Genomic DNA, 72,089 nt, shown 5'->3' on the forward strand with positions numbered 1-72,089 from the left:
TAATCAGTTTGCACCAGTTATATTCTGTGATGTATATTTGTGATAAAAGATGGAACTTTCTTTTATAACATATTTTAGCCTGCTGGATGTGACTAAATCTACTCATGCAACCATTGCCAACAAATATCTGATGGCACATCCGTGCAGTCTGGTCATTGTGTTCTCTGTTCTCAGTGTAAATATTGAAATTTTCCCCTAAATGATAAATGGTTTTGTCCAGATGAAATATCGACAAGTCCATTAAGATATTTAGAGTTAATGGTGAAGTTTTAATGTAAAATTTTGCATTTCTGTATTTCAGGAGATTATAATGATTGTGCGTACAAGAAAGTTGAGACGAGCAATAAAACACTGACTATAGTAGGTTACGTGCTCGCAGGTATATGTGGTATATGTATCCTGCCCTTGTTTGCCCTCTTAATACAGTGGCAGTGCCGCAAATGTCACTGTCGTAAAATGAAACGGGCAAACTCGGATTTCAAAGATCTAATGGATGGAAGTAGCTGATGGAGATCTTGGTGCAGACGACATTTTCAAAGGAGGCTGAAATTTTTCTTCCATTGTTTAGCTTGTGTTTGTGATGTTTTCAGATAATGAGTTTAAGAAATCAGTTCCATAACATGTATGCATGAATTCTTATCACTCAAATTTTGAAATATTTTTTACACCTGCCCATGTCTTATTGAGAGATGAGATATTTTGAATACTTTGTAAGCCAAATTATAATTATTGAACAAGATTTATGCATATACATTATATATTTATAGCCATTGGCAATATGTTGGACTACAATGATAGATTGTTATTTCATGTTTAATGAGGATTATGCAAGATACATGTACAATAATTTCATTCCAGAAATAACTTTTTGTTATATTGCTTAGTGTAGGTTGTTATTGTTGTTGTTGTTTTTAAAGAATCAAACCTAGGGTATTAGTAAAACCTGAATGAATAAAGTAATTTAAGTTGGATAAATTATTGGATATAAAGATTTTTGAAAGTTTATATGGCCAAGTTAGAGCAGTTGAAAGCTAATACATGTACCGGGTATATTTGAAATAACCATTTATACACAGCCATTTAACTTAGGAACAAATCTTGATAACTAACTTACTGTACAGAAAAATTCCTTTTATTACAGAAAAATGAAAATTGCGTCAAAAATTGACAGCAGACATATTTATATAGGGTATATAAGTATCATGAATGTATCATGTATCCAATGAAACGCGACACTATAAATATGCAGTATTATAAAGGGGATTATACTGGCTTAACCTATACATGGTAGATAGATGGAATTACAACAGTGACTGATCTATGACAAAACATTGCCAAGGAATTTAACTTTAAACTTCCAAATTATGAATGCACAGTACACTATCTTGCCAAAAGGTTTTGCCCAGGTAGATTTGAAGCTTGGTTTAAATAGTATTATTGTGAATAGATCATTTCTTGTATATTCTTTTTAGTTAGATCTATCAGGCTTTGGTATTCAGCATTTCATAACATTATAACATGTTAAGAGTCTATGTTCAATGTTTAGTTTATGTCATATATTATAGTTTTTCATTTATGTTGTGTAGTGCCATTGATATATCGGGTGCATAAAATAGAAAGTGATCATAAAAGTGTCGGGGTATATATTTCTGTTGCTTAGGGAATCTCTTTGTACTATGACAATTTATTTAAGCTATGCAGTATCTTATTTTGAAGCAATAATTTTCTATATTGCAAAATTGTAAATTTATTTCAGAATTTGATATGGTATTTTTCTTTTCTGATTGCATTTGAGACCATACAGGTACAACATGTAGGTGTGGGGTGTTTTTTCCTCTGTACAAAGGTTTTGTTAGGCAAAACCAACTTGTTTTGTTTTAGCAGCTTTAGATTTTTCAAATCGAAACATATTGAAGATGTTTAAATTTACCCTCCAGTCATGTAATTAAGCTATGTTTAAAAAAAATGATATTAATTCCCCCTTGTGTAAAGAAGTAGTTGGAAAGTAATGGCTGTAATGTAAAATAATCCATAGGAACTCTATGATTTGTCTCTGAAACAAACAGAGCCAAAGTGGTTAAGGTTGCTGACTTCAGATCACTTGATCTCTTCCCTTTTACTGTTGTCAGTTCACATCCTGCCAATGATGAATATTTTCATCCAATAAAGCTATCACACTAGCTTATAGAAGATTGATGGTTGTTTTACTAGGATATCTTGTGTGTTCTGTCTGAAATATTATATCGAGGGACATAAAGAATTAAGTCTTCCATCACCAGTAAAAAGCTGAAAAGTTGCCCAATATCCTTTACAGTGTCGAGGATATTAACAGTGGGTTAAAAACAAAAATGCTATTTAATTGTTTTTTATTTAGAATCGTATACATGTATTTAGTTTAATAAAAACTGGCCTATAAATGATTTACACTTGTGTCAATTTAATCTTACTGAAGTCAGGTAAGTTAGGATGCATTCGTTATTATTGTTTTATGCAAAATGTTCTCTTTTTTGTTACCTTTTACATGATAATTTATATGAGTGTTTGCTTTTTTGGTGGTTTTTTATTTTGTTAATTTGATACATGATAATATACCGGTACATTGATAAATATTTTGTAGTGTTTGATGACTTTATTGTCTTGCTAGTCAAGGTAATCAGTGGTAAGGTAGATAAAACTTGTCTTTAATTCTATTTAACATATGTGAATTTTCATATTCAACTCTTAATAGTTTTATTTTGTAACATGTATGAAATTTTGTTTTGTTTATATCTACTTTTTTCTGTAATTTAATACAATAACCAACAAAAAATGTAAAGTTTTGTAAAAAAATAATAAACAATAAGTGATAGTGTATTAAACAGATCTCGTGCTAATAACAACTTAATTAAAAATAGAAAATACTTTTAAACCACATTTAAAATAATATTTTTTCAAAAATCAAGTCTGAAAAATTTTGTTTTGTTTTGCTCAACATTTTAATCTTGCCTACATCTAGCTTGCCCTTTGCTTGCTTTTTATAATGTAATATTCATGTCATAAGTTTGTTAATATCCTTGTTTTAAGTTCATTTTAAGTCTTGTTCACAATGTTAAGCTGTATTTATTAGGTTTATTTCTGCAAGTTTTGGTTGATGACTTCCCTTATGATGTATATGAATGAACATTTGTTCAGCAAGAGAGCTGCAGAACTAAAACAATATTGGGTGGGGGGAGCAATGATTTAATGGTGTGTCTGCTTCATGGTTGTAAGTTACAACTATATAATTAATAGATACCAATACTAAGTTAGTTCCAGGACTGGCAGTAGAAAGTTGATATTCATGCTTCAGTCAGTATCTATATTTATTGAATATACCATATATTTTAATTATGATAATAGAAATTTTGTTTTATATTATAAACAGAATGTACTGACTCCCATACTTGACGCGGTCATTATAAAAGATCATCGTGACGTGTGCTTACATCATAAATGTCAAACGACTCAAACCACTTGCTCCGTACTACAAGCTTGGTCTATTCAGGTGCCAGCTTGTGCCTGAAATAATGAATGAAGGGGCACCTGAGATATTCTTCCACCAGTAGATCTGGAAAGTTGCCATATAACATTTACAGTGCTAGTGTTACTTTATATCACTTAATAAACTTAGTGTTACTTTAGGAAAAAAAATAATTAAAAAATCTCAGAAGAAAACAACAGAAGAGATGTCTTAGGTTAAACAAATGTTGAATGTTGCTTTGTAGTTTAATACGAAAAAACAACTTGAAATGTCATTATTGTATTGTTACTAAATCATGTGAAAAAAAACATGCAACGCTTTTGTCATTTACAAGTCTGAAGTTCATTTGATGAAAATGTTATTGTTAACTTTATACAACTCTTGGCAGATCTTATTAATATGTGTATTAATATTTATTTTCTGTATAATGTATTATTACCGGAAATCTCATCTAATTCACGTATTCATGTATATTTCATATGTGTCATATGAAAACTGATCTTTTATGCATTCAAAATTATAAAGTTGTTACTACAACACTTTATTTTTTCTTCTCATGTGAAGTTACTTGTTTGAAAAAAAATCACCTATCAATCTATAAATCAGTAAAGTTTAATTTTACATTTTTAAAACTTTTCTATATAAAAAGTCGTACTTAGATGAGTTAATGTTTTCTTTAGTAAGAAAACAACGGGAAAGATGCTTAAGTTAAGCAAATTTGAAGTACTTTTATTTTAGAAAATTGAAAGTATTTGGTATTTTTATATAATCATGGAGAAAAACATCCTTTGACAAGCGAATTATTATAAATATTATTATTCACATTAAACAATAGTAGATGTAATAAAGCACATTGATAAAAATATTTCTGTATAATTATTATACCTGAATAATCTCGTCTGAAGTCACGTCATTTGTATATTCATGCGTTAAAGGACGCTTTTATGTTCACATATAGCGTGTCAAGAAAATTACTTTTTTCTTCGTCTTAATTATTATTTGAAATAAAATATTAATCTATAAATCAAGTTTAATTTATTGAAACTTTTCAATAGACAATTATTATGGCTTCGGTTTAGAGAGCTCGCATTATATGATTTTATTCAACTCGTTCAATAAATTTAGTATTAAACTACACTCATTCAATATCCTCTATATATATATATATATATATATATATATATATATATATATATATATATATATATAATTATAAATAAAGTTAATTGAATATGTCACATCATGCAGTAAATTAATTTAAAAAAAAATGTTTAGTGAATTGTTTATATAAGTAACGGCAAGAGTTTAATTTTACTATTGTAAGGAACCATTTATATTCGGTAGCTTTGTCAAGAAGTTGATACATACGTTTACTGTTGATTTCAGTTGTGCCAATATTTTCATGTCTAGAACTATTTAAAATATCAGCAATAAAATTATCAGAAAAATATCATCCTTGTAGTTTTCTTTATAATTTAATTTTGTACATGTTTATTTGTGTTGAACCTTGTTTAATACAACGTTTAATAATTGAGGATATAAAATCACAAAGGTAGTTTGGATTTTAAAAGGTAGCAAGTTATTCAAGACCAGGTAATTTTTTTACCATTTTACATAGATCACATTTGGTGTATTCAAAATATAATAGATTTATGGACTTACTCCTCATCTGAGATGTTAGCAATGAAATACAAGCAGAAACACTTTCTTACTCTGTGCTTCAAAAGTAACCCCGGAAGTGATAGGGGCGTTGAAGAACATAGATTCTGATTATGATTGCAATTGACATTCGTTTCTAGAGGTTCAAAAGCACTTGGACATTTTGTCATTCCGTATATATTATTATATTATTGTTATGAAAAGAAAATATTTACTTTTCTTTTCATAATGATTGTACACAAAATAATATAAGCAAAGCTAAATGGCCATTTATTTTAAAAATCAAAGGGCTGCGAGCTCTGTGGTATTTTCTGGTCTTTGCAATCTAAATCGTACTGTATATCTGTATGTATTTTGCTGTATAAGTTTATTCCATACCAGATTACTAATAGTTAACACTGATGTGTGCAGCATAAACAGTTTATTAGAAAAAATGTATTTTCATGTTTTGATAAAATACAAATAACACATATACATTCCTAAATTTCTCAGGCTTACGGTCTTATTCCATCAGTATACAACATTTCCTCTTGACAATTCACTGTTGATGAAAACAAGAATTTGTTAGCACATGACATAAAAGATCGCAATGTTTATCAACTGTGAGCGAGCGGTAATTTGGCTGTTGATGATTTAGCCAGTCACAGGCCCGCACGTAGATGATCGCATTCGGCATGTTTTGGCATTATCGTCCCAATTACCATTTGCTGCACACGGCATGTGGAATTCACCAGATGCTGCGCACGCAAGAAAATAATGGCATCCTTTGCAGGACTGGTAGCGTCCCTCCCCTTTACCCGTACAATCGTTACTGCAGCCTTCTACAATAATTGATGAGAATATACATGCTGTAATCATCTATGAGTGAAGGTAATGAATGTATATGTTCATGATATAATTTTGTTGAAAAACAAGAAATGAAAATTTTCAAAACAAAGTGAATAAAGAGTAAAATAAATTATATTCATGAATTAATGAATGAAAAAAATTGGATGGAAAGTATGTAAAAACTTACAAAACATAATGTTTTAATATTTTACAAAATAGATTTATTATTACATTTTATTATATTTGACGAATATGATATGCTATAAAGAATTTCCATCAAAGGAATTACACTTATAGCAAATAGTGCGCATATTTCTGATAAGCAACACGTCAGTTTCCTATATGATTAAATACTCCTACATCTCAATGAACACATTCAAATATAGTCAATATTGCTATCTATTGTCATTAAATCTTCATCAACCAAACACAGGGCCACATGTTGATGACAACACTTGACATGTTTTCACATTATCATCCCATACTAATCTTGCAGGGCACGGTCTCGTAAAAACTCCAGAAGGCGCGCATGTCATATAATAATGGCAGCCTTGGCACGACTGGTAATCGCCGGCTGATCTAAAACTGCAGTCGGAGACTTGACTGAGGCAACCAGCTGAAAAAGAGCAATAATATATATACCCCTTCACCACTGACATTGATGCAAGTTTATCTATATGCCCTCACTACTGGCCTTGTGTAAGGACATAAAGTGTTAGGAAAGCAACTAAAATAAGCGTTACTAAAAATCTGAAAGCCAAATTAACACCAGATAAGCGCGGTATAAGAATGACGCTGGTGAGGTTCGGACACTAACTATTGTTTTGTTGTTGCCGATGTTTCGGTGGTCGCTAAAGCTTTTGGAACTCGAGAGACCGCGCATAAGCTGAGGGTTCGAGTAAATTCGTGACGCCGCTATTGTCTATTTTTTGTCCAGTAGACAAATTGTGATCATTGTTAGAGCCCGAACACTGACATGAATGACTCATATAGAGTCTTGTAATGAAACAATTATACAATTCTCTCACCGGCAAACTATTTTTAACTTGTTAAGTAACCCAGACAAAAATCATCAACTCTACATACACGGAAGCTGTCACCAAAGGATGAACTGAGCCGCGTCATGACAAAACCAACATAATGGGTTTGCGACCAGCATGGATCCAGACCAGCCTTGCATACGCGCAGTCTGATCAGGATCCTTGCTGTTCGCTTACAAAACCTATAACAAGTAGAGAAACAGATAGCGAACAGCATGAATCCTGATCAGACTGCGCGGATGCGCAGGCTTGTCTGGATCCATGCTAGTCGCAAACCCATTATGTTGGTTTTGTCGTGACGCGGCTCAACTATTTAAGAAGCATTAGAGAAAGCCTATCCACATATGCGAAGAAATACACAAAGCAAGCCCTTATTACTCATTGCAAAGCATAATGAGTCACTTACTTGAATATAATATTCCGTTGACGGTTACACTGCCAGGAAGTTGTGGTCGTACATATTGTTTAACTGAAAAAAATGTGAATAATGGAAAGGTTTAAATGAGCAATTAATGAATACATACTTAAAATGCACATTAATTTTACTCATAGTCTAAATCTTATTATTTTGTTTAAAAACCGTTTTACTGAGCATGACGAGTTTTTTTTATATAAATGACAATGAAATTTGAAAGATAAACAAAGAACATCGTCAGAAGTCAAAGAAAGACGATCTGTCCGCCGTGCAAATGTTCTTCCATTGACTTGCTATCATTATAACCAATAATACACTAATCTGTCTTAAAAAGGTTCTTGTATGTATCGAACTGGGTGGTGAAGGCGAGTTATAACGTGATATATTAATCAATTTGTCAAAAATGTTGATATTAGGTTATATATATTTTTACCTGTAGGTGGAGCTCTCGTTGTGGTTGGTGAAGGAGTTGGTAAAGTTGTAGGTATTATGTGAGAATTGAAAGGATTTGGTACATTCTTTGGTGGTGTCCAAACTAGAAAGAAAAACGAATATATGCTTATACTAAAGGAAACCATGGTACAAAATCACAGACAGTGACTTACCGGCAGCCGCATGTGTAGTCTTAACAACGATTGACGAATCAGTGCCTGTTTGTTTGGACAATTGATTTTTTAATGTCCACATTTCTTTCGAGTAATACAAGAAAATCTTTTCATTGTAAAGTATTATTCTTTCAAAACTAATATAGGTTACAATCGCGGCTAAAATTTAAACATAATGTTTCAATATATACTTCCTGACCATACTATATAATGGTGGTTGCTCAGTCGTAAAAGTTTGAAGCTTAAAGATCCAAACTCAAGACTAGAAGGATTGACTTTCATCTACACTGTTCACAGATATACGGATAATACTTACTTGTACTTGCATTTAGACTGTTCACAGATATACGGATAATGTTGATTACTTAAATCTAGACTGTTCACAGATATACGGATAATATTGATTACTGCAGTATTGCATTTAGACTTTTCACAGATATACGGTTAATGATGATTACTTACATAAAGACTGTTCACAGATATACGGATAATGTTGATTTCTTTCGTTTAGACTTTTCACAGATATACTGATAATACTGAATAGTAGTACTTACATTTAGACTGTTCGCAGATATAAGGATAATGCTGATTACAATCATTATCGTTCATTTCTCCGCTCCATAATTCACCGCAGTGTTCCCCACCACCACCGTTGTCAGGTTGGCCAGATTTCCACGGCCTGAAATGTAACATGAACATATATAAATGAAATATGAAAATAAACTTTCAATCACAAATTCTATTGATTATATTCACTTCTTGTGTAAATGAACCCTTCTAATACCTCTGTCCAAATGTACGAAAATTTTAGGACTTCGGCTTGAACAATCACAGACTGTTTCATGGCAATTTAAAGACAATTTAATCTTCATATTTATTTGCGGATTATCTGACAGAGACTATGATGTAACTAGTGTTTTTTAAACTCCTTTTCATGGATAAAATCAAACTGGAACGATTTTACAAGTCTATCGTGAGTACCGTAAGTATAATGAATGTCATGGCACTAAAATGTCTTACATGATATATGCATTTATAGGAGTTCCGTCTTCCCATGTATATCCGGTATTATCAGTTCTTGGTCTGTTACTGAGACCCGTCCAGAAATGGTATTGTCCCTGTGTTTGCTGAAGGTAAGCTACCTTTTGACGTAACCAGTCCTGAAACATATAAATAATTACATTGAGGAATTTTTTTCATTGCAGACGACAATATTAAGGGAAATATTTAGGGTTAAAGAGGCTGGCTATAAAATAGTTTTTTTTAACCCATAGCATGCTGGCGGCAACTGTAGTTCCAGCCATGCGACCAGTGCAGACCACTTCCATCCGTGCTATTCAGTCAGGACATATTTTGAAATTTTCCCTAAAAGCAATGGTTTTGACAAGTTCATTAAAGATTGTAAGCGTGGTAAAACATCAAAAAGAACAATAATCTAATTACTAACAATATGGAACATCTACTATATATAACGCACTATCTACAATTCAAAATTAATGAAATGTAACATTGACTTCACAAGTATTAAGATGGACGCTGTTCATTTGATTTTTTGCCATTTTGTCTACGTTTTCAAGGCTGGTTGACAACTTTTCAAAACAAACTAATCTCGTACCCTTTCAGCAATGGAATCGATTTTTACAAGATGACCTTGTTGCCTTTGGCACTCGGCGCTGGCATCATCTCTTGTGCGCATGTCCTTCACACCAGTAATAAGATAACACTGGTTACTTCCGGGGCGTTGTTCCCAACCCTTTGGACACTTTCCAAGATCAGCTAAAATAAAAATATCAATCAATGCAGCAATGCTTGAAGGAGATCAATGAGGTCTAGAGGCTTGATCTTTTTTACACAGATCAACTGGGGCACTTTAAAAATGAAAAAGGAGAATTGTAGGCAGAATAAAATTACATTTTGTGCGATTCTCTAGCGTCATTCGAGTTAGCTAAGATCATTTTATACTTTAAAACTGATAATTCTGGAAAAAATGGAGTAAGCGAATGTTTTGAAATTTTGCATACAAGCTATCTGTGTATACCTGCAACAAATAAAAGCACAGAAATCTTGAAAACTATTTCCGATCCTATCATGTCAAAAATCTCCAGATCTCAGTGAAGTCCCTTAAAATGCATATTAATGTTTTTTTTACATGTGATCTAAGTATTGCTTCTGTTAAACTGCTTCTTTTAAATAGGAGGACGCTATGTCGGTACTGTACTCATACGCTCGGTAAAGTATTTAACATTTAAGCACACAAAGAAATGTCTGCGTCACTTTAAATTGGTTATGAGTAATATAAAATGACCGAAGAAGCAAACATACAAGGCTCCATAAGATTACTGCAACAATTATTGGAAAGTATTTTTCTTTTTGATTGACTTAAAAATCTTATTCGTAGGTTTATATAAAATTAACTAACCAGTATTTGCACTACATCCCAGAAGATCAAATCTCATTGAAATATGGTCCTTCCAGTCTAAAGGGTTTATGCGGATACACCTTGCCATTATCGGACATGGTAACATCTGAGTTACAACACTGTCTTGATCCGCGTTACCGGTAAAAATCTGCGAAAACAAAGTTTGTTTTTCCTACAGATTTTGATGTTAATATAATACTTAATATCAGATTTTATTTTTAAGACAGGAAATAATGATGGTTCCTTTTTAAAAAATCAGTTGTTTCTTTTAATCTAATGACTTTTCAAATGAATAAGTTAATCGGGATATGTATGTACATTTGATATATAGATATGCTTAAGTAAATTTGGAATGGTTCAAATGCTTTGAGTCTTACATTTTACCATGAAACGATCATGTTTTGTTACAGAAATCAGTTGTTGAAGCGAACCAGTTGGCATGTAACATTATGTGCATTTACATATTTTTTGTTTCCATATCAACATGTATGTTTTTTACACGGTGACGTCATGAGTATTTCTGATATTGCCATTGGCTTCAGATTATTGTCACTGATTTCTAAACAGCAACTATAAAATAAATAATCATTTTAAAAGCTAAGATCGTTGTTTACCATATCACTTCCAGATTGATCTTTGACGGTTTCGAAATTGACACAATCCAAGCTGTACATGACCCGGTATCTCTTCACGTACTGGTAACAGCAAAGGTCGTTGGGGTTAACATGACGTCCTTGTGTTGCAACACCTCTTACAATACTTGGTGCATTCAACTGAACCTTTATTATAAAATGCAAACAGCATATACATTGTATTATATTTTTTCATACTAGTTTTTATAACAATGAACATTTCAGTTACGTCTCAAATTGTATAAGTTTACATGTATGCGTATACCTTCAGCAGATGATTCTATCACATTAAGTTATTGACTGCAATCGTAAAATCTAACCATTCATCTGGAAAAATTGAAATTCTTAAAGGAACTCCAATGAGGTCCAAAAAACTAATATCATAAAATTTGAAGTTCTTACATAGGTTAATGTGGGTACTTTAAACTGAAAGATATGCAAATGATAATTAAAAATTATACTCAGAAATAAATCGTATATTTGTGCTTGCTATTTCTTTGCCCGATTTGAGTGAAAAGTGTTGCAGCCCTTTTCATTTTTAGGTCATTTTTCAATATTAGAATAATAAGTCTGGAAAAACAAGTGAGCGAATGATTTGAAATTTTGCTCACGAGTTATTGGTCTAGACTTATATCAAATGTAGCATTAATCTCGAAAAACTTTCCTGTCCCGTTATTTTAAAAACGCTCAATGGAGTCTCTTTAAGGAATAAGAAGCTAAAATTCAAGGTAAAGCGAGCACTCGTTTGCTTGGTAAATAATCGTTTAACCTGTATATACTGTTGATGATTATCGACGGCCGCCGACCATCCACCACGATTGTATGTACCATTTGGCAAAACAACAGCGTCAGAGAAAAGTCTACCCCTGTTTGGTCCGTGGTTGTCTAGGTAACTTCCGGTCTGATATACGGACGTCGCCGACAGTTGGCCATCAGGGACGGGGTTCTTTCCATTCACCAAATAGTCATGGCATACCTGAGAACCTGAAATTGTGAAATATGGTTTAAACGCGGATAACAATGCTCAATATTGTCTTGTAAATAAATTACACTATTCCCTTTCAGTTTTTTGTCGGTTTAATGTTTTTATTTTCGGTTTAATGTAATAAATATAATGCTTCCCTTGCAATAACCTTTCTTGTTATATAAGGCGACCAAATATTTTATAACAATCGATGAACTAAGGAAAATAGGGCAAACATAAGACCAAACAAAATTCGTTTAGCACTCGAGTTTTAAGAAAAATGGATATTTTTTTCCAATTCAGTCTGAGACCTTAAAAGGTTATAAACCTAACTTTAACTGGAAATTGCTTAAAGTATGGGGTAAGTAACTGCCTAAGTAGTTTTTGATTGACTAGCCACGATTATTATAATGTCTTACAATATAACTTAAAAAGATGTTTAATAGGTAGTTTTGTTATTTTCAGTACTCACATAGAAAAAAATTACATACCTTTTGGAGCATTAAACGGCATAAAAGGAACTACTGGGGATTGCGTTGTCGTCGGCATCCTCGTAGTTGTTGGTGTAGTTCTTGTTGTAGTGGAACTGGTGGTCGTCGGCGTGGTGGTACTTGTAGTACTGGTGGTCGTCGGTGTGGTGGTACTGGTGGTTGTTGAAGTGGTCGTACTGGTTGAACTGGTTGTAGTTGGCGTGGTAGTGCTGGTCGTACTGGTTGTCGTCGTGCTAGATGTCGTAGACGGTGTTGTCGTCGGAGTTGTGAGTTTGGTCGTCGTCGTCGGGACTACACAGTCATAATCAATCGTTAGGTACTTTGGAAAACCAGTACATGGATCTTCACCTATAACAAGAAATATAAGAAATATTCAGTTTCAATCATTAAATATTTGTTAATTTGTTTGAAACTGTTGATTTGGTTTTCTAAATAAATTCATCTAACGTTTAGGCAAGTAACCTCATAAAAAAATAGAAAGCAAATAAGCGCTTTTATCATCTATGTATATTTTCTTTTCAAAATTGTCTAAACACAAACTGTAAAAAATATGTTCAAAGCAAAATATTGTTTAATCTTGGGTGTTTTTTTTCAGCACTCACCTAATATGGTATTGTCAGCCTCTAAAAAACACGAGCCCCTATATTGACACAACTTCACCACTGTGTTGAAACTGACTGACGTAGAATGACAGTTTGTCGGGAGGTTTGGCACATTGTAAGGGTTACAGAATCCAACCCGTGACCTCCCGTAATCAACCTTTATAATGTCTAGAACCTTCCCAAATGGACATGTGATATATTCACCCTTTTGCTCGCAGATTTCTTCTTGGATACCTACAAAATTTTACATAATTAAAACATATTTCAAGCTATATCGTTATAGATGTTAGTTTTCTAGTTGCAATACGTTAAAGTCGCGGCTTTTAATGGCATTTTAATAGCCAAAAATATTTACTGTTCATTCCAAGACATTAGTTTTATTCATTTACTTACAACGTTTACGTCCTACTTATGTTTTAATGTCATTTTAATGTCCAATACATACTTACTATAATTATAAAATATAAGATATATTTATATACTAACAAATTTTATTATCTATTTGTTTCATTCAACATTTCAGCTTACCTGAAACAACAGATGTTTGTACTAATACAAACAGAGCAAATTTAATAAATCTCATCTTCTATAACTGCTTCCACAATAATTGAAGAGAAAAAATACGTGAATGAAATATTGCTAAAGAACAAAAGTACATTTAATTAAGTTTTTATATATTTCTAAGTTAAGAATCACTTTTCGAGTAAGCACTAATGTTTGTAAGTTTAAGTCACGATTTCTTAATAAGAACTGATGACCAGTCCGGCTTATATATAAAAGTCACGACATAGGTTGTCAAAGGGCAATGTTTTGAAAACAAAGGGTGTTTGCTGGGCCTATATTTACTTTAGAAATATGTTTGTATATGGATATGATATAATTCTAGATCTCAAGTACGCGACAGTAAGGCGTACTTTTAGAGGTTTGTACTTAAGGTTTTGGTGTCCCCTAATTGGAATATACATTGGATAAGAGTACAATTTCATCATCGTTTCCAAAAATTAACAACAAACTTCTTTGAAGTCATTTATGTAGCGAACACAAAAAGAAAGAAAAACTGCACAATTGTCATTCTTTTTTTTTTAATATTATAAAATTGCAAAGGCATATTTATGGGTTTTAGATAGCTTGGAAGAAACATAAACAGTTAATTAGAAATTCAACTTTTTTATGTCATTTTGGAACAAACGCATGTGTCATTTTTTATACGTTCGAGCAAATTACAACTGCATTCTCAGAGCGCAACTCTTTGCACATATATTTGTCAAAGGTCAAAACTTTTGATAGCAAATATGTCTTTTTAGGTAACCTTTCTCCTTAACATCTTGATTAATTGTTTTTTAATTTCGGTTTGGGTGCTTCCTTAAAAACAAAGATTTTTATTTGGCGTATGTCTTTAACAAACATGAAGTTGGCCCCATATTCTACGCCTCCTCTGATGTAACACTATGTTTATTAATTGAGGTTTGCAGTGTATAATTACATTTTAAGTGGTCTAAATTTCGTACTTTGGTGACCGCTTTTATATTATAACTACATTCCATCGACGAGATTACATTCACTGTGTGGGGGTATAAACTAAGGGATTATAGCCTTTGATAACTTTCCAATAGTACAAATCAGAGTTTATTTACAAATAAAACGGGAAAAAAACAGGCAAAAGTTCTTCATACTTACAAACGTTTCATGTTACACTTATCTCAGATATCAAAACGGCTTTCAATACCACCTTCTTTCAACTTATCTAATAAATTTATTCATTATCGGATTTAATTATGAATTAAAAACGTGTCCAAATAACTATTGATAGACTTGTGTGATTTCAAATGTCCAGAAGAGTTATGGAAGGGGATAAACTTCAGTCAAAACAAACGCTTAGGATTTTGACAAAAAAAATCTCTAGGGGAGTTAATGTTTTCACTTACTACATTGTTTACATAACACTTTACAACATTGAACCATTTCAGTTGTCAAACAAAAAAAACTACATGAATACCGAGGTCCAGAAGCCTAAAAAACATAAAATTTCTTACATAGATCAGCTGGACACTTAAGACAGAATATTAATAAGAAATAAATAAGAAATATACTCAGAAATAATACGAAAATCATATTTTTTTCTTGTGATTTTTTATCCCGATTTGAGTGAAAAGCGTTACAACACTTATCATTTTTGGATCATTAATCCAAATTTGAATAATGAAAAGTGAGGACTGATCTGAAATCAATCAATCCATCAATCAATCAATCAACCAACCAACCAAGATTAATTTTGAATAAGTCGCGCTTACCTTAACACATTTAAACTTTTGTTACATAATTACCAGTACAGAAATCTAACGGGCGTAACATTTTTCATATTTCTATGAATTTGACATTTTGCATTATTTTTTTAGTATCATATTATGAATATGAAATTCTGGTCCGATTCTCTATTGTTGGTAGCTCAATTTGTGTATTTTAACTTTGAACGGACTTTTTTTTTAATCAAAGCAAGACAACTCCACTGTAAAATTCCAGCAGATTACGAGTTAAACATATGAGTTGACAACCTGCAGAAGTTGTAACTACTTACAATTATGGAACGCCTGGACTGTCTTATGTATAGAATGACTGATATACATGGTTAAATGTCATTCTGTTGAGTCCGAGATATAATATGCTGGGTCAAAATCCCAATATACTGGGTGGAAATCCAAATGCGCTCAGTTATTGAAGTGTAATGTTGTGTGCTGATTACATTTTATTCAGTCAAGTCAATGTATTGTCGGGTGCATTAGTCGTTCTGTTCAGTTCTTAAAACAAACAGGCATGTGGTAACACAATTATGTTGAGTTAAAAAGATATGTTGTAGGGTGTGACAGTTGTTATGTTCGGTTAAAATAGCTCTTCTCATCATGTTCAACCATGAAAATCAACAGTTGAGTGGTACTATCATTTCGTTTGGCTGAGGCAGTGTATTATTGGGTGATACTTTTATTATTTTCAGTTGCAATGACATGCTGTTGGGTGCTTTATTGAGACTGTTCAGTCGTGAAATAGAACTGTTGAATAGTACTTTCATTATGTTCAGTTCAGATGATATCCTGTTCGGTGCAGAGGTCATTCTGTTCAGTAGTGAACACAAAATGTTGTGTGATACTGTTATTATGTTCAGTTCAGATGATATACTGTTCGGTGCAGAGGTCATTATGTTCAGTTCAGATGATGTACTGTTCGGTGCAGAGGTCATTATGTTCAGTAGTGAACACAAACTGTTGTGTGATACCGTCATTATGTTCAGTTCAGATGATATCCTGTTTGGTGCAGAGGTCATTATGTTCAGTAGTGAACACAAACTGTTGTGTGATACTATCATTATGTTCAGTTCAGATGATATACTGTTCGGTGCACAAGTCATTTGACAATGCGCTGAGTGGTCATACAATTATGTTGGATTCATTCGGATATCTTCGCGTCAAACATGATGGCGGGCGGGTGCAACTAATTTCCATAGGTCACGTCGAGGCTAATTACCACTAAATTGCCAAAACAATTTTCTTCCCCCGTAATTACCATCAGGAGCTCAAAAACGTTATTTCCATAAATTGGACAGATCGTATGGCATATTTAATACCCAATGGGTATTTTATCAGATTAATTTATGACTATACTATACTGTTACAGTCATAATGGGCACAGTATATAAAACTTAAAATATGGGTAAGGGTAGCCTGTTCAAGTAACACATGGCCACCGTAAATAAAACTTAAAATATATGTGTTGGTAACTTTTTAGACTCACAAGTGGACACATCAAACGAAATTTAAAATATGAAACATAATATACAAGGAAGGCAAACCTATTTGAGTCACACATGGTCACAGTATATGGAACGTTAAATATAAGTATGGAAACCCCATTTGAGACATACATGACCACAGTAAATTGAACGTTATATATAAGTACGGGTAGCCTAATAAAGTCAAACATGGCCAACTATATAGAAAATTCTATATAAGTAAGTGAAACCTTATTGAGTCACACATGGCCACAATATATTAGACATAATGTTTAAGTAAGGGAAATGTATTTGAGTCTAATTTTATTAGGCTACCCTTATTTATATATAATGTTCCATAAACTTTAGTCATGTGTGACTCATATAGATTTCCCTTACGTAAACATAATGTTCCATATATTTTGGCGTAGTGCGACTCAATTATGTTACCCTTACTTATATAGAATGTTCTTCATAATGTAGGTATGTGTGACTTTATTGCGCTTACCCCCTTACTTATATTTAATGTTCCATATACTGTGGCCATGTGTGACTCAAATAAGTTTCCCTTACATAGATATTATGTTCCATTTATTGTGGTTATGTGTGACTCAAATGGGTTACCAACACATATATTTTAAGTTGCATATGCTGTGGCCATATGTGACTTTAATAGGCTACCCTTACTTATATGCTCCATATACTGTTGCCATGTGTGACTCAAAAAGGGTTCCCTTACTTGTATATGATGTTTTATATTTTAAATTTCGTTTGCTGTGTCCATTTGTGACTCTTATAGGTTACCAAACAGATCAATTTTAAGTTTTATTTACGGTGGTCATGTGTGACTTTAACAGACCACCCTTACCCATACTTTAAGTTTTATATACTGTACCCATTATGACTGAAACAGTATAGTATAGTCATGAATTAACTAAATAAAATACCCATTGGGTATTTAAAAGTCCAATTTATGAAAATAACGTTCTTAAGCCCCCGATGATATTTACGGGGAAGAAAATTGTTTTGGCAATTTAGTGGTCAGCAGCCTCGACGTGACCTATGGAAATAAGTCGCTCCCATCTTGTTGCCCGAAAATATCCGAATGAACCCAACATAATTGTGGTATCACACAACAGTTTGTGTTCACTATTGAACATAATGACCTATGCACCGAACTGTATATCATCTGAACTGAACATAATGATAGTACCAAAAAACCACTGAACATAACGACCTTTGCACCGAACAACACATTGACTTGACTGAAAAAGATATAATCAGCACACAAGATAATGATAGTACCATTTAAGATAATGATTGTACCATTTAACAGTTCTATTTCACGACTGAACAGAAGGAATAAAGTACCTAACAGCATGTCATTGCAACTGAAAATAATAAAAGTATCACCCAATAATACACTGCCTCAGCCAAACAAAATGATAGTACTACTCAACTGTTGATTTTCATGGTTGAACGTGATGAGAAGAGCACCAAACAGCATAGTATTATAACCGAACATAATAACTGTAACACCCTACAACATATCTTTTTAACTCAACATAATTGTGTTACCACATGCCTGTTTGTTTTAAGAACTGAACATAACGACTTATGCACCCGACAATACATTGACTTGACTGAATAAAATACAGTCAGCACACAACATAGCGTTTCAATAACTGAGCACATTAGGATTTCCACCCAGCATTTTGTATCTCGGACTCAACAGAAAGACATTTAACCAGGTATATCATTCATTCTTAATATAAGACAGTCCAGGCGTTCCATATACAATATCTTATATTTATCAATTTGGTTTATGTAGGATTTCTATTGGTTCGAGTAGGTAGAAAGTTTAAAGACACTTTCTTAAATGACCAACCAATACTGAGACATGGGTGTAAAGTTTCTTGTTCAAGGAAACATGTACAACGGCTCGGTCCTAACGGGGTTTGAACACGCACTGACAACAATCCTTGACGCGTTAATTATTCGGCTTTACAGTCACTATGTTTTGTAATTAATCTTTTAAATGCTCATTGGGTACACACATAATGCCTGAGTCATTTTTGCAAGCCTAAATAGTTCAAATGACAACTCAACTCTTTTTCAATCAGGTTTTAAATTATTATTTCAAATTATCAGATATTCAAATAAAATAGAATTACATTTTGATCTTCAATGTACTGCTTGGTGTGCAGAAAACAAAATGTCCCTCAATCCTAGGAACAACAATTGAATGGTTCTTAGATCTCGGCACTTGTCAGCTTAAATTGAAAGTACACGTGAAACTGTTAAAATGTTATAGTGAAGAAGGTATGAGGAGTCTATATTGACAATGCTTTAAATCGGCACCCTCAGATTTATTCCGTATGGTATAAAATAAAATAAACACTAAAATTGCATCATTGAAACGCACTGTATTTGTTCTTTAATACTGATATTATGAAAATTTTAATTAACAATGCGCACATTCTTCCAATATTTGATTTTCATTGCACTCAACAAAATCTACATTTGAATACACATGTTACAAAACTTAACTGCAAAAATAATATTAAAACATTATTGAGATCATTGTTGCTTTTGATTTTTTGTTATTTTTATGATAAATGAGTACATGTATTTAATTTTATTCTTTTGGGAGGCCATTTGATTTATCATTATTGTCATTATCATTATTATTATTATTATTATTATTATTATTATTATTATTTTTATTATTATTATTATTATTATCATCGTCATTGTTATTTTTGATATGTAAGGTTCATTGCGAGAACAAACACCTGTAACTTCTAATCACTATTTTCTTTATTGCAAGCTTATAGCAATATTTTTTATTTCATGAAAAAGTTGTTTTGGTACATGTTATGTTTTTGCAAATGTTTCATAAAGTTTAATGTTTCAAGATGCAAACGTAATCATTTTGTGTGTCTTATATAAAAAGAAACCTACATAAAAATGTTGAAACCTATGGAAAATAAAACACTAACAAAACACAACAACAAAAAAAACCCACTACAATTATATTAATAACACTGCTTAAGTGAAGACAGCAGGATGGCAACCTGTGGATGGGTCGTACATTAACATCAATACATTTAATTAATAAATGAACTGTAAAGATCAATTACATATTTGAAATTGTATATATATAATTTATATGTTAAAATTAATCATTGTTGCACTAGAAGTATGTTTTCAAAACATCAATTTTCTGGGAAGTTGCTAGAACTTGTTGCTCAACCCATTTGATGTTTGCTAGATCATTATCATTTGTATAGTATATTACATGTATGTATGTATTTACAAAAAAAAATATGTTTAAACTAAAATATGCAAAATCAGTTGCAAAAATAAGTTGTTTTTTTTTTGTTAGTATTAATTTATAAATCGTGTATTGGCACATTTAGGGAATAATACAGAAGGTGTGTCTTATTAAACCACTAACGTATGATCTAACCGCAAATCAAGCAAGTCTAACATTTTATGTACACACCTTGCAGGATATTCTCAAGAGAAAAAGAATAAAATTATGAATTGCAAGTGCGGCTAACCCTAAACTAGTACATTAAGTTATACTTTATCTAAAATCCGTTACTGAAGTTATGTTTGTGTTTGCTTGTGTGTTAAAAACAAATTGTCAAAATTATAAACAAACTAACAATATTGCTGATAATGTGAAAATGGCAAAAAGGTGGAAGTTCACATTTGTCATCGCTAAAACATTGAGGCGGGTCAAAATCTCGTTGATGATTCGATATCTTTATGATTTTGTTTTGTTACTAGATGGTCTCAGTTTCAATACAGAAGTGATGATATGTATCACTAACAAAAAACAACTATTAATATGGACTTGAGCAGCAAACTGTCAATAGTCAGATTGTAAACAATGTATAAAACAACGTTTAAGTTGGATGCGGTAGCCTTCCCTCCCACGTCTTCCAGTCTGTCAGTAAAGAAAAATAAAGCTATAAACTCTTATTTCCAGTTATAAAAGATATTGTATACAACGAAATGAAAAACATCCGATAAAGGCCGTCCAAATTCACAGCACAAGTGTCTTGTTTTGATTCCAAACATCATTAAGATCCACCCTTTCTGCTCGCTCACAGCAAACTGTATGATAAAACGACCCGTTGTTATGGTAATTAAACAACAAAGTCCTCAAAAGGACACGACTTAATCCCGGAGAGAAGATGACCTAAAAATGGTACAAAATATGTAATTCATCAATGATAGTGTGACATAACCATACAGAAATATTACATTTTTTTTGCTATAGGTTACCGCTCGTTTAAAAACAAACTGGTTTGCTTTATTATAAGTTGTGTATCTTTATTATGTCATAAGGATGTATCAGAGGATTCTTATAATTTGTAAGTAAATATTTCCTACTTAACATTCTACAACTTTAACGAAAGCGACATATATCCTTTTTGTCAATATTGTTAAAGCAGGAACTATTTCAGAAAATAATATTGCTGTAGGTTAATTATCATTAATCTGTAATTTATGCTAAATTCAAGTACTTTACGTTTTTTGGTAATTCGGTTATGATAAATTGATAAATGTTGTATGTCATTAACTTTGTAGATCAATGGAGTAAATTAAGGATTAAAACTTTGAAAAACATACATGTTTTCCGTTATTTTTTTCTTTCAAAGAAGAAAACCACCAGTACATTAATTGATATGTAATTTTTTTTGTTGTTGATATAATTATTTCGAAATGATGGCTTTAATGTTTCATGGGACTTGTATTTACAGGTTTGTCACTGTCGTTTACCCGAGCGTGTAAGTCTCTATCTATTACTCTTAATTTGCTAATTTAAATGGACTTGTTCAACTCTCATGCTTGAAACTATCCATGGTGAATTTAAGTTAGATTATTCTGCCAATATTAGCCTGGCTTGATTGCAAGGTATAGTGCACGCTGGATGTGCTCTCTACTAATGTAGCTAAATGTCTCCAACGTACCCATTTTTATTCTGTGACAAGACGGGTACGTTGAAGCTGTATGGAAAGTCCATCATTATTCGTACAAGGAATCTGGCACGTTCGTATTCATTCCCCGAGTTAATGTCTAAAATCAAACCTAAACTACCATGAACAGATTTTAGCACTTCGCCACCATCTTGTAAAATGTTTGATCACGTGATTACGAGATTGACCTTTATGGGTTAATATGTATGGGTTAAAGATAAAAATGCCTTGTGCTCTCAATATATATTTTTTTAATGAAAAAGGTTAATGGCTAACTTTAATATGCAATACAGATTTATTCCGCCTCTGATGCAAGAACAAAATTTTAAAAAGTGGCTTATAAGGTTTTGGAAGCCAGAACTACAGCGGACCACTGTCTAACCAGCCAGTTACGGATCAATAAATTTGCTTTTCTAATAAAATTGTCAATCTAATTGTTATTTACAATTCGAACAGTGTTGCGTTTGTGTATATTCATTAGAATTTGAAATACTTTACGCTGCAATTTGCTGCTACACGAAACTGTTTTAAATACCCCTTTGAAACACCTTGCCATTTTTTCTGAATCACCTCGGAGACAATTCAGCTATCGACGTACACGATGAATAGGTGAAATCATTACATAAGGCCATGTGAACACGTGGAGGACATTATATTTATTATAGACATTTATAAAATACCGTCAATATGTAACACACACGGCATTTTCCTACTTTTTGTTTGTAATAAAATTACATTCAGCAAATAAATAATGTTGATAATGCACTTTAACGCGATTTAATAGTATGCATTGTTCAAAGTGTCGTAACATACCATTATGTTGTTAAAATGGACTGAAATTTTAGCATTCAACACTGAAAGTACTAGCTAGATAAAATATTTCGCAACACGATAAAATAGATAAAATAGAATACTACATATATATTAAGGGTCGTCATCATCAACAACTTATTTCAGTGGAAAAGACGATCTGTGAACCAAAATTGGATACACTGAGTTGTCAAACTGGCCTCATTATAGCCATAGATAGTGTCCTGTACGGACGGACACAAAACAATGTTTGCAATATGTTCAACATTAATATGCAGGTACTTTATTTATAATTTAATTACTCTACATTACTGCCTGTCTTTTTTGGTTGCATGTTATCAATTTTTTTTAATATGCAAACTTGCCCTTGCCCTTGCCTAGTAAGAAATAGAGTACAATTATGATAATTTAGAATACATGTATTTTGCATATAAAACGAAAACATATTTCATATACTTCTTAATGCTCTTAATTTATTTTCTCAAAACTTACAGTGAAACGTATGGTTTATTTATGATGTAAATATTCTATTTGCAATGTTGTTTCCTTGTTAATATTATTATCAGGAGGAAATGAAATGAAATATATGATAGACGCAAGATCGCGATCGATAGCTGTTCGAACATATCGATCGGTAATTGATACTTAATGTGAGGTTATTATCTCAGCTGACCTTAGGTTATTAAATTGACCTTATGGTGAATTATCATAACATTTTTATTGACCCAAGACTTCAATATGGCTTGCAAGATTGCTATAACATATGTGTTGATTCTTTCAATGTTTTATTTTAGAACTTAAATTGTCGATCCACTCAGATAAGTGTATCAGCAGTAAAGAAAAGTTGTCAGTCACGCACCACGTGCTTGTTGTATGCAGACAACAGTTTTCTGGGGGAAGATCCCTGTCCTTCTACACCTAAATATCTTCACGTATGTAGAAATATTGTTTTTGTTATAAATCTTTTCCATTTCTCGTTGAACAACATTAGTAGTTGTCAACAATTGACCTGCAGTTTTATGTATAATTAATAAACAGACAAGCAAAGTGTAAATGTTATTTGGACATGCTAAAGTGTTATATTGTATTTCAAAGGTAACATATCGATGTGTTTCCTCAATTTCCCCGACGGCAAATACACCCCCGACAACATCAACATCAACGCCGGCGAGTACACCAACGTCCACGACGCCTTTGACAACACCAACACTTGGAGTGTTACCACATGGAGGTTCATTTGTCAACCAGTCAAATCACAGAAGTATTATCACCTCTTTGTTTGTGTTTGATTAAAAGAGCAATAATGACACATATTTGCCCACAGTAAATGTCAAGCTCAATATATGCTCAATTTCGGTATTCAATTCATTGCTAAATACAAATCCAAATTCACAATTGATATCATACAAAATTTGATATGTAACTGGGTTGAACTTTTTAACCAGAAATTAAAATAAGTAGCAATTTTGGAAGTCATATATAAATATCAAGCACATAAATATATTCTTTAATCATTGTATATCAGAAAGTGCTTATGGCAATTTTCTTTGTTATTTTTCTATGGAGCTTTTCGAACGAAGTTAAATGTTATATAAGAATCCCACTGTAGATAAACAAGTCTTCTCCCTGGTACAAGTAAAAATATTAAGGATCTATGGGCAGTGGGCGAAAGTGCTTGTGAATGGAAGACACGGAATACATTCGACCATGGTTTCACCTCTTGGTTACTATAGTATATACTAGCATAGGAAAAATAATCTCACTAGACTTATATTAAGATTTACATTTTTAAACATTCAGGTAGTCAACAATGTCACGAGTACATCGTTTCCGGACCACGTGGTATACCGGACAGCCAGCTATCTGCTTCATCGAGAAAGTCGCTTAGCAACAACGCGCATCGCGCTCGGCTTTATATAGAAATCGACAAATCTGCCAGCGGTTTCACATTTGAGGGTGGTTGGACAGCCGCAAGTAGTGACAATAAACCCTGGCTACAGGTAAATAACAATTCCATTTATGTACTATGACAAGTAAGTGCCTTGCTTCATGCCGAAATATGTAAGAAGTGTTTGTAAAGAAGTGTTTGTAAAGTGTTTGTAAAGAAGTGTTTGTAAAGACAATGCGTTCCACATTGTTTATATAAAAATAGCATTCCGTTTGTAAACAGCTTAATATCTCTAAAGTATTACATAAAACTGTTTTAAAACTGGCAATCACGAAACTGAAATTGGCTGCTTGTTTGATTAATTTTTGTAATGTACTTTAATACGTAACTTTCATACAAGGTGAAAATGAACTGGCTGACAATAATCACTGGGATCTCAACTCAAGGTCGGCACGTCAACCCAAGCTCGGGTTGTTGTCAGGAATGGACGACTAGGTACAATATAGAGTACAGTATCAACGGTCAGACATGGGACATGCTAAAAGACAAATCTGGACAACCAAAGGTGACAAACTATTACTATTTCACTTATTTTTTCATCATTTGACACACTGTATATTGAGACAATATATATTATATTACAATGGTAAAGTCATTTTATTGAAATTGTTATTTTAAACCAAAACAGTAAAACACAATTTGGTTTGTTGGCATAAAACAATAAGATATAAATATAAAGTTATTGTTAAACCTATTAGGTGTAAGTCAGGACAATTTTCCCATCAAAACTACTAATTATATAAACAACAGAGTCAATGTGAGTGATTTCCAAATGTGGCATGCTGAATGCGTCTGTATTTTCATTGATCAAGTCTTGTATATAAGGGGAAAAAGTGTATTTCCTTACAAAATAGATTTATTTCGTTGGGTCAATTTGACATAGGTTCTAAGATGGTTTCGTTTTGCGACATTATTTGATTTATTTCAGGTTTTTGTGGGCAACACAGACACGGATACTGTCATTACTCACATGTTTGACTGTCCTGTTATTGCACGTTTTCTACGTGTAAATATTTTACAATATCATGGTAATGCATCAATGCGACTAGAACTATTAGGTTGTCCATCAAACACAGGTAGGATAATTTCTTCTGTATATGCTTATTATTTTAAATGCACTTGTCCATCTTTCAATCTCTAAACCATTCATCAATTTTAGGGAAAATTCCAATATAAGTACTTTCTGAAAGCGAACAATGCATATCCTGATCAGAGGGCAAGTATGTGCCGGCTGATCTTGGTCTGTATTGGAGACATAGGTAGAATCAGTTATGTACCGCCAGCAGGCTATAATAAAAGGCTATGTCATTTATGTTATTCAAAATAAATCGCTAACTTTCAATTTTCTTTGTTTCCTTAAGTTCACAGGGCCTCAGTTTTACTATTTTGTATATTAGCCGTGTGTTAGGGAACATGTTTATCTACAGCTGTAATGACTGTTTAATAAATAAAGAAATAATTCTTTAGTCGTAATGAAAGAGTAATGTTGAACATGGCGAATATACCGAGAATATCGCTTGGTTTAATTGTTTAGACCTTATCTATATGATATAATATATATTAAAAGGTATAGCTTTCTTGATAGTAAGAACGAAGTTATTGTCATTCCAAACACGTATAAATGTTAATAACTGCATTGTTTGATACCAAGAAATCAGCATTAAGATGGAGAATTTCACTTGTCTCTCGTGTCCTTTAACTGATTGACTTCATTAGAACCAAAAATATCTCTAAAGGTAGATGAGAATAGATGTAAATATGTCTATATTTATGATTTAGTTGATGTGGGTGTATGTCCAAAGGGTTGGAAAGAACGACCATCGAGTGGCACATGTTACTATATATCCGACAAAACCGATGAAAAAACTTGGGAGAAGGCTATGCTTACCTGCAAACATCGGCAAGGAGAAATGGTCAAAATTGATTCAATTCAAGAAAAGGTCATAACTTCATGTGCTTATTGTTACTTTTTTATATAAACGATGCTTAGTTTAAAGTAAAATAAAGTAAATTCGAAAGTTTTGTTAATTTTTAGCCAGTAGTGAAAATATATAAGTAATGCTTTTCCTTTGATGTTATGGCGGTAAAGAATCAGTCAAGTAATTTAATGTAAAAATTAATGTCATTATATATATTCATTATTTGTTTGTAAAAAAAAATGACGCCATAATCAAAAAGCGTTAGATAAAATTGGCAAAACAAAAGTTTAATACCAGATTCTGTAAAGAAAAAACGAGGTCCTCATTGGTATAATTTTACTGACAATTCAATACACATTTGCATAGAACTCCTCTTTTTAACAATGAACTCTTTACAACAACACAACAATGATCTCTTTACAACAACACAACGACGATCTCTTTACAACAACACAACGACGATCTCTTTACAACAACACAACAACAGTATCGACCAGTCTCGCAGGTTGTTGCTCTACAGAGATTGTCGTCTTTGTCAATAAAGAAAATAATTTAACCTTTTAATAATTTAATTGCATGATAAATTTAAGTTTTTATAATTCAATGTCTGTGTTACATTCATTTAGTTATTCAATAAAAACTCTTTTTTCATGTTTTGTTACAGTCCTGGTTGAGGAATGAGATTCAATCACAGCTTAAGTTCCAAAACACAGACAAATGGTGGATTGGACTAAACAACAGGCCGAGATTTGACAACAATTATTATAAGTGGGGTGATGGTACATCCCTTAATAGTAACATACTGTAAGAACATATTGTAGTTTTCTTGCGTTTTTATATACTCTCGAACATGTTGTACCGTGTAAAACAATATTCATTAGTTCATAATTTCACAATGTAATACCTGAAACACATGAGTTTATCTGAGATGCATTTTTGGGGAAGGTTCTGAGAATGCCGATGAAATTGTATCCATATGATCAACATTTCTTTGACTGCTGTGAAAACAATGATACACCATTTGAAGGTACTGTTAATTGTATTGTTAAACGTGATCATAAAACTTAAAATATTACAACTACATGTATATCAATCATCACAATTATCGCGGTCTATTTGGATCAGTCGTTGATATACACATAGACCTTTGAACCGACTGCTTTACATTCATGACTGAGCCACAGAGAATAGCGCGCCAAAGTTATTTAATACCTACACGTATAGAAAATAGTGATATAAAACGACCATAATTGGAGAAAGGTTTGTGAAATAATTTGCATGAGGGTTTTTTTCAGGTTTAAGACCTTAGACCTTACACTTTTTTAATAGTTGTAACATTTTAGATCGATTTTATTGCTTTGCATTCATATATCTTAATAAAAAAAATTTCCAGGCGTTGGAACCCCGGGGAGCCGAACAATTCTGGTGGAAGAGAACATTGCGCACAGTACATGATGACCTCTGACTCAATCAACGACAAAGATTGTGATTTATCTATGCCTTATATATGTGAAATGAAGATGTGTAAATATTATTAATTCATTATCAATTCACCATATAGTTGTTTACCCAGTCGTTGCGATTTTCATACATTGTTTCCAATTTATAACTGTATCACCAATTGATTATATCTATAACTTATGCTTTCATCTTTTAAATTGTTTTTATATGCCTAATTTTCTATCGCATAACGTTACGATGTACAGAAACAGATTGTTTGTCTAAAAGAATTTTAAAAACTTAACAAATGTCTGTGTTAATAAGATATTTACTTATGACCTACGCTTTCGTCTTTTAAGGCTTTAAATCAAATGTCATATAACCGTTACGTTGGCTTCAATGTATACCTATGTCTGTGGCCTTCGTGGCAACGTGGTTACTCACACTGACTACGAAACACTGGTCCATCACCGCTGTAGGCTCGATCTCCGACAGGTTCTTTGGGTTCTTTCATGTGATATGGCTATAAATTAAATAAATGAGTACCATTGAACATTACGCCATATACAGTTTGTTCTCACGGTCACAAATAGTTCATTAGTATTGAAACTGTTAAAAAGTAGAAATATGTAAACGTATAGCTTTTTATTGAAATTGTTCTTAATTTTTAGACTGGACTCAGCCAATAAACAAACCTGGCATAGTCACACATAAACCAACACTTCCACAGACGGTTGCACCGGTAACAAGTAAGTATGTCTTCCTTTACTAGAATAATGCAACTGAATATAAAAAATATTATTTCTAAAAATGTTTTTACAACAGCTTTCTTTACGATTAACTGTTAGGTCATTTACATTTGTTTTGGTATTACCTCCCATATATCTTAAACGGACTTGTGCATCTTTCATTGTGGACAGTTTTGGAACAAATAATAACTAAATCATTACCATGATAATGATGTTCCGGCTGATATTGATCTGCACTGTTGTATGGGTAGAACTTGGTGCCGCCAGCAGGCAAATGTTATAGTATGACGTTTCACATATATTTTAATATAATTTGTTTATTTCCGCAGTTCCTAACAAAGTTCCTGTTCCAATTGGGGTGACGGCGGTTACATCTGGGCCCAATGTGTTCACAAGTAAGTTGTCTTCTAACTAATACTAGTAGTTCATTATCATTTCATTGGTTGGTAAGGAAACACATTAGCTGATACCTTCCAGATAAAACACATAAGGCATTCCACATTATTACACTATAAGAAATTGCACAAACACTTAGACATTACACAAATACTAAGATATGGGGCGAACACTTATTCATGGTGTAAACACTTAGTCGTGGAGAAAATAATTAGACAAAGAGCAAACACTTCGACATGGAACAAAGATTTAAACACTTAGACATGAAACAAATACATAAGCATTGAGCAAACACATAGATTTGGAACGAATACCTATACAAGGAGCAAGCAAATACTTCAACATGCAACTACCTAGACATACCCCGGTAGGTCAAATACTTAGGCATTGAGCAACCACATATACTTTGAGCAAAAACATTGACTTGGCACAGACACATAGCCATAGAGCAAACAATTAAAAAATAAAGCAAACACACAGACATTGAACAAACATTCAGGCATTGAGCAAACACATTGGCATTGAGAATTTATTTTAACGTGGAGCAAACGAATGAATACATACAGTCTATAGCATTTTGTTGCACAATTCATGATATATTCTTGTTTTGGGTAAGGTAGGTATATGTATATGTCATTTTCTTTGTAAATATATTAATTATATAAATTTATGTGTCAACGAAAGTCTGGTTCATGTTATTGACTTCTTTTATTCTGTTTTGTCTAAACTTTTCAGCTGGGTGTTTCAAGCAAACAGATTGTGCGGGAAAAGCTTGGCAGAATTACCCATCCTGTAACGGGTGTGGATATTACTTGACATGTGCACCAAATGGTGTATTCTTGCGAAAATGTCCTCAAAATACGAAATATGATGCAAATATTGACGCTTGTTCATTCACAACATCTACTTGTCGAGGACCATAATTAAGTATTGCTCATAAATTTCTGGATAGGAGTTAACAGTTTACTATTTTTATGGTAACATTTATAGATTTTATATCATTTTACAAAAAAGGAAAAGAAAATAATTTCGTTATTTATCGTTTATTATTCTTCATACTGGTAATATGACCAAAAATAAAATTTGCCATTACTCAAAGAAATGAAGGACTTGTATTTATTTTTATTCCTAATTACCGTGAGATGCTACGTACGTTTCATTCCAATCCTTTAACTTCATATTCTTTGTTAAAACATACCTTTAAACAGTAATAAAATGATCGTACATTCTCCATTCTATAACATGTATTTTTTGTCATTATTTGCTAAATGCTAAAGATCATACATGCGATTACGTCCAACCTTGTTTCATATCCACTTCGCCAATTTGTCAACAACACTGAATCCGGAGCAGATGGCCAATATTCAACATTTACGCAATTTATTTACTGAATATAAAAAAACTAGAAATATCATTAATTGAATGTGATAAATACCCCCGCCAAAAGGTTTGATTCCTAGATCAAGAAGAAAGAAAACTAGAACTATCACTGAATGTTATAAATACACCCGCAAAAAATATAATTCCTAATCAAGGGACGCAACAAACCTGATTTTTTCTTATTATCAAATGCAAATCGTTTATAAAGGCCTTAAGCGAAGGTCTGTCTAGGGTTAAGGTCCTGAATGAATGTTATTTTGTTTAATATAAAGCAAAAATACCAATTAAAAAATAATAAAAAAAAACCCTTAGCATTTCTTATTTTTAAGTTTTAGATTATATTACTTCACGCATTATGATGGTGTTTTCCAAAATGTCATACGGTCCAAATATTAATTATGTGTGTATAAATTACTAATTACTAAGTTTTACAGAAATCGAATAAATTTTCATATTTGTGCACAAGTAGAGGTCCAGGTATTACTTGAGTTACATCACGTGAAGGTTTTGTCAAAAGTGTTATGACAAAATGTTAATCTAATCAAAGATTTGGCAAAGTTTATGAAAATTCAATGATTTCAAATCATTTAAAGTTTAAAGCCATACATGTACTTGAATTGTTCCACTTGACGCTTTATCCTAAACGGTGATTAGGTCAAATATAAATTAAATCAATTTGAATAACAAACCAAAGAAAGTTTTAGCATTTCTTATGCCTTACATTGAAGAAGAGCAGCTTCATCACTCACCCTCGCCGTGGCTGAGTATGGATAAAAAAACCAAATATCTGACTGGTAAGTCCAAAGATTCATTTCCTTTTCCCATCATTGAAAAAAGTTTCCTGATATATTAAGCATTATTCCTTGCTTTGTAACACCGTCTAGGGTGACCTCAGTATATCCAAATGTAATCATCTCTCAAGTCAAGCCATAAAATATCTTCCCTACATTATTGTTCAAGTAGCAAAGAGAAAAGGTGGTCTGCGCCATAGTGAGTCACCTTGATGGTCTCTGTGCTTTTGTTTTTGTAGGAAAGGATACCTTGGTGCCAGATTAAGTACATGTCATACCTATATTCCACTATAACACCTGGATACAAATCAGACCAAGAGTTAGCACGAAAGGACAGAAACTCCTCGCATCTCACATTGAATGCCGGTCCTCAGTTCAAAGATATTTTAGGGGTTACCAGACGAGAGCACCATTTCAACTTCTGACTTTGAAAAAAAATTGTCAAATGATCTTATCATAAGGGAATCTTTGCAACAAGAAAAGAGTTTACAAAAATAGTTTGTCATTTTGAATTTTCTTTGTTAGACAGTCATACTTGATTTATATTATCATTATTTGAAGCAAAAAAAAACATAGTCAAAATACAGTGACCTGCATGTAATATACTTTAAAGTCACGAATATAGAAAACGTCAACCTGAGTTGACTATCATTCTTCAGCCAGTTTCCATAGCATATATTTTTGAAATGCTCATTTTGCGATACATATTATCATTATCGTCCTTCACCCATGTGGCCGAATTCGTGTGTTCACAGTATTTGTATAGGAATGGCATCAGTTTATTCCATCTAAGGAGCACTAAGTTATGGAAAGCTCATAAAGATTCTCTTACTTTTAAATTCTAAATTGCGCTCCCGCTGCAGTGTTTTTTTACAGCCACATTAATATTCCTCAAACATGTGTTTTCTTGTCTATTGGTTTTTAGAGGCTTACATAATATAAGCCGCGTCACGACAAAACCAACATAATGGGTTTGCGACCAGCATGAATCCAGACCAGCCTGCGCATCCGCGCAGTCTGATCAGGATCCATGCTGTTCGCTATCAGTTTCCCTACTTGTAATAGGGTTTGTAAGCGAACAGCAAACTTAAAAAAAACTCCGATTCAGCTTTAACTAATAAACAATGAAGGCCTGTTCAGAAATATACAAAACGATATGAATATACAAATGGTGAAAGAAATGGTTAACTATTTTTTTTAAATTAATGGTGAATTGAAATCATCTTACAACAGAAACTTTTATATTGTCTTTTAATTTTATTTAACTATAAAGCAAAAGCAAATTATTCAAATCTAAACAATGTAGATATCACTAAAAAATAATAGAAATGTCAATAAAATGACATACTAAAATATTAAAAAAGCAATGCAGTTAGAAATACAACACAACTCTGCAGACATATCTGTTTATTACAAAACACTTAAATATAGTGTAAGATCATTTTAGCAATATCAAAATGTTTATGCAATTTTGTGCTTTTACATTGTACATTTTAAACAAAAATACAAAAAATTCGCAAAATGTAGTGTACTTCAACAGCTAATTTAACTTTCACCAACAAAATAAAGAGTATTAGAATAACAACAAGAAAAGATCAAAGGCGACGCCAAAAAAATTTGATCAAGTTTTGCACCTAAAAACTTAAAAAAAGATGTGTAATTCATAGCAGTGCCATTACATGTGTCCTGGAGGCTAGGCCCAGTTTAAGTTGAAACTTAAACCAAAAAGAATAGACTCTGTTTTGCCAAGATGAAAAGACAATTTATAGTCAATTAACCAATCACTTATAAGACTCATGCCATAAGAGATAATTTCTTCAGATTTATTTTACCAGATACAAGGATACCTGAGTCATCAGCATATAATAAAAGCTTATTGCTTAGGGTTGCAGACATGTCATTGACATATATTAGACATAAAAGAGGACCTAAAATGAACCTCAGGGGGACACTATAGGTACTTGGAGCAGTAGTAGAATGAGTACAGCCGCTGTCCATCAGAAATAAGACTTGAACCATGTAAGAATGTCATTACCTATGGCAGATGCTCTTGAGGTTCCATGAAGAAGAAGAAGAATTTCTTCATGTGCAGTATAGTGTTTTCAACTGTATCATATGCCTTTTGTAGGTCTAAAAGTACAATACTGCCTTTGTCCATTTCAAATTTAATACAATCTGTTAAATGAATCAAACTTTTGTCAGTTGAAAAACCATTTCCAACCCATGACTGTCAGAAGACCAACTGGGCTATCCGGCCGGCTACACATTTTCTCTTTAAATTAATAATGAACAGTTCTAAACCACAACATATTCCCCACAATCTTGATTTGTGTCCTTGAATTTCTGATGTTTACAGAGCATATTGAATTAAACACAGGGTTATATGCTGTCACAGGATGAGACAAACTTTCAGCGTGACCAGAACTCAAACCTGTGACCCATAGAATAATGTACCGCGGCTGTAGGGGTTGAGCTAACAAATAGATAATAGCTGTCCTTTTTAAACTATGCACATGTTAGAAAAAAAATTTGAATAACAATTCAGAATACCATATGATTTTTATATGACTTTATAAATTATATTGCTTGATCCAAGTTTAAGGACATTTTCAATCAACACATGTATTATCATTTATAACTTTAAATCTTTTATAATAATGTCATAACTGTAACTCTTTAAATACAGAAATATTGTAAATCTCATCATATCCATATACCAAGATAAACATGTATGCACATAACATTAATAATTCCCAGTTTCTAAAATAAATATGAAATCCTAACATTACATTGGCACTAATGGATGGAATTCAAAATCTAGTAGAAAGAAAACTACATGTATAATGTATAAACTCTATTATAGATACTATTATTAGCCAGCTAACGCTGGGTATAAACACCTTTAACCTGTATACTAATAAATATATGTATTATCATTTATAAATTTAAATGCAAGTCTCATCCATCATAACCGTATTTCTTTAAAATACAGAAATATTTCAAGTCACATTATATCCAGATACCATAATATACATGTATGCACATTACATTAATAATTCCCACTTTCAACTGAAAATAAATATAATATCCTATTAACATTGGTTCTTGGATGGAATTCATAATCTTGTAGAAAGAAAACTATAATAATGTATAGTATAAAAGTAAAAAATATCTCAAATAGTCTATATCATACAATGATACATGTATTAAAGATTTAGCTGTGTGAGTGTCTAAACATTAAATGCATATCTCGTACAGTATTAAACAAATACTGTCCCTCTTTTAACCTTCCATTAGACTTTACTATATAACTAACTGCATATATATCAAGTGTTTAAAATTAATAACTTCAGGATGTTATCCTTTCTCTGTTTCAATATATGGACATGAGCATCTATATGCATAGCTTTAATTTTCTACCTTTCATTTTTACCAAAGGTTATTTTATTACCAATTTATATACAAACACATAGAAAATAATAATTAGTTTCACAAAGTGATTAGAAGATTCCTGTAGCAAAATACCTGTAGGTATGTACTAACTGAACAAATTCCAGTCTAAGGTATATAAAGCCAGTAAAAAAGTCTATCAATATTCACTCCTCAGGGCCTTTATGCTTTTGATGACCTTACAACTGGTAAATGTTATACAACAAAAATGGTAAGTAATACCTAAGATAGACATAAAAGAACAAATAATTTAGTGTACATGAGTTACTTCCCCTAAAAATAGAGAAAAGCTGAAACCCAAAAGAACACCATAACCCGCCTAAACATCAAAATTATGAAATGTTGCAGGCTCAGTTTTATTAAGCCGTGCAAAGTAATGGTAAAGTATTCATAAAAAGTAAGATGGCCAAGTGACAGCAGTAATTGCAGAAAACCGGATAGCTTTCAACATCCGGATACTGGTACACTTTGTCAAAAGAATCATTCTGTGCAATAGATAAACGTAATATGGATAAAATCAATAGGATAATCGTTTACAACAGTTCTATTACCATTCCTTATATACATTTGCAGGTGAACGTTCTTCTTGTAGGAAAATTTTGAAAATATATAAATGAATAAATGATCAATGTAGACCACAACGATATTCGAAATCCGGGTTTTAGTATTGCCAATAAAGCTGAGGGACAAGTTGTTAAACTGAGCCTGCAATTTCGTGAAAATAATATCACAATGCACATGCTTTTTACATAAAGTAATTAAATACAAATATAACAACATATTTGTTTACTTGTTTTTTACGAATCAAAATAAAACTAATTAACACAACATGACATTAACTGCTAATAATAACAACTCCTTCCATAGCCCAAAATAAAAAGCATTCCATAAGAGACGACGCCGCTCACCGGCGTCGCCAATAAACTTGTTCCTGAATTACCCAATATGCTTTATATCAAACTTGTTTTAACATTTGACACAAGTAATAGTGTAAGGTTTTCAATATGGATAAAATGGTTCATTTAATTATGACTTATAAGCAATTTAATAGCTGTGCATTAAAACATTCATTTCTGCCGATAATGTAGATATATGAAAATCTAGTTAAATGTTAAACAAAGAAAGAAAAATATAATACAAATGCTGTCAGAATCAATCGTCCTAATCTATAAAATGTGAGAAAAATAACTTTAATCTTCACAACTACGAATAAATATCTAAATGGAAAATGAATATATTGAACAATTTTTATAAATAATTCAATAATTTCCTAAACGAAAAATCCAATAATAAAAGTATAATATAAGTTCAAGGAATATAATATACAGGGAACCTCTGCGGAGTAACCCTCTGTTAAGCAACACAAAAATTTCATTTATTCCAAAAGAAAAACTTTACCAGAAATTTGACCTCTCTAGAACAACATGTCTTAACAACAAAATCTTTGTCTCTCAATGTTGCTCCTCAGAGGTGTTAAATAAAGATGTTTTCTAACACAATGTTTGCTAAAGAAGGACAATTATTTACTAATGTCTATACTATATCAAACTATCAAACATATACAAGTAATTAACCGCATGCAATAACGTAATCTCACTAGGGTATTTCATAGTCTAATTTTATAATTCAGATCATGTTAGGAAATGAAAAACTATATAATCATTTCCATGGTTGACAAACTGAATTTAACACAACTTTACATTAGCTAATTAGTACATGTGATCAAAATAATTGAAAAATAAAAGGGCTATTAAAAGTATATGAAAGAACAACAATAATAATAATATCAATAAAGTCTGACTTAAACCAACAATTGATAACAACTCAACACAGGATATAACTATTTTGACAAGGTGATATACTGCTTTCAATGTACTAGTATCACATATTCTTTGACGGTGTACATTCTTTTTGACATCTCACGCCTACATAACATAACAGTAAATACTTAACATTACTATAATTCAAAGCTGCTGCAACATAGATATTTTATACATTGAAAGTAAAAAATTACATAAATCAACAAAAGATGAACAAGCGCTTTTGATATATCATCTGTACATCCATTTATCATTCTCTCCATGCATTAAAATATCATAAACTCAAAGCTATGTATAATAAATTCAAAGCAAATAATAAAATAAATTCAAATAAATGTATACCTTACATAGAAAAGATAATTTAATACCATCACATGTACAACACGTACTTGAAATAGTTCTGGTCATTTGTTTGACAAATGATTCGACCAGCAAAATGTTTACAGGACAGTACTTATCAATTACCAACAGTTTATACAAATGTACATTACACAGAAACGAAACATAACAACAGAAATTAATTTGTATTTGTAGGAAGGTCAAGTCAGAGATCTCATTATTTGTTCTACCCAGAATCTGAATTAGCATATTATGTGTTAAATTTCATGTACTGCTACGCAGGCAATCACTGATCAATATCATTGACAATGACACAGCGTTTTTTCAAACCTATATAAACTAACTATACTGAATATACAACAATTCCAAAGCTTCAAAACAAGAACGACGTTAACGCTTAGGTTACATACAACTTCACAACACTAACTTCTTTCCATGCATACAATCCTTACAGAAGAACCCATGTGCTTCTAAAGACATTTTCATAATTTTGAACAAGACAACCTCTGCTCTGTCTTTTTTGAAAAAGGCATTTCTGATTGTTTTTCTACAAACAATAAGAATAAACTTCAATAAATCAAATTCTATGATTGTTCTGAATGGAACTTGCTTACCATCATAAGGCAATTTTATTACTGACTCACATCATAGACCAAAAATAATGAAACAGGAGCTGATATTTACAATGCCAAATATGTTACAACATTGAAGAAACCAAACAAGTGTGACATTTCTTCTGGCGATTATCTACACTTCCTGTCTCGTTTTCTTAAGCACGCAATCTTTACAGAAGTGCCAAGATCTATTTCCTCTTTTCCATTTTTGCTCTCCAAGACGTTTCCTGGCATTTTCAAGCACTACTCCTGCTTTATAACACAGTCTTGGGTGCCCTCTGTATATCCAAATGTTATCATACCTCAAGTCTAGCTTCATTGTATCCTCCATTATCGTTCGAGTAGCAAAAAGGTGGTCTGCGCCATAGTGAATCACCTTGATGGTCTTTGTACTCTTGTTTTTGTAGGAAAGGATACCTTGGTGCCGGATTAAGTAATACCTATATTCCACTATAACACCTGGGTACAAATCAGACCAAGAGTTAGCACGAAAGTACTGAAACTCCTCACATTGAATACCTGCTTTCGGTACAAGAAGGTATGGGTCTTTTTGAACACCAGAAAAAAGCTCCTTTTCATCTTTTGACTTCGAAACAACTATTGGGTTTTGAACTACTTTAGCCCAATGGACAAGATCTGACGATGTGTTTCCATTGATGGAGAATCGCTGCTCGTGAAGTCTTGAACGAGCTCGCTTTACAGCAATATCTGCCGGGTATGTTACATATCCATCGTAACTTTTCTTATACACAAGACATTTCCTCAAATCAATAGGCATAGGTTCTTCACTAACGGTCCGGACTGCAAAAAGATCCTTCAAAGCATAGTGAATTATCCTCAAAACGCCAGTGGTGTTGGCTTTAGAATCACCACGGATGACTTTTGTTACTATTGCATCATGCCTAAAAGACCAGTAGTAGAACGTTATTACGTCACCCAACTTGATTTCATCTATATCTAATACAACTGGGTCTTTTTCCTTGACTACGATTTCCCTTGCAAGATGTGAAGATCTATGGAAGAATATATTGTAATTCTCTTCCCCTATTCTTGCTCGTGCACGTCTTATCACGTCACTTGTTTCATAACGGTAAAGCGGGTGATATTTATAAACCCATACATCTTCCACGTTGAGGTTGAATGTAAATTTTTCTTCGCATACTTTGCCCATTTCACCATAGTGGACGACAGTGATGTTCACCTTTGCTGAAATTCGCCTGTCAAAATGTACGTTCGTACTGACAGCTTTATGCCAGAAACGTCGGTATTTGAATTCTACTATTTGGCCAACTTTGATTTCATCTCTAATTCGTGCCCATTTTTTTTCAAGAGACATCGATGCATGCGTTCTCCCTCTCATATGGTCAACATGTATAGATTGAAGTGGCAAATTCGAAATTGTATCTTTCGGGTCAATCTCTCTCAAATTAAGCATCATGAGCTCTGCTGATTCCGGAATGATAATATTTTCAGCATTCAGTTCCTCGTTTACTTTAGCCCAGTGACAAAAATGACACGAACGATTTGTCATAAAACCAAATTTTGTTTCACCAAGCCTCTGTTTTGCCCGTTGAACTACAAGTTCTGGTTCATGTACAGTGTATCCAGAGTAATCGTGGCTAAAAATCAAATCTGTTTCAAGATCAAATTTAATGGTTTCTTCGACGATAACTCTACGACCAAAAAGAGACGGAAGTGAGTAATGTATCACGGTAATTTGACCCATTTTACTTTTCGTATTTGGACAAATATTGATAGCGCTTACGACTCCATCGTGTGATTTTTTCCAATTATCAAACGAAATAACATCACCTTCCCTGATTGTTTCCAGGCTCTTTACTCTCAGTAATCGTCCTTGAAATGGTGAACAAAACCACTGTCGGAGCTTTGGAATAACGGAAATACATAGTAAAGTCAAAACACTACAAACAGACAAAGCCCCAACTACAATACCTTTACTAGCTCCTGCAGCTATGACCATTGACAACAAGCCAAGACCACCTACCTGCAAAACACAATATGCAGCAAACTGAATCCATAGGTCATGCTTTTTGCGCAAACAACAAGCTGAACAGATGTTCCCAGCTTTCATGGCTTTATCTAACTGAAAATGACGGTAAATTGTGTGGATAAGGTAGAGTAAAGCCATAATTCCAAGCACACCCCATGGTACAGCAAAAAGAGCGCCTTCTGCAACCTTTGACAGATCATCAAGTGACAACATGAGAAGTTTGCAAACAACTCGCAGAACCTTACCACCAACATTTGCAAACGCTGCTCCTCTTACTGCTCGTAAAATATCTATGACATTTTCTGATTGATAACTATCTTCACTACCAACACAACACCAGTTACAGAAAGATTCACAATTACAAGACAATATTGAATAGTTTGCAAGTTTGTTTTGCTCTATAAGTCCTTCTGCTCGTTTTATAACAATATCGGCATTATGTGCAGGATGTCTGTATCGAATGGTGAAAACTTCGTTCATATGCAAGTCTAATAGCGTTGAAGTTTCCCGAATCTTAATCGACACGTCGAATGGTGTTGAGTAGAAATGTATTATAGAAATAGCAGCACAGGAAGGAGAGATAACATTAATATCCTTAACAATTGCATGATGCGTGTATGCTGACACTTGCTTATCCCCATAGTTAAAAACGAGGTGTTGGCCATTCATACAAATGTGGTCTGCTCGTTTAAGATCCGCAAAATTTAAAAGTCTTTCTTTCTTCAAACAATATATACATCTTACATCGAGTTCTGTTTCTCCATCCATCCCACTAGACCGAACGTCCGATCGTAGAGCATTGTAAAGTTTGCTCAACATTGTTTCTCCTCTCCAAATGATATTATATATTGCAGTTACTTGTCTTCAATAAGCTTAAGGTCTATGGTCTATGGTCTGACAAATCGTCTTTTAAAACTGAGAATGGTTCATAATTTAGCATTAATACAGTGGTAATTATATGTAGTTAGTATATTTGGCTGCAGTTTTACACATCAACTCTCCTGTTCTTACCTACAATAACAAAAGTGCTTCCTTGATCATCATGAATAAAGTATTGATTAATGCAATTATTTAAGGTAGTGTACTCAGTCAACTTAATTATGGAAAGTGTCATAACTAAAGAATCAGAATGGTGTAGGTCGTCAATTAAAATTTGTAACACTATTTTCTAGAAAATATATAAGATGTAAATACCTATGTTGAATGCATTAATTTTCTCTGGTTTCATGTAGTCCTGGATACACCAGCACAGGAACCTAAAAAAAGAAAATAAAGAAGTGAAGAAAACATCTTCCAATGTTTATATTTTTTAGAATAAATATCGTAAGAACTATAATTTATCACATAACCTCGCTTGTTTTCATGTTATTTTATATGTAGATTTTTGTATTTTCTGATCGTAAGATCAGTAAATACTAGCTAACATCCACGGTCTAACACAAAATTTCCTTACAGTCCTAACAACGCAAAGTAGTTCTCACTCAAAACTGCTTAAAAACCAGCAATTTAAAAGAAAGAATAATTTTTAATGTAGGCATTTAACAAATTTCAATGCATTAAAAGTTTAGATAAGTCAATAGAAATATGAGGTTACAATCACAAATTTCGCGGATGAATATCTTTTTTACCCAATGAAAAATGTTCGGCTATTTCCGTAAAGCTTCGTATTATCATGAATATCATTTTAATCAATGAAAATTCTATTTTAGCTATGTCGATTAATGAATACTCCAGAGCGTAGTACACAAATAAATCTGACTGTCGAGTAGTGGAATATATACATGTCGGACTGTTTTGGCGAGAAGATTTTCGCTAAATTATTTTCATCAGTGTTAAACAACAGGTTTATCGTGAACAAAATACCTCGAAATTAATAAGGATTGCAAACACGAAATGGAAGTTCTCAATTTAGAATTACATAATGTATTCGTTTTTATTCAAGGTACATATGTATTACTTCGCCGTGGTGCAGAGGTAAGCGGTCTCGTTGAGGGTGTTAGAGGCCTATGGTTCAAGGCAAGTCGAGGCAATTCTATTTTTTTTTTCATGCAAAATTCCATGTGTATCAATCTCAAACTGTTATAGAAGAAAATCAAAACGCTGTCGCTGCGTAAGATGAATTATAGTATATAAAAATAAACTTATACAGGAAAGTACATACAGATAGTCAGTATGATTTAGATTGCAAAGATCAGAAAATACCATAGAGCTGCAGCCCTTTGATTTAATATGTGATTTTTTTATAATACTGCACGTTTGTAACGTCAGTTGTCACGGATAATTGTGACGTTGATAAAACTTTACATACTCGACTGTTGTCAATGAAGAAATCTCACTTCTTTTCTCTACAAAAAGGAAATTTGCTTTATAAAAATCCATTATAAAGATTTCTTACATGTTATATGGTCGTATATAAACGGTTGTTTGTAATTTAACTCTTGCCTAGCAGCTCGGGTTATGTTTCCAAAAAATCGTTTATATATGGCGATATAGGCATATATATAACATGTCAAATATCATTATAACTAATAGTACACATGTTCATTTCAAATATGTATTGAGATAACGAATCTTAATCTATTACGATTCTTTGTTTTAACCATAATAAACCTATGATGAGTTTTATATCATAAAAGTGTTTAATCCATATTTTACTCATTCACGACTCAGTTCATTTTTATATTAAATGACTCATGCAAGATAAATTTTCTAGTATTAAAAGTTACAGATATTTTGATGATACGTAATCCTTTCCATTTTTACAGAAATGTTTAAAACTGGAACTGACACACAAAATACCAAGTGGATACCGATTACAATATTGTAGTGAATGTATTATATGAATTAGAAAATCACAAATAGTGGGATTCTTTAAAGAATATGACGTGCTTCTGAAACAGTGTAACATTTGTGCCATTTTATGTAAAATATCATTATAACTAATAGTATTCAAATATATATTGAGATTACGAATCTTATGATACCACTCAGACGATATTGCTATTATAATAACAAATACAAATTCTAGAATATAAGACTTTATTGCTATGCTACATGCGAAATAACTAATCTCTGGGCATTCCAATTTCTGAAAAGATTTTATTTCTAAAGTTTGTTTGAGCTCATGTGACCTTCTTAACTGCAAAGGGCCATCTAAGGATATTTACTTTAAAGTGTAGGCAGAATCCACCAGGAAATTAAGAAGGATACTGTTAAAAGAATTTTAGGTTAATGAAGGACTACTAACGGCAAACGATTGACGAATGACACAATTCCGTCAAAATGCGCACTTTTGAGTATGCTGTGCTCTGGTAATTGTCCAATATTTAGGCAACAGCTAGTCTTTGACATACCGCAATACACACACAGTCAGACAATGACAGAGACGCAATAAAATTGAACAAAAGAAATATGGAATTGGCTATACAACAATGTTGTCGTCAGCGGTTATAAACTTAGATTGATAGAGTGGATACTCTTACGTAATGAGCTATTTAAAATATATATTGAATGAATGTGAACACTGCTCCATACAGAGAGGCAAACCAAATTCACTACAGTTAAGCTAAAAGTTTTATTTGCCATTACTGATCTTTGATCATTCCACTTCTTTACATCAGTAGTACTAGCATATGTCATCACGAAGCGTGAAAAGAATGATACACGATCACGCCGACATTGAATTATAACTTGGACAACAGTCCGTCCAATTTTTTTAGAGGAGATACGTCAGTGATTGTTTTACTGACATTTTGGTCAAGCGAAATACCCATAGTAAAGTACAAATTACAAAATTGTCTTTTTCTCAGGATCAAGAAACGAAAGATCTGTTTCGTTACAATAGAATAAGGGTCATTGTTATCTTTTTGAAAGATATTGCCTTTAAGCCCATTTTGGTCGAATGTACCACAGTCCGTACAAACATACGAAATTCCTTCATCATTGTCTGGTTATAAGCTTTGGTTTGTAAATGTGAAGATTTGGGACATAATCACTAACTTAAAATCATACACTTCTTCAAACACGCATATTTGTATTTTATCTTGCTCCTAAGTGTGACATTGATTTTGGCACCAGGGGCTTGAATTTCTCAACGATTTACAATGAGGAACATTTGTTCCAAATAATATCAAAACCCTTCAATGCCATATATAACATAGAAGATTTGCTCCCGTGTGACACAACTTCTAATTTTGTGATTATTTGTATCAAATTAAATAATGCTTATGTCAATCAATGTATGTAGAAGTTATGCTCCAAACAAGATTTGGACATTTCAACATGTATGACAAATTGAACTTGCATATAATGTGTTATTTATTGAGAGCTTAGGTAAAATAACTGTTATTTAAGAAATAATATATCCCAAACAGTGATTTTATAGCTCAATAAAGTCACTGTTTGGAGTTCGGATGCGAGGAATTATACCACGAGGGCGTAGCGATAAAATCCATATTTGGGATATATCTTAAATAACACACACACTTTCGGTTCTTCTATGTTCAATAGGGAAAAATGCGGGTCGTGTTAGAATTTGAAACAATGTGTCCTGAGTGAGAAAAAATGTAGCATAAAGATAAGGACCATATTTAAGACATTAAAGGTAATATTTTATTTCATATAAATATTTTGATGGTCAATTCGGGTATGAATTTTGTCTTTCATTTGGTGGATATTGGCATAACTAGGCGTACATTTGTGACACATTAACCCAACATGTACTTGTAATGCTTAAATACAAGGATGGCCGAGCTTCAGTTGTATAACTTAATTAACAGGATAGCGCAATAATAGTTGGTATACATTTTAGTCACTATTCAAAATTACACTAAGAAATACAAAAAAAGTAATTTTATGGATTGATAGGTGAAAAAATATGGGATAAAATAAATATTTGGTGGCAAATGACATTCAGAAATATGTTATTTCATAAAGGAATAAGATATAAAATTTCCTATCAATTTCTTGAAGGATAGCCAAGATAAAAATAAGCATGAACGTTTGAATTTATCTTAGTCACTTGAGTATCAATAGACGATTTTAATAAACTTGAGACAGAGTAAGACACAACGTTCCTGGCAAAGTGACATAATTATAATGTACATGCTGATATTAAATAAGGCAATGAATAAATACCAATAAATTTATACAGAAACACAAAATATCGTATTTTCAGTTAACACATTACGCGATATACACGCCTTTTTAAGCCTTTTTCACCCCACACCCACCTTTTGTTGTCTCCAATGGTGAAAAAATGCCTTGTTTAGGCCCCCAACACTTGTTTTTGTTTGTGAAATGTTGTTTAAAAAAGTGACCACTTTTTCGGCACGGCCCCCAACCAAAAGATACTTCAGGGGTTGCCAGAAGGGAGATTTCCCCCCCCCCCTTGTTGGGGGGGGGGGGGGTTGAAGGGGGCGGCAGTCCCCCTCATCGCCAAGAAAATTTTTGACTTGTGACAGGCTTAAAATGACCCCAACTCAATCATAAGGTAACGTGTATCCAACGCTGAAAAGCATTTGACTCTATCTCAATCCTATGAGAAGTTGCAGCTCTTTGAAATCCATTTTGATTGAAAAAATCAAAGCAAAATAGTGATTATTGGCAATTTTGAGATGTCCCCTCCTTGCCATGGTAACATGAAATTTAAGCCTGAGCATGTTGTTGCGAAGGCAATGGTCCAGTCAATTTGTGCCAAGTTTGATTAGTATTAAAGCTGTTTTTATAGTTTTATAGCAATTTGAACTTGTAACAGGAGACTATTCAATGAAAACAGCCATTTTTCAAGTAATGGGTTAAGTAAATAAAATACATAATGTATAAAGACAATGGCTTCGACGGCACTTGCTTAACTTTACAAACTGCTCTACCAAATCATTCTGGGGTAAACATAGGGTGAGCACCAGTGAATCGTAAATATATATTAGTTACTAAATTGACATGGTCATCTTATACCTGCGTTAGATATTACAAACCCGTAGACTGTTCAATAATAAACAAATAAAACCGTTGTTTACAAGACTTTTTTTTTTCAAATGAAAGATAATTAAAACGGCTTTGACATTTAGTTTATTTCCATCAAGAAATAGATGATCTCATCTTAAACCATGATAGGTTCAGAGTTATTTAATGAAATCAAGCTGGTTGATAAAACGATACTTTATAAAGTAGCTACGTCAATGGTTAGGGAAAAATATCATATAAACATTTCACAATTTCCAAGTTTTAATGATGAATTTTCCTTAGACCCGTTCTAGGGGTCTTGGACGGTAGCTTGCAGTTTCCAGTACCGTCCACGAACAGACTCAGTCAAACCGAGCTTGCAACGTTTTTTTTTATTTTGCCGTTTTAAGCGTTCTTTATGGATTCTTTTTTTCTATTTGTTCAGTAGCTGTTGTTGCAATGACATGCTGCCCAAGAAACATAGTCGCTTGCTAGTGAAGATGAAAGGCAATGTTTTAAACTATTGGCATACTAGCCTTGAGTTTTGACCTTCCAATTATAAGATGATTTAGCGTCCATAGAGGTTTACACAAATGCTATTTCATCAAAATTACAAACTCAAACATCTAATGGTAAATTAAAAAGAGCACTCCTTATAATTTCAGATACCTAAAATTGATTAATTTTCATATAGAATGACCTGTTATAGTTTGAAGTAATGATGAAATTTAAAATTAAAGGGGGGGGGATCAGGCCGTTCGTTACCCAAACAAACAAGATGGTGGATGCAGCCAAAAAGTAAGTTTTTTCCTTTCTTCTCAGAAATTCGTGATGTTCTTGTGTAAATGTACATATAATAACCTTCTCCACAATTTTCCTGGCACACAGGATTTTATTTCATGATGTTTCGTCCCGTACTTCATCTGAAATGCGCGTCACCAGATTCGAAGCGAGAGAATTTTCCACCGGTTTGATCTAGGTAACGTACGGCTTCTCTCGAATTCACTGTTTCTTTTACATATTATATGGACTGGACATGACTACCAATGCACTCTTATATCATAGCTTTTGACATTTAAGTGTGCCCTTGGAACTATTTTCGCTAATTGTCGTCTTACAAACCGGAATATTTATGCCAAGTTATCGCATGATTTGGAACTTTTCCTTGTTCTTACTAACCGAATATACTCAGCACACTTCAATGAGCATTTGAAAACTATATTGATATATAACAGTACAGTTTTTTCATTGATTCATATAGGAAAAAAACTCGACTGCTATATAGCGGTTGAGTTTTTTTACCACCTTGTATATATCAATATAGTTTCTTTGCACAGAGGTTCCAATGGGGCAGTGGTAACAACATTCCTTGTAGAAAAAATGGAATCAATAAAATAAAATAAAATAAATATATAAATCAATGAAAAATACAAGCAATTATCATAATATTGCAAGCAATCCATAAGTCCCCTACCGGTAAGAGCCCAAGCAACATGCTGAAGGGCCATTGGCCATTCACTTATGTTCCTATTTTAAGTAAATTTGTTAAAAAAGTTATTTAAAAGTAATCACAGGAAACAGTTTTTATGTACAGACAGACAGGCTGAAGGACACTCTAAAGTTATTTTTTAAACATCCCTGTTATCAAAATATAACATTTTTAAAATCCTATCATGATTGAAGAAGTTGGAGTAAAAATTACCAATTTCTCAAAAAAAAGTCTAAGTTCAAAAGGGGCATAATTCTGGAAATAGTCTTGAACACTCACAAATGTTGAGTGATAATAAGAAACATTTATATGAAGTTTGAAGTAGATACATTCAAAAAAAGAAGTTATTAAAAAAAACAATGTTTTTTTATGAAAATTTTAAGTTCAAGGGAGGTAATTCTGATAAATTTTGTGCTAGAGTTGTAAACCTTGTCACATATGATGTGGTTGATGACAAGCAACTTATATTTAAATTTTGAAGAAAATACCTTAAGAAATAAAGAACTAATAGTGAAAAAACTTAAAAACTAGAATCAGAAATCTTAAAATTCAGACTATTTGTTGCCATAGCAACCAGAATTTTCAACATAGGAAGATAAGAAAAGGATGTGCATAATTTCAATACTGCCATCTACCCATATGTCAAGTTTCATAAACATATTTTCAGTACTTTTTGTGTTATCACTGGATCCAGGTTATGTGTAAAATTTGCCATATTTTCAGTCTATTTGTTGCCATAGCAACCAGAATTTTCAACATAGGAAGAAAAGAAAAAGATGTGCATAATCTCCATACTGCCATCTATCCATATATCAAGTTTCATAAAAATATTTTCAGTACTTTTTGCGTTATCGCGGGATCCAGGTTATGTGTAAAATTTGCCATATTTTCAGTTTATTTGTTGCCATAGCAACCAGAATTTTCAACATAGGAAGAAAAGAAAAAGACGTGCATAATCTCCATACTGCCATCTATCCATATATCCAGTTTCATTAAAATATTTTCAGTACTTTTTGCGTTATCGCGGGATCCAGTTTTGTGGACGGACGGACTGACGGACGGACAGACGGACGGACTGACGGACGGACGGACAGACAGACAGACAGACGGACAGACGGACGGAGGGTAAACCTAAAGTCCCCTCCGGTAAACAGGTAGGGGACTACTAAACAAAGATAATTAAGGAATTTAATCAAAAGGTACATCCGCTGAATGAATTATTTCCACTGAAGAAAGCCCTTTACTCTTGAATCAATATTGGTAACAAGTTACAATCCGCCTTTAACATTGGATGTCTTTTGTGTATCTTTCTTTTTGGCGTAGCGAAAACAACTTGAAAAACTGCCCTATCATTAATATCTGTAGTGTAGCTAACAATTTACATGTATTTATTTCTATTACAAAAAAGAAAACATTATGCCATTGCGATAAAACAGTTATAGTATATGAAACTCGTTAGTTACGGTGGTATAACACTGGCTGGGGCGACATTCTGGGATGTTTCTGCAAAAAATTGTCTCGGCCTTACGGTCTCGACTTTTTTTTTAGCAGAAACACCCCTTGATGTCGCCCCAGCCAGTGTGATGTTTTCATAACTAACTCGTTTCATATACTATAACTATTACTTATTTTTAACTTGAGAAAACCCCCTTCAGGGCGATAAAAATAATTAAAATACATAGTTTTAAAAAACATTTATTGTATGCTTAGATGTTTAAAAATAACATCCAAATGACAAAACGAAAACATGAATCTCATATTTCGGTATAATATGTGACCTATTTGCACCCACCATAAAGTTTGTTGCTTTAATGGATGTTTTTTAAGTCTGCGCTTGCAAGTCTGAAAAAGTATCAGTGCACTTTTAATAAAAGAATACACGCCTAGTTATAAATAGCCTTTTTGCGCGTGTTTACGTAGGGAATTTACAGTACACCATTTTGAAATCCAAAATGGCTGCCGCATTAAATTTTATTTTTTCATCTATTTTTTTTCTCGTTTATACTGCAGACTTAAATTAACAAAGCCTTAAATTAAAATTTCAAAAATGTGTTTATATCTCGCCCATGGGAAAATTGAAGTGGAAATAAAAACGTCAATGGTGGCCATTTTGAATTTGAATTTTTAAGGTCAAGGACTAAAAATAAAGCCGTGGTTGAACAAAACATGAATTCAGCGTACTCGAAATAGGTAAAAAACACAATTATCTGCTTGTACTAAAAATGCCGTAAGGATGATCATTTTGACGAAATCAAACCAGTCTAAATGTGTTTTGGAGAAATGTTAGAAAACCAGTATGCGTTCTATGTTTACTCAGAAGAAGGTGACTGGGTAACTATTAGCAAAGGTCAATTATATTTGAATGTTAAGTGGAGAATCACTATAACAATAAGGATCAAAGTCATATATGTTTGGGTTTTTTTGTTGTTATTATTATTATTATTTTCAGTTTTTTTCACAATACAAAACATTTATGAATATACATACAATATATTGAGACATACATTTTATTTCTTTTAAGATTCAACAAAGTTTATAAACATCATAATTCAATAGTATCTTACCAAAGTTGTCAAACATTATTAATGCCAGACCTATTTTTAATATAACATTAGAAAAAGATTCCTTTTCAGAACTTATTCCCTTACAATATTATAGATCTTCTTTAACATAAAGAAGAAATTCCTATATAACACTTGACAAAATTGTTATCAACTCAAGGGAAATAGCTCCTATTATTTTAAAATTGTTATCCAATTAAGCGTTGTACCTCTTGTCATGAATACTTTGTATTGATATCATTAAGAAATTTAAAAAGAAAAAAAAAAGACCAGTGTTCAAGGGAAAAAAGAAACAAACAAAAAAGCAGCAGGTGCAGTACATAGTGGATCAAACCTAAATAAATGATCTTAAAACATTAGTCTCAATTACACAGCAAAGAAATATATATGCCCCATAAATTGTCAAACTGTAAAACCCTGATTTTTGCACTATATAATTGTGTTCTCAAAAGAATACCGACATTATTTTTTAAAAAGTTGAACGCTTGGAACTGAGTTCTTTAATTTGCATCGATAAAGATTATACTTTCCCAACAAATTAAATTCAATGTTAGCCTCACTGTTACCCTGATTTTTGACCAAAATGACCTCGAAATTATTAGATGTCATCTACTGATCAGGTGCAATGATCTTTCTGGGGTATATAAACCATGGCTTATCCCTTCTAAATTATTCATCAGACAAGAATTTTACATGAAGTGTCATGATTACCTTGATCCTTGACCTGAAACATCCTTATAGGCTATCTACTGTCCATGGGCAATGTCCCTACCTTATAAAATACTCCAGGACTTATTCCTTCTCATGTTATCGTATAAACAAGGTTAACAGGCCGTAGTAGGTACATCCTGACCAATTCGATCACAAAATTGTCTCAAAAAAGGGCTGTAGTCAAAGTTAATGTCTGATGGGCCTTGGAAAGTGATTTTCTAATATGATCCTAAAGACAAGTTCAAAGTGAGTATCTTCAGTATTTTCAAAGATTAATGCTGCATGTAAAAGTAAGTTGTTAAGTTAAAAAAATGCATAATATATATATACATGTAGTGTATTCTGGTTAGTTAATTATCTTATGCGCACGACTTAGTTATCTCCTGGCCACGACTTAGTAACTCGTGGCCACGACATAGTATCTCGTGGCCACGACTTAATTATCTCGTGGCCACGACTTAGTAACTCGTGGCCACGACATAGTATCTCGTGGCCACGACTTAGCTATCTCGTGGCCACGACTAAGTAACTCGTGGCCACGCCATAGTATCTCGTGGCCACGACTTAGCTATCTCGTGGCCACTACTTAGCTATCTCGTGGCCACGACATAGTATCTCGTGTGCACGAGATAAATAAAAACACACACATGTCACCTTTGTGCCACCGTATATACATGTTAACACTTGTAAACAATAAACCGTGAAAGTTTGATCTTCACTTATAAGTTTATTTAATACAGTTTTAAGGCGTTTGGGCAATACTAGATGATGCAATTTTGTAAGAAACATTTAATAAAGAAATAGGTTTCCAGTTTTTAATATAATGGTTGTCTTTGTTTCCTATAGGGATGCACGTTATAACCCCTTGTTTAAAGGTATCTGATAATTCTCCTGAGACAAAAGCTTGGTTAACTGCATTTTCTAAAAAATGACCTAAATCATTAAAAAAAATTAAAGAATGCACTTTGTAAAGTTTTGTAAAAACACTACTACATGGGGAAGAATCATTTAACTTTTTTTTAGACAGGCTAACATTTCCTTATAAGACTTTCTAGACTTTGGCTTTCTTCATCATTCAGTTTTGGTGTTATTTTTATCAAATAAAGCAGTAAGGTTTACATTATCTGTTTCCCTTAAAGTATACAATTTTTTGTAGTGACCAACTACTTCTTTAGAATTTCCTTTTGATCTTATTCCCTGCGGTCTGGAGACCGCAGGGTATTGGTACGCGTTTAACTTTTGAGGCATGGAGGAGCACGTGACCTGTTATCGGTACATGGAGGAGCATGTGATCTGTAAACCGTACATGATTGGTTAATTGACCTTTTCGAAAACCTGGCTAAATACCGTTTGCCGGTACGTTACGGATAATCCTCTAGGGAATAAGTCAGAATTACACCTAATTAAGAACAAAAAACTATTACGTGATATTTTTAATTTTCTATGATTATGTTACCATTTAAGGTGGAAAAACTTGAATGATGTGTTTGAAAATTATAAATGTTTCTTTAATATGTATCTCAAAATGTTACAAACAATAAATTGTTTTTACTGAAAATCTACAAAATTAAAATATTCGTAGTGGCATCTGCCATAATAAATAGATATATTTTCTGCAAAAACTTGTGTGTTTACTTTATTTTTTTTTTGCTAGGAATTATTCATAAAATGGTAGGCCTATTTAATCATTTTCTTAAAAAGAAATAATTGTTTTATGTTCGACCTTCTCCGGACATCAACGGTCACCAGTTTCCAAAGACCTTCTTCTATATTGATCGATTATTGTCAACTATATTCCTGATACAAACGTTTTTTCACCCCCCCCCACCCCAACAATGTTGAAAATAGTTAAATGAAATATCTTTATATCATTAAAAATGTTCCCCGCAGGAAACTATTTTACTTGTAAGATTATTACTTATATTTTCTAATTGTTCCTCTGTTTCTTGGACCTCAGAAGCATATTGTAACTTGACTTGTGATATAAGGGATTTAATTTCATTAACATACTGTGAATATTTCAAAAGGGAATTATTAAATTTCTACTATGATTTTTTTTTTTAAATTTGCCAAATTGAATTTAATAAAACCATATCATAAATGGTATGTTTTTAAAACCCCAATCAAAAAGAGGATATTTTACCGTTTGTTTGCTGCCAAAATTGTCGGTTTCAGAAACAAAAGGAAACCTGTTAAATTGGTCGAAGAGTCTACGCTTTATTCATAAGACTTGTGTGCATAAGTCTAATCAGCCGGGCTTTTATTATAAACGCCAAAACAGTAATTTATACTGGTAAATCAGTGCATTACGAATAAGAATAGTTTATTCGCATAAAGCAACAATGCAATGATTTTAGAGTATATACATGGACTAATGTCCTTGCTTAAATATATTCGTAACTGCGATTAAATTGACTAACGAAATCGACTAAATATGAAAAACTTGACATTTAGAGAAATCATAATACGTAGTAATTACTTTCATCAAAATATTTTTTTTGCACGCAGTAATAAACTAGACCTATCACTGAAGGTGATAAATACCCCCACTAGCAACTTTGACTTTTGAAAAATTAGTGGTCTGAAGAAAAATTTAAACTCAACTTACAGTAAATAAAGTATCATCAGCACTGTGTGCAAAAAATATTTCAATTTATTGCAATCCCAATCAGGATCTTGATATAAGCTTGCGAAACACCAAGTTTGATTACACTATCTCATTCCTAACCCTTGTAATTGTCCGGAAACCATTTTTCTATTTTAAGAAGCTGTGACATTGACCCCAGTGAGTCTAAATGCAATACCAACCGGGGTCTCTACATAACCTTGCTATACACCAAGTTTAATTACAATATCTCATTCCTAACACTAGTAATTGTCCGGAAACCATTTTTCTATTTTAGTAACGGTGACCTTGACCTTGACACAAGGGGGTCCAAATGCAATACCAACCGCTTTTTCATGTATGCTTGCAATACACCAAGTTTGATTACAATATCTCATTCCTTACTTTAGTTATTGTCCGGAAACCATTTTTCTATTTTTAGTAACGGTGACCTTGACCTTTGCCCCAGAGGGCCTATGTGCAATATCAACCGGGGTCTTCATATAAGCTTGCTATATACCAAGTCTGATAACAATATCTCATTTTTAATTTAAGTTATTGTCCGGAAACCATTTTTCTATTTTTAGTAAGGGTGACCTTGACCTTGGCCCCAGAGGGTCCAAATGCAATACCAACTGGGATTTTCACATAAGGTTACTATATACCAAGTTTGATTACAATACCTTTCTCCAAACTCTAGTTATCGTCCGGAAACCATGGTGTGGACCGACCGACGGACCAATGGACTGACCGACCGACCGACAACCTGACTCCTACATACACCCCTCCTTAACTTCGTTTGTGGGGGTATAATAAAGTACAGAACTCAGGGCAAAAACAATACTGTGTATTTATCGATTACATGTACATGCAATGATTCGACTTAGATGGGACATTTCTATTTAACAAGTTGTAAGCAGAGAACGTGAGTGGAAAACATGTAAAGGTTTTAAGATCAATGTAAACCATTGTTTGGTCATGTGTGCGGTTAAACTCCCAAATTTCCGATATTTTTAGCTTTGATATAGGCTTATAGCATGGAGACCCAGGTTCTCCTCTGCTGTACTGCCTGTACATGCTTTTCGTTAATGACATTTCTCAAAACATATAAACAAACATTTTATGGTAAATGAACTGTTATATATTTTGTTACCAAGTACTTTTCGCTAAATCTCTGGCTAGTCTTAAATCAATAATAGATAATCTAATTACTTATTGTCGATGGTGGGGGTTTAAAATAAATATTTTTAAAATTAAGTTATTATTTAAAAAATGTCGCGCTTCAAATTATAACTTCTATATCAACATCACACCAATCGAGACATACATATCCGTTAAATACCAAGCCATTAATTTACTTAAAAATAGAAATTGGTACCGTACTAAAATGTATAACAGCATGCTTTTAGGTCCCGATGCGGTCCGGTGTCTATTTAAATAACATTGAATTAAAAGATCCTTCAATTATTTGATAGAGTCGCAAGTTTGATTCTTCATTTTGGCTCGAAAGTATGGGGAATGAACGAAGCATCAGACGTTGAATTGGTCCAGACAAAAATCTTTGCGTCGGATACTATCCGTTAAAAGTGCTACTACGAGGGATGATCAAAAATAAACCGGACTGTGACTGTCAAATGAAGAATTTTCAACCTATCATTTATTGTTATATATCACACTTAATCGGAAAACAATACCTGTAAACTGATGCTTTATCTAATCTGATAACGCAAACAACTTGTCCGTAACAGCGAATTCAAAAACCATGGTAACGCACACCCGGCGCAGTGCGTAAATTCGCCTTGATATCAGGCGCTTTAAGCTGCGTATATTTTACAATATGGCACATTTAGATTTCAAAATACGCCAAAACATCATGAACCGTATCTTTGACGTTGTCAGTAAACATGACTTCATTTAAATCATATTTATATTCGCAATCACAATTCAAACGTCACATGTTAATGAAATACTCCCGTTAAAACTATGTCGTCGGAATGTCTCAAAAATCGATCAATAAGAAAAAATTGTCAAAAGTAAGACGAGAAACTGTTTAAAACGTAGAAAAATATCATGGCTATCAAGGGAAAAGTTCAAGAAAGCCACAGCAAATTTTTTATTAGCATAAAAGATTAAGAATGGGTAATAAAGAAATAGAAATCAAGTAAGGGAGAGACAGAAAAAAGAAATTTTCAAGGACGTTGGCGACGTCAATCGCCAAGACGTTGGAAAATGACAGTCGATTGACTGCGGACATTGTCAACGATGTTCGACAGTAGCTACGGGACGGTGCAGTCAACACTAAGGATTTTAAAATATTAAGAGTTAATGCATTAATCACATATATTGTATTCTTGGTTTACAATTGTATCAATTATTTTCTTATTTTACGCAGTAGTTTTTTGGAGAAATTGTGTCAACAATTAGACAGTCACTGTTCAAAATCGGCTATGCTTTTTATTCATTTTAAAATAATGACAATTTTGTTAATAGTTTATCATTCTTTTATTTTTTCTTATGTATGATACATTATCATTCAGCAACATTATTTTACATTATTTGTAATACATAATATAGTTTATTGCATGTGCAGTTTTTCCAACAATAAAGTTACAAGAGGAAAGAACCTAAATTTGTGTCATTACATTCCGTCATTTTATCATCATCCATTCTTTTACAATACAATATGATACCCACTTGTACAGAAATATTTATAGGCAGTGGATCCGCCGCATCAACATGACTGTACCACTTATTGGCCTACTCCGTGAATGAGTAAAAACTGCTCCGTTAAGGAAAATACGCTTGTGACGTCGTAAACGTCAATTTCAAAGTTATACCGTGCGCCGCATTGCTTTACATGTACATGCCAATAACTGCATAACTTTTTTATTTGTTTATATTTCTTGTTGGTATTTTTTGTATCATTTAGGGGATAGATTACGATTTATGTTCCGTGTATTTTTATGTAAATTCATTTAACAGGTTAAGAATCATTTACAAAGTCCGGTTAATTTTTGATCATCCCTCGTACTAATTTGTCCGGTTTGTACGTCGAGGTAGGGCGCTTGCCACTTAGTTTACAGAAAATCAAATAATCAAGTACTGGACAAAAGATTTTAAACTTCCGACGCTCAATTTTTAAAACTTTTTCTAAAAGCAAACAAATAGAGAAATCTACTTGGTTTGAACAAATCTTTAAAAAGTAAATTAAAGAAAATAAGTGATGTTATTCCTTTTATTTAAATTTTTATAGATCTGTCTAGTCACGCTCGTTATTTTGTTCGAGTATGAGTTATTTCAATAAATAAACAAATGACAAAGTTGAGAAAATATAAGCAAAATTCAATCATTTGACATCCAAGGTCATTTAAAGGTCAAGGTCGTATCTAAATTATTCAACGTGTCCGTATGAGAGGTAAACATTGGTCCGGCCAAGATAGAGATAATTATATTGGAAACACTAGGATTAAGTTACACTTGGAGTTTCCATTTCAGATTATTAAAAATTGTATCTTTGACGCATACTTAAAACGCTGGTATAGCGATATGAATAAGTTCACACGTATAGTATAGAGTCTTGTTGCATATTCAAAATAGTTTTGAGGTCGAATCATATTAAAATTGTTTTTAGAGCCTAAATACAAAATAGCCCTCTCAAAATTAAGAAATTCCTGCCACAAATTGTTAATCGAAACACTTTGACAAGACAACACGCTGCTTAATGAATGTAGTTGAAATGAGTTTCACTTTTTGCTAGTTTGTCCTTATTACCGCGAACTCCGAAAAAAATCTTAAACCTCATTTCTGCCGATGATCAACAATAAATAAGTTCGAATTTAAAGCGAACTTTAAATAAAAAGTCATTTTCCCAACTATCGAAATGCATATACTTTCCAAATAATACCCGTGTTTCGCAATAACCTGAAGGTGAAGCAAACAAAAAACTGACATAAAATTGTAATTGCTATAAAGTCTTGTATGTTTTTTTGTTTTTTTTTCTTCTTTTTTTTGGATATGTTTTCATTTGCCAATGTTAATATTTGTATGTGCTATAAGCATTGTCAAATGTTTTATACAATTATTGATTTTATTTGAATTGAGTTATAATAAAGTTTAGAAATCAAATATTTATTTTGCAGCAGATAATAAAAAAGATTATTGCGTTGTATATTACATTCAATAATTCTTTTGTTTGCATGCATAACCTTGAAAATACAAGGCGTCAACTTGATTTATACAACAAAGGTTTGGGTATTTTATATACACGTAACGTAAAAATAAATGAATTTGAATAACTGCCAAAATTTTGAGATAAATTAACATGAATAACTGCCAAAGTTGGAGAATATAAGAAATTTTAGAGTTAAATATAGCGTTAAGAAGACTTTTCAAATAATATTGAAGCAAAAAAGACAATTTCCTATTTAATACTTTCAGTTACTTAAGCTACAATTACTGCCATACCGAAAAACAGCCATAGAAAAAAGCAACAAAAAAGCAGCCTGCTTCCAGATTCATGCTAATTTTCATGAAAAAATTGACAATGTATCTAAACATAAAATATTATGATGTGAACAAAGAAAATATTTTTACAAATTTAAAACGGCACTTACAATCCACGCGAATTGTCTAATGGAGAGGTCAAAATATGCAAACATAGCCCTTATTGCGTTAGTCACGCAATAGAAATATGTTGATAAATATTGCAAAATCAGTCATTAATCACATATAATATGTAAATTATTACGAGTCTTTAATTTTCTTAAATTCATATAACATTTTTCTCAAGTTTTATTTTCTTGAAAAAGTTTGGCTCCTCTGGAGGTAATAAATGTTTTTAAAAACCATTGCCACATTGAATGGCTCATACCTGAATATTTTACCCAAAAATTTAGTGACATATTTATCCTTTCATCACAGTATGTTTATTTCATCGAAGTATGTAAAAAACTTAAAGTAAGCTTACTAAAACAGTTTATATGGTTAAACAAGTATAACATAAAAAAATTTAAGTCTATCTAACAAAACATTATTTAAATATTTACATTCTTGAATGCACAGAAATGTTAAAAATAGAAATAATATTTGTACTCACATCATTCTTAATGAGCAATTCACCTATTGGGTTTAGCTAAACGTAGGCACCACTCGAACACAATAGTATGAATACACAGAACGGATACGGTATTTCGGTCTAACCTACGCTAAAAAACTAATCATATAAGCAAAAAGTAATTTAATTCTGGGAGTTGTTGACAAGTGTTTCCCTATATAACAAATAAAAGTCCACCTAAAATAGGTAAATTCATAGATATAAAAGTAAACAATACATTATTTATATACTTATTATTATGTCTGTAGAAACCGAAAGTATAAAATGTAAACCTGTTGACATTAAGTTGGATTTGTTTAAAATTGTACAGCAGTGTGCATTTTAATCAAAAATGGTTTGTCAGACATATTTTCACTCATAATTGTACCGAAACAGATTTATCTTCGTTTGGATGTCAAATATATACATTCGTGTTACATAATCGAAGATTTCATTCTCTGTTTTTGTTTACAAAGAACTGTTTTCAATTCGTATTAACTCGCTATAGCGCAATAGTCATTCGGAACGTCCTCGGATATCATTAATATTATCGAAGTTAATATGGTTTTAAAATTGTTCGACCACTATTGTGTTCGGTGTCCTTATCCCAAGTCTGGCGGAAAGGGCCGAAAAGTTGCGATTGCGCAATAGTAAGAATACATAGAACGGATCCATACGTAAGATAAGAAACTAAACATGTAAACAATAGTAATTTAATGCTATATGAGTTGAAGACTAAATTTAAACCAATATATCGAGTAAAGGTCCACTTAAATTAGTAACCTTACACAGAAAACAGTACATTATATATACTTATTATTATGGTTGTAGAAACCGAAAGTACAAAATGTTCACTTTTTGATATTTGTTCGGATTTGGTAATAATTGTACATCTGTGAGCATTTTTAAATTGATTATGATGATCAGACATATGTTTAATCATAATGTTACCAAAAATACATTATTTTCCTTTGGATATCAATAACATACATCCATTATAGATTATCAAATGTTACACCCTCTTGTGTTTTTTGTTTAATACCAAGTGGTAGTACTACTTGCAATCAGTATTAAGTCAGAGGTTATTATTGATAATAGCCGAGATGAACCGATTGCATACAGCAGTGTACCATTAGAGCGTTTTCTGATATTTCATTGACGCCATTTCGCGTTTAAAATTAAACGATTAAAATTGTGTAACGGTTTAAGGCACACAAACCCTGTCGGTGAAAAGCTAGCTCACCACCTATAAGGGGTTTATGCCCTTATATATTGGATACTATCCTTTATGTGAATTCATCATCTTTTGTTTTCGCATATTGTAATGCTCATTATATGACGTTCTACCAACGTCGTTACATTACTTTCCCCTTCGAGAAGTCGAGACTTGGCCTGGGAAATCTGTGGGTAGGGCAACTCCGGTCTGGCAGTTGTCTACATCCCCCAACACTGGCCACCAAATGTAACGGTTTAAGGCACACAAACCCTGTCGGTGAAAAGCTAGCTCACCACCGAGAGTGGTTTATGCCCTTATATATTGGATACTATCCTTTATGTGAATTCATCATCTTTTGTTTTCGCATATTGTAATGCTCATTATATGACGTTCTACCAACGTCGTTACAATTGTGTCTATCTGAAGGTCAGACTCTCGCATTGGTCCTGTGATAGATTTACATTATGAGAAAAATGGTCCCTAACTCTACCTTAAGATTACATTGTGTTTTCATGCTAAAGAGGTGATTTTTTTCTGGCAGAATATAGTGCCTGACAAATACAAATGAGGGGTAGCCAACGAAATTTTTCATCCAATAAACGCAGGTCCCTTTGAATCATACGGATTTCCCTGCACTTTTTTCAGCCAATTGCTGGCCATGTTACAATGCAAAAGTCTAATCTGAAGGGATGTTTAATATTCTTATATCCAATAGTAAATGGTGTCTGTTTTACAATTACCAATGATATGGAATCATTTTCACCACTCTTGAGCCATTTAAAACTTTAAAGTTCCCTTTTTTCAAATGAGCGTCATATGCCGTATTCGGAATATTCTAAAAATGAATGTTAGCATGTAATTTTCATACATAATTCACTATTCGTCAATATTGTAACAACTTCTATCTAATAACACAGATAGCAATAAGATTTTTAACATCAATTAAATGCCAAAAATAATTTATAACTATTTCATATGTATTTTATTTTCTTTCATTGGTATAAAAACATGCCATAAATGAGAAACCTAGCTAAACCTAACAGCTAAGTAAAAGCCTAAAATTTTACTTTTAAACTTTTAAGCCCAACGTTTGGCCATTTTTGCATTCATTTGTAGCTAAATATGACAATTGCAACTTTTTTCAGGTGTTTCTCCAGAGTTTCTTACCGCTGGTCCTTGTTGCTGGGTCGGTTGGGGTTGCGTTCATTTAACGCCGCTTTTCCTTGTTTATCATATAACAAGATACACCACCTCTTTATGCCAAAATGCAATTAGAATTGAAAATATTTGTATATTTTCTTTACATTTAGAGGGCCAGAAACTAGAATTTAAGAACTTATCTAAGTTTCTTATTAAATAAAGGGAGGTAATTCACCGAAGTTGTGATCCCTATATGTGCATTTATTTACCTGAATATGGACTGTTTACGTTACTATAAACATCAGACATATTATAACTGTGTTTTAATGATGCATAATATGCTTGTGAAAAAAAGCAGACCATCACTTGCTTATCAAAGAGACTTTTTCTAGAACCAAAATTTTACCTTTAGAAAATTTGGGAAAATTAAGTGCCGAGCGAAGAAATTTCGCCCGAAAACATAGGCAAAATGTAAACCGAAACAGCATTTTAGTTATTGTAAGCATTGATTTATTAATTTTGAACCTGACAAATGCATTTATAGTGCTTTACCTCTAACAATCCTCAAAAATAGTCAAACTGCTTATATTTAGTCCTGTTAAGTTTGTGTGTATAGAAAATGTTCAGCATTTCTTTGAAATCTGAAAAATAAAGTTAATGACTTAGGGCTTAATTATTCAAAGTTAATGTATGTCCAATTGAATTACATCTAAATTCACTGTCTAAAGAAAAAGCTAACCATTATAAATTCTAAAGTAACTCTCATAACCCTGTTCAAATATTAATTATAAGTTTTCATTTAACAGAAAACACAAAATAAATTTAGATCTTGATAGAACGGAGATCACATGTTTCACATTCATATAAACAATTCTTTTATTAAATACAAATAAGACAATTTGTCTCATCAAGAAACTTAATCAAAATGGTTTTGTCTACCAATATGCTAGCACAATAATCATATTACAGTAGTAATATTCATCATGAAGCCAAACCCATGGCCATGGAGAGAAAAAAAATCAACAAATACAAGTTCAGAAACATACAAATCTACTAAGAGGCATTCTTACTACCTCCTTAGTAGCATAATCTCAAAGACAGGTCATTACCAGCTTTCAAGACTTAGCCTTTGGTGAGAAACAATGTGTCTAAGGCAAATGCCTGAAGTACAAATATCAATTAATACATATCTATCATATAAACATCAAGTTCAAGGCCATTAAATACCTCTAGAACTTATATATACAATAGAACAAATCCACTGAAATGCAATCTTCATACCTCCTTAGCAGCAAGTAATCTTCGTAAAAAGAACAATGATAAGTTTTTTTAATAATTCAAGTCTAGGCTTACGTTCAGAAGCATGAATGAAATAATTTCTAATTTCCCTGCAACAAATAAATTCCATTCTAATTTGTCAAATGTAACTGAACTAGTTACATATTCAAATCTAAGGCAGGATAGAGGATATTGTTGTCTACCAGGCCTAATTTTATTCTTTGAACAATGATAAGAACCAAAGTCAGAATCTTCTGATGTACTAGAACAATCAGACACCTTTTTTAAACATTTTTGGATACATTTATCAAACCTTCATTACAACAATAGTCTGAATCTGAGTGAGAAAAAAATATCGAAACAAATTTTACTTAATTTGGACTAAGTTTTTCGCCGCACATTTTTGTTTTATTCTCAAGTCATTAAGTGTTATATTCTCAATATCGGCATTCTTACTTGCATCTTCAATAACTTGCTTTTCATTAGACAAATTGTTATCTCATGTATTAGATTGAACAATATCACTCTTTAATTTTTAACGTCATGTTTCTTCTGTTCAATTTGTTTTCTTAATATTTCGGTTTCGGGTAACTGCTCCTTGAGAACCCGTTCTTCTTGCTGTAAGGTGCTCAGCTCCTTCATCATCTGAATGATACCAGAATCATTCTTACCACTTTCTCTATTCAAGTCTGTATCCCAAGTAAAATTCATATTCCTCGCGGAAACTGACATTTTGAACGGAAGAGGGCAACAGGGCTGCTTTTGTAGTTTCATCTGAAAACTATTTTATATCTTCCATATATCCTCTGTCCATAAGGATTCTTATTCCTCATCTCCGAATCCGTCATTTAGTAATTTATAGTCAAATCTCTTACTTCTGGGATGCAATTTTTTTCTACACTTGTTCCCTCTCCTTTCAAGACATTTTTGTCAAAAATACAAACTGCTAACTTAGCAAGAAATACAGACTAAAATTAGTTCGTATTCAGCGAAATAATAACTAAATACGAAAATTCCTCTCGGCTCGCACACTAAGATATCTGATAAACAGAAATACACCAGTCAATAAAACAAACAAAAAATCCAACTAAAGTTGAACAATTCTGTAAAATAAACTTCCAATAAATTAGAATTTCAACATGTTATCTACTTGTCAACCAAATACAGAATGAACAGTAGAGGTGAAAAAGACAAAAATGTTTACCGCCAAAGATATAATCGACCAATAGAAAGTTGTTTATTGCCTACGTAAACCATAAACTAAAATCCACTAATGAAAAAAGTTAAAAAGGTCAACTTCATTCAACCTCATAATTAAGTAATTTTAGTTCAAAATAAACAAAATAATGCTTGAAGGTGACTCTCTTGACACATCTCGCTGAATGTGAAATTATTTGTCATAATAAATGTAGCAATGTAAACAAAGTAGTATTTTGACTAAATCACGATAAATGTACTAATTGCCAAAACGTAATAGGAGCAAAGAATGGCTAAGGTAATTTGCCAATGTGTAATATTTTGGAACTTTAACAGGACACTAGAAATAAAAAAGCTTTTGAGAAATGAAAATGAAATCATATTTGAGGCATAATGGGTTTTTAAAAAATAATGTAATTTCATACCGAGGAAGGCTGCGTATCTTTTTCTTCCAGAATAACATTTATTCATGATGTAATCATTGAAAACAAAGCATTATAAATAAATTATGACAATTCAAATGTCCTCTCTTAAGGTCAGACTCTCACATTTATTTTCATACAGACTTACATTATGAGAAATGGTTCCTAATTCTACCTCAAAATATAGTTTTCATGCTAAAGAATTATTTTTTCTAGCAGAATTAAGTGCCTGGCGCATTAGAATGATCTTGTTATATAAGGGTAGCCATCCAAACATTTTGCAAAATGTATTCAGAGAGGATTACCTCCTTTTCATTAAAATTTTCTGCTGACCACAGAACTGAACTGATATACACTTTTTTAAAATGCAAACTTTTCATTATCAGCTTAAGAGTGTACTTGAAATACCATACATCCATGATATTTATAAACAAAATCATTAAGTACTTTACAAGAAAAGCGTATTTGTAAGTCAATCCAAATATTGATCATGATCCTAAATATGATCCTTAATCTGATTCAATTAATATTGTAATTTATATTGTTATTCCTAAATGTTATTCCATCAAAATTTTTCTAATGCAAATCAGTCTTTTTTGACACATACCATATTGTTTAGCTTGATATTATCAAAAATAGTTTCATTTAGCAGAACTGAAAATAAAATCAAGATCATTTGATTTATACACGTTGTGTCCATCACAAGAACCGATCTTGCAAGGTCAAGATCAATATTAGATTTCGGAGGAAAACTTTTACGTTCAAAGCAAAACATGAATTATTTTAATATTATTTGACACAAATATTCATCATTTAAAAGCGATGTGTCGTGCGAAAAATCAGGTCCCTGCGGCCATGATTTATTTCACGCCTAGAGGTCAAAGGCCAGAATTAGAATATGAAAATGTGTATATTAACAATTGTGCAGTGATAAATGGATAAATAACACGTATATGATGAACAATATGTAAACAGTATGACATAATGCAGGTGGATATATGCAATTTCAATGAATCAGACATGAAATGTCCAAATTTTGTTTGGAGCATAACTTCTACATATATGGACTATTTCATGCAAAGGATTACAATTATTAAAGCTGTGTCACACGCATAAACCGAATCTTTAGGTCTACGGTCAATGTCAGAAAGATACTTATCCGGAGCAGAAAGAGAATTTAGGATAACTTGATACAAATGTTCATCACTTAAGACAGTAGTGTCGCGGGCAATAACCATGTCTCTAGTTGGTAAAAGGTTAAGGTCATACCTAATACTTAGAGATTAATGGAAAATGCTTGTAGTGACTTTCTAAATGCATTAGGCAAACTGATATTATTAGACTCAAATGTAAGCGGTTGGTCGCATTTAAAATGTTGGCCCCTTTGACCAAGATAAAATACGAAGATGCGTATTTGAAGAAGTGTTTGGTTTTGAATTAAGGGATTATGTCCCAGATCTTCACAATTACAAACCAAGGCTTATAACTAGACAAGGATGAAAGAATTACGTATGTTTGTACGGACTATGGGATATTCGACCAAAATGGACTTAAAGGCACTATCTTCATTTTCTTTTGTTGAAAAGATAGTCATGGCACCTTATTCTATTGTAACGGAACGGATCTTTCGTTTCTTGATCCTGAGACAAAACAATTTTGTATGTTGTACTTATTATAATGGGTTTATGCGCTTGGCCAAAATGTCTGTAAAAGCATCAAAGACGTATTACGTCTAAACGTTTGGACTGTTTTCCAAGCGATAATTTGATGTCGCCGTTATCGTGCATCCTTGTTTCACGTTCTATAATGACATATGACAGTGCTACTGATATCAACAGGGATCAATAATTGCAAAAAAAATAAAAATAAGCTTGACAAGTTTTGTACTGATTTCAAAACTGAACATTGTATTGCCTTTATGAGCAAGTCCAAAGATCTATTTCTTCTTTGCTAACTTTCCTGGTATTTTCAAACACCACTCCTGCCTTATAACACCGTCTTGCGTAACCTCTTAATATCCAAATGTTATCATATTTTAAGTCTACCTTCATTGTATCCTCCATTAATGTTAAAGTAGCAAAACAAAGTGACCCGCGCCGTAGTAAATATTCTTGATAGTCTTTGCACTTTAGTTTCTGCAGGAAAGTATACCTCGAAGCTAGTTTCTATGTGATATTCTATGATCATAATATTTATAAACCAATACAGTTTATCAATACATGTTTCGCTTTAATATGATTAGTAACAAAGGAAATGACGTAAACGTGCAAAACAGACGTCGACGTTAAAGGACGTCACATTTAAGAAGTAATATATCACAAACAGTGACTTTATCCCTAAACCTCGAGGGTGTACGTAGCCCGAGGGATATAATGATGCGCATCAGTGATTTTATCAAGCGATAAAATGTCTGTTTGGGATATTTTATTTCGGCCCGTGATATAATTCTCGATTTCAACTGAGTTCGTAATTTCTCATTTTTGGCAGTGGAAGATACCCGAAGACATATTGCATGTACTTAATTTAAAATCTGGAACGGTCAAATTGTTTTTGATGCTCATCATGTCACAAGAAGTATGCCAAGAACCCCAAGTTTATAGGTGTTATATTGTATAAGAAGCGTTTCGCCATATACAAAAACGCGTCCAATTATGAATTGAAGGCATTTATCGGATAAGCTTGTTGTACCCCGCCTTTCGAAGAAAATAGGTAAATAGAATGGGCTTCTTCTGTCTGTCTGTCTGTCCATCTGTCCGTCCGTGCCCGGTCCATAACTCATCTATGAAGGGATTTTGACTTGGCAGAAAGATTTAACATGATAATACAGTGTTCAATGCACAACAACCAGACCCTACCACCAACGTCACATTTGTATATATTATATTTCCCACCTCCAGGGTCAAGGTCACGCTAAGAGGTCAAAGCTTTATATGGTCTGTTATATGAATTTTTTGTGCCCGGTCCTCAACTTTTGTATTCAACCAAAAGATTTTGAAATAAGTTTGCACAAATATTCATCATATAAAGACTATGTGTCATGTGCAACACCTAGAGTTCTATAAACATGGTCAAGGTCACACTTAGAGGTCAAAGTTTAACATAGTATGGAGTTTCCTTGTTAAGAGAATAACTCCGGAAGTATTAAAGACATTTTCATAATACTTTAGTGATATATAGATAACAGTGTGAGTTAATAATTTCAAAAGAATCATAACTCCATATTAAATATCTCAAATTAGCTCCCTGTAGTAATAAACAATGCTCAAGTGTATTTCTATTGACAAATACACAACATTTATTTCAATATATATTTCTATGATTAATTTATTGTTACATGGGTTGATATAGCATTTGTCAAGATTTTGCAATGAAAGTCAAGGTCCATACTTCAAACTTTTAAAATAATGATAACACGTGCTTCATGTAAAACTTCCCTAAGGTAGGAGGTGTTGTTTACTCTGTAAAAAATTCCACATAAAAGTTGACTTTATTTGGATAACTTTTTACAAAATATTGCTTTACTGTGTTTTGCTTTACTGTGTTCTGATCTTTTTCTGATTATTATTATTATTATTTTATTATTATTATTATTATTATTATTATTATTATTATTATTCAGAGACACTGGTCTTCAGTAAAATGCTTAATATCTGAGGTAAGGGGCAAATGTTGTCACCGTCTATCTCTCTTTAGTGGCGCAGCATATTTTCTCTTCCTAAATTTAGGTGCTAAAGTTTGTCATCGTTGATATTTCTTGACATATGACACACCCTTTGTATTCTTGCAAAAGAAATCTCCTCAAAATACACGATAAAATGCAAATATTGCCGCTTGTAAAATCAGAGCATCGACATGACGAGCATCTGAATTGATTTTATATCAATTATTTATCATAAATGTAGACAGAAGTTAACAGATTTTCATTGTACGTTTTAGTGATAATCGACTTTTACAAAGAAAAGTCTTTATTGGCATTATTTTATCATTCATCAATAATTATCCTTCTTGCATAAAATATGGCATATTTAAAGAAACAAAGACTTGCGTGATTTCTTTATTTTTTCTTTATTATTTTTCATCATAATTATGAGATAAAAATAATGTTAAAGTTCACTCCAACCCTTTTACTTTGTATTCTTTGTTACTTAGTATCTAAGGTGTGTTCAGAAATACCTAACTTTGTCTACAACATAAGCACCGCAAACAGTGTGACCACTCGTCTGTAAAGGCAATCACTATTAACCACCACGTTTTTTGACAACAAAATTATTAAAACAAATTTAAAATATGCATAACAACTTTCAACATCGTGAATGGACGTGAATGAAACAATTATGGACGATTTCAACTTCGTGAAATTTCAACTATATGAAGCACAAAAGCGTGCTTTTTTTCAAAAGATTGAAGTATTGATCTGGACTTTCAGTGCAAAATCTTGATAAATGCTAGATCTGTACTAGTAAATTCATTAGAGAAATAGAATGAAATAACTCATCTGTATGTGTCAACAGAAGTACACTTTTATAATTGTTATAGTTTATCGAGGAAAAAGTTACCGATCTGACACGAAATATACCCTATAACAGACCATATTAGACTTTGACCTCCAAGTGTTACCGTGACCTTTGAGGTAGGTGTCCGGTGCTGCGCATGACACATCGTCTTATCATTGTGAAAAAGTTCTAAGACGACACAAAATATACCATATAACAGACCATGTTAAGCTTGACCTTTGCCTTGAATATGAGGGTCAATGACTCAAGGTATTGCGTATAACATGTCGTCCCATTATTGTGAACATTTGTGCTAAGTAATTTCAAAATCCCCTGAACAAATTATTTCGAAATCCATTGAAACATAAAACAATTATGGACCGGATAGACCATATTAAGCTTTAACCAACAAGCGTGACCTTGACCTTGTAGGTAGGGGTCCAGGTATTGGGCATGCCACATCATGCTTTTATTGTGAACATCTGTGCCACGCAATTTCAAAATCCTACTATGTTAATCTTGACCTCCAAGTGTGACATTGAGTCAGGGGTTTTGCACACATCGTCCCATTATTGTAGACATTTTTGCCATGTAATTTCAAATTTTCTTAAACAATGAAAAAATTATGGACAGGACACAAACTAACCGTAAAACAGTCAATGTTAAGCTGTAACCTCAAAGTGTGACATTGACCATGGAGGTAGGGGTCCGGGTGTTGCCACGTCATATTATTATTGTGAATATTTGTGTCAAAAATTTTTCAAAATCCCTTGATCTATGAAACGTTATAGACCTGATAACAAATATATCCGATAGCTTTGAACATCAAGTGTGCCCATTTCGATGTCCCCACTTTTATCGTCGAAAAGGCGCGGAACAATTAACAAGTATTCCAATTTTTATGTTGATACCTATAAAATTGTTTGAGTGAATGGCTACATTAAAGTTTTTGCTCAACGACAAAAACGACACATGTGACTCGCCAAGATGAAAGATTTTCGTCGTTTCGTGTTGATATCTATTTAATTGACATGCATGCAAAGCCATGGTGAAAGAGAGATGGTGAATATGCGTTGTAAATTAATAGAGTATGAAAATCTTTTTACAACAGAAATTTTATATTGTTTTCATTTTATTTAATTGAAAAGCAAAAGAAAATTTTTAAAAATTAAAATAGATATCACTTCAAAATGAAATTTTTAAAAAAAATCAAAGCATAAAAATAAAAAACAAAAATCTGCATACATTAAAAATGTTCTCATGAATACTCAAAAAAACATACAGAATAATGATATTAAAAAAATTTTATCAATTTTGTCGGGAACGTCCCTTTTTAAAAAGCTATAAATTCCTTAATTTAAAGAAACAGGGAAATTCCCAAAAAATGTGCTAAAGTGTACTTCAAAGTTATTTTTTGGGTTATTTTAATTTTACCAACAAAATTTTAAAAGACTTAGACACCATTTAAATGGTTTTCCTGAAATTTTTCTATATGTCCTTATCAAATTCCAAGATTTACGCATGTTTTGCGAAATTTTTAAATAAAAAAAAAAGTTACATATGACTTATGAGCATTTTAATTACTGTTCTTTCAAACATGCATTTCAGCCGAAAATATAACTATATGAAATTGTAGTTAAAAAATGTTAAACAAAGAAAAGCTTTACAACCGATGTCACAATTAATCGTCCTCAGCGGTTAAATGTGAGAAAATAACTTTAATATTCACAACTATGAATATATTCATACAATTTTTTCAAACAAACGATTAATTATAATTCATCTATAACTGTAAATGTATTTTTGTACATAACTGATTAAAATATTTATAAATACGTAATTTACCATTAAATTTCTGATAATATCTTATATCCCAATGTACAAAAAAATCAAATTTTTTGATTTACTGGCAAACATCTAATTTGAAAATAAAGAGAGTTCAATAATTTCCTAAACAAAATATTCAATAATAAAATGCGTTCTCAGGAATAGAATATACAGTGCAACCCCTGTGGAGCGCCCTCTGTTTACCAACATAACAATATCATTTATTTCAAAAGAAAAAATTAACCAGAAATTCGACCTCTCTAGAACAACACGTCTTAACAACAAAATCTTTGTATGTCTATGTTTGCTCTTCAGAGGCTGTGTAAAACAAAGATGTTTGCCAAAGACGGATATTATTTACTAATGTTTTTTACTAAGTAAAACATTTACATGTTATTCAACATTATACAATACCGTATACATCACATCAGTGTTTTTTAAAATCTACTTTTAAGATCAGATCATGTTAAGAAATGAAAAATTGTATGATAGTTTCAAAGGTCGAACAAACACAATTTATCATTAGTTAATGAGAACATGTTATTACAAAATTTGCAAAAAAAGGGTAATTTAAAGAATGATAAAGAATAATAATATCAATAAAGTCTTTTTTAAATTAGCCATTGGTAAACAACTCAATACAGATATAAACTATTTTCACTAGGGGAAATACTGCTCTCAATGTATCACATATTTTTATGGTGTACATTCTTTTTGACATCTCACAACTACACAACTTAACATGGTTATAAATTCGAAGTTACAACATATATATCTTATAAATTTAAAGCAAACAATTAGATAAATTTTCAGTAATGAACAAGTGCTTTTTATAAATCATATGTACACCCATTTATCCCATTTATCTCAATGCCATAACATATCATGAACTCAAAGCTATGTATAATAAATTCGAAGCAAATAATAAAATAAATTCAAAAAATGTATACCTAACATAGAAAAGATAATTCAATGCAATCAAATGTACAACACGTAATTGAAATAGTTCTGGTCATCTGTTTGACAAGGATTCGACCAGCAAAATGTTTATGGGACTGTACTTAACAATTACCGACAATTTATACAAATGTGCATTCCACATAAACGAAAATTGATTTATTTGTATTTGTAGGAACGTCAAACCAGAAATATTTTTATTTGTTCTACCCAGAATCTCAATTAGCATAGTATGCGTTAAATTTCAGCTTGTCAGTTTTCATATACTTGTTGTTACTTTTACTATATTAATTTTAATAGCATGATTCAAGCTAATTATTTATCTAAACAGGAGGAAATTTATAAGTTATTTACTCATTGGTCAAGACGTATTATTACCCTTTTGACAAAAAATGTTGTAATTTAGTCATTATCATTACCTAAAGAAAATCACCTCATTCTTAGTTTGCCAAATCCTGATATAGAAACAACAAAAGTTATACAAAACTCATTATTTAAATTCTTATGCAAGTCAGGACCACACAAAATAAAAAGAAATGTTGTTATTCAGAATTATGAAAATTGGGGTTTCAGAGTGATAAATTTAAAGACATTCATAATGTCTCTAAATTTGACATGGATAAGAAGGATTGAATGTTTAATACTAAATACTTTCTATTTTGTAAAAAACATGTACCCTTTTCCATCAAGTATTGGGACACATGGATAAATAAACTTAAGACACTGCAAAATAAATTTAGGAAGGATGTTTTTAGTGGGCTCATCCAGTTGCATGAGCAGTACCCCAGGAATTAGAGTGAATTTTGCTCACTTCCTGTTTGGCATAACTCTATATTTAAAATAGAAGTTTTTTCTGTTTGTTTCCCAAGATATGTAAATTGCGGCATTATATTGCTTAATGACTTCTTAGATAGTAGAGGTAATTTGCTATCATTTGATGAATTTTTATCTAAGTTTCATATAAACACCAACTTTTTAGAGTATCAAAGCATTAAAGTCTATTAGGAGATTTTAAATCAAATGTCTTTATGACACCTACCTAAGAAAGAGGAAATGCATATTCAGCCTTTAATGATCAATATCATCAATAATCAAAAGGAGGGGTGTAGACAAATCTATAATAAGATTCTTAGAGTAAACACATCCCCATTGCTAAGAGAAAATGGGAAGATGAACTGAATTTGAATGATGATATCAATTGGAATGGCATTAATAGGCTCCCTTTTCTATATTTCAAAGAATTCAAATTTACCATGGTTTCAGTATAAGGTAAATCACAGGATACTGGCAACAAATTATCTTTTACATAAAATGAGAATAAAAGATGTTAATACATGTTCTTTTTGCAACAACCATATTGGAATTATAAAACATTTATTTTGGGATTTAAGCTTGATCATCTTTTACTACACCCACTGCCTTTTTTTGTTTATTTCTCTCTTGAACATCTTGAATGACCGTTGATCTTTTTTAATTTTTTTCTTAATGATATTAATGCATAATGTATTCATGACAAGAGGCACACCTTTTAACTATTTAGCAATTTTAAAATAGTAGGTGTTGTTTCCCTTGAGTTGATGATA

General features: G+C 32.3%; 4 protein-coding genes across 5 annotated transcripts in view; 2 read left to right on the plus strand and 2 right to left on the minus strand.

Annotated features, from left to right (window-relative positions):
- LOC132715611 (beta-secretase 1-like) overlaps window positions 1-3,657 on the plus strand; it is a 12,382-nt gene extending 8,725 nt beyond the window's left edge. Inside the window, exon 11 of the mRNA XM_060698644.1 lies at window positions 302-3,657. Within this exon, the coding sequence (XP_060554627.1) occupies window positions 302-507 (206 nt within the window). The 3' untranslated portion in view covers window positions 508-3,657. The remainder of the gene's footprint in view (window positions 1-301) is intronic.
- A 1,789-nt stretch (window positions 3,658-5,446) lies between these two features.
- Window positions 5,447-13,899, minus strand: LOC132715612 (neurocan core protein-like). 2 transcript variants are annotated; one of them, XM_060698646.1, is made up of 12 exons: window positions 13,683-13,898; window positions 13,155-13,388; window positions 12,553-12,900; window positions 11,867-12,081; window positions 11,080-11,244; window positions 10,466-10,613; window positions 9,662-9,822; window positions 9,067-9,206; window positions 8,601-8,725; window positions 7,875-7,976; window positions 7,433-7,495; window positions 5,447-5,979 (listed from the first exon to the last, which is right to left on the minus strand). In XM_060698646.1, exons 1-12 carry the CDS (start codon window positions 13,735-13,737, stop codon window positions 5,792-5,794), a joined length of 1,944 nt encoding a protein of 647 aa, XP_060554629.1. In that variant the 5' UTR covers window positions 13,738-13,898; the 3' UTR covers window positions 5,447-5,791. The 2 variants fall into 2 exon arrangements, with proteins under 2 accessions (XP_060554629.1, XP_060554628.1); XM_060698645.1 differs by lacking the exon at window positions 5,447-5,979 and adding an exon at window positions 6,023-6,602 and having other exon boundaries at window positions 13,683-13,899.
- Window positions 13,900-21,114: 7,215 nt separating this feature from the next.
- LOC132715616 (uncharacterized) lies at window positions 21,115-30,376 on the plus strand. Its single transcript, XM_060698648.1, has 14 exons — window positions 21,115-21,302; window positions 21,693-21,719; window positions 22,866-22,996; window positions 23,513-23,650; window positions 23,814-23,979; window positions 24,519-24,718; window positions 25,007-25,171; window positions 25,595-25,742; window positions 26,446-26,606; window positions 27,250-27,389; window positions 27,979-28,109; window positions 28,697-28,774; window positions 29,104-29,169; window positions 29,906-30,376. Exons 1-14 carry the CDS (start codon window positions 21,278-21,280, stop codon window positions 30,091-30,093), a joined length of 1,764 nt encoding a protein of 587 aa, XP_060554631.1. The 5' UTR covers window positions 21,115-21,277; the 3' UTR covers window positions 30,094-30,376.
- Window positions 30,377-36,700: 6,324 nt separating this feature from the next.
- Window positions 36,701-58,148, minus strand: LOC132715614 (uncharacterized). Its single transcript, XM_060698647.1, has 3 exons — window positions 57,980-58,148; window positions 40,770-40,831; window positions 36,701-40,586 (listed from the first exon to the last, which is right to left on the minus strand). Exon 3 carries the CDS (start codon window positions 40,392-40,394, stop codon window positions 37,698-37,700), a length of 2,697 nt encoding a protein of 898 aa, XP_060554630.1. The 5' UTR covers window positions 40,395-40,586; window positions 40,770-40,831; window positions 57,980-58,148; the 3' UTR covers window positions 36,701-37,697.
- Between the last annotated feature and the right edge of the window lie 13,941 nt (window positions 58,149-72,089).

Source organism: Ruditapes philippinarum, unplaced genomic scaffold (assembly GCF_026571515.1).
Source record: "Ruditapes philippinarum isolate M1 unplaced genomic scaffold, ASM2657151v2 ctg1115_1_1_1_1, whole genome shotgun sequence".
In the NCBI taxonomy this organism is placed as follows: Eukaryota; Metazoa; Mollusca; class Bivalvia; order Venerida; family Veneridae; genus Ruditapes; species Ruditapes philippinarum.

What these genes read in the sequence shown, in the direction of transcription:
- LOC132715614 (XM_060698647.1), bottom strand. Translation starts at nt 40,394, where the DNA reads ATGTTGAGCAAACTTTACAATGCTCTACGATCGGACGTTCGGTCTAGT.
- LOC132715616 (XM_060698648.1), top strand. Translation starts at nt 21,278, where the DNA reads ATGTATCAGAGGATTCTTATAATTT. An exon ending in ACAATAAACCCTGGCTACAG is followed by an intron (nt 24,719 to 25,006) that starts GTAAATAACAAT and finishes CTTTCATACAAG; the next exon opens with GTGAAAATGAACTGGCTGAC. An exon ending in TTGATTCAATTCAAGAAAAG is followed by an intron (nt 26,607 to 27,249) that starts GTCATAACTTCA and finishes GTTTTGTTACAG; the next exon opens with TCCTGGTTGAGGAATGAGAT.
- LOC132715612 (XM_060698645.1), bottom strand. Translation starts at nt 13,737, where the DNA reads ATGAGATTTATTAAATTTGCTCTGTTTGTATTAGTACAAACATCTGTT. An exon ending in GCCGTTTAATGCTCCAAAAG is followed by an intron (nt 12,082 to 12,552) that starts GTATGTAATTTT and finishes TCACAATTTCAG; the next exon opens with GTTCTCAGGTATGCCATGAC. An exon ending in ATCATCAACAGTATATACAG is followed by an intron (nt 11,245 to 11,866) that starts GTTAAACGATTA and finishes TTTATAATAAAG; the next exon opens with GTTCAGTTGAATGCACCAAG.